Source organism: Myotis daubentonii, chromosome 4 (assembly GCF_963259705.1).
Source record: "Myotis daubentonii chromosome 4, mMyoDau2.1, whole genome shotgun sequence".
NCBI lineage: Eukaryota > Metazoa > Chordata > Mammalia > Chiroptera > Vespertilionidae > Myotis > Myotis daubentonii.
Genome location: NC_081843.1, coordinates 249,826 through 310,773, shown reverse-complemented (window position 1 = coordinate 310,773; position 60,948 = coordinate 249,826). Strand labels below are relative to the sequence as shown.

General features: G+C 43.5%; 1 long non-coding RNA gene and 1 pseudogene across 3 annotated transcripts; both read left to right on the top strand.

The window, feature by feature from the left end:
- The first annotated feature begins 24,090 nt into the window (after positions 1-24,090).
- On the top strand, positions 24,091-27,700 carry LOC132232611 (uncharacterized). 3 transcript variants are annotated; one of them, XR_009452434.1, is made up of 3 exons: positions 24,091-24,615; positions 25,846-25,921; positions 26,754-27,700. It is a non-coding gene; the product is annotated as an uncharacterized LOC132232611 (long non-coding RNA). The 3 variants fall into 3 exon arrangements; XR_009452435.1 differs by having other exon boundaries at positions 25,846-26,440; positions 26,872-27,700; XR_009452433.1 differs by lacking the exon at positions 24,091-24,615 and having other exon boundaries at positions 25,492-25,921.
- An 18,721-nt stretch (positions 27,701-46,421) lies between these two features.
- Positions 46,422-47,717, top strand: LOC132232522 (transcription initiation factor TFIID subunit 6-like; annotated as a pseudogene).
- Positions 47,718-60,948: the final 13,231 nt, after the last annotated feature.

Sequence of the window (60,948 nt, the reverse complement as noted above, 5' to 3'; positions counted from 1 at the left end):
CCTGGGAACTTGCTAGAGATGCAAAATCTCAGGGCAAATTGCAGGTGTAATGAAGCAGAATCCACATTTTAACAAGATCCCCAGGTGATCATAGCTTGTAACCCTCACAACAAGCGGTGAGATGGGCATTGCTGCTCCCGTTTTTACCAATAATGAGACTAAGGCTTCAAGAAGTTGCCTGAGATAGCACAGCTGATTAGCAGCTGAGCCAACATTCAATCCCAGCACTTTCTGACTCCAATGCTCCTTTCAAAAGGTAGAAGAGTAAGTTCAGAGGAGTTTTTGCTTTCACTCCATTCAGAATTGTTTCAGATGCTAGAACGCCGCCAGCGATCAATCACAGACCTGCAGCTCTAGTGCCGCCGCTGTGTTTGTTGAGACTGGGACGCTGGCATCCCTCTCTGAGCCCTTGGCTTACTCTCCAGAAATCACCTTGGCAGGGTTGAACTTCACTTCCCAGCAAACCCTGCGGCTTCCTATCGCGAGAGGCATGACGAGAACCTCGCTGCTCTCTCTTCTGGAGTGGAGGGTCCCAGCAGAGGCGGGACACGTCCCAGCACGGCGTAAAGGGCGCGCGGCATCCTGCGATATGTAGTCTGGCTGGAACCAGAGCGCCCCCTCAAATGAATGGGGTCGGGGCTGATAGTGAACTACAGCTCCTCTGGCCGGGAGCGTTGGTGGCGGCGCCGGGCAGAGCGGCGCTCCGGGAAGGGACGAAGTTCTGTGCCACCGCCGAGGTAGTGGTCTAGGCGGGCGCTTTCTCCGCGCGCGCTCCCCTTCCCCGCGCCCGCTCTTCGCGGTGGGCTTGGTGTTCGCTGGCTGCTGCAGTAACGTGATCTTCCTGGAGCTCCTGGTCAGGTGAGTGCCCCCCTCGGTTCCCGGGGCTGCACCGAGAAAGCCGTCCGCACGCGTCGCGGGGTCAGCTCTGCGCTCCTGGAACCCTGAGAGTCCACTCCTCCATCCTGCGCTCCGCCCGCTGTCCCACCAAATAGTTTCACAGCATCTCTCGCAGAAACACTTGGGGTGTTGTTGACATCACCCCCTTTCCACACACCGGGGGATTGAATCCGGGGAGATTTCTCACGTGACTGGCCTCAGGTTGGCAGGAGCTTGTGGCAGACCCCAAGGTTCCTTTAGCTCTTTTCTCGGGTAATAATGCCACGTTTGGCTAAAGCAAAGCTTTTCGACTTATAATGCAGTCTGGTTTTGCACACACTGCAAAGAAAGTGTCATGTGTATTAAAGTGCCTCCAAAGCATTTGTTTTGCAATCCTTACTGAAAGATCAGACGGAGGCCTAAAACCAGGACTACAGGCTTTATTAGAGGAGAAGCACCTGCCGGGCTGCCTCACAAGGGGAAGACAGCAACACGTGCAGGGGTGGGCACGCCTTTTGAGGGGCGGAATGGGAACGGGCAGGGGGCTGCGTGTACTCGGCGCACACTGATTGGTGGCTTACTGCATTGTCCATATAGGACAAGGGCTTAAGGTATTTGGCAGGTGTGGATTGGTGGTCCAATGTATAGTCCATATAAGGTACCTGGTTAGCCACTCAGGTATTTCTGGGCTGCAGGTTACGTCATACCCTGCCCACCAGTTGGGAGAAGGGAGGATCTATCACTTACAGATCAGATGGCCATGAGGACTTTGCTCAAACATTACCTCTCAATGATATAGGTGAATCAGTTCTTATTTATGTATATGGCCCGTCTGATTGACCTAAGAGAGCATTTCTAGCTTTAAGATATTAGTCTTTAAATTGGGAGACATGTATTTTGAGACCTAACTTTCTAAATTAAGATTGGGGGAGTGGATAAAAACAGCTGTGGTACATTTATACAGTGGAATACTACTTGGCTGTAAAAAAGAAGAAAATCTGACCTTTTGCAACAGCATGGATGGACCTGGGGAGTATTATGCTAAGTCAAATGAGCCAGTCAGAGAAAGACAAATACCATATGATCTCAGGTATATGTGGAATATAATCAACACAAGCATAGGTACATAACAGATTGACAGCTGTCAGAGGGGAGGAGAGTTGAGGGCTGGGTGAAAAAAGGTGAAGGGATTAAGAAAAAAAATATATATATGACACATAGGCAGGAACAACAATATGGTGATAGAAAGAGTGTAGAAAACAACCACAACAAAAGATAAAAATTGGATTTACAAAGAGAAAACACAAAGAAGCGAGCCTAGGGATGCTCCGAGGACTGTGAGAGGGTATCTCCCCTTCTCCTCACTCATACCGCTTTTGGAAAAATGGCAATGATCCTAAGAGGTGAAGGTATTTTATTTTATTTTATTTTATTTTATTTTATTTTATTTTATTTTATTTTATTTTATATTATTTATTTTAGAGAGCTCGGGTCGACCAGATGGCCCGGCCTGGACTTGGTCTCTGACTGGCAATTAGACTGATGGGCTGTAGGACTTTAACTAATTTTTTTATTTTATTATTTTATTTTATTTTATTTTACTTTACTTTACTTTTTACTTTACTTTACTTTATTTTATTTTATGTTATTTTACTTTATTTTATTTTACTTTATTTATTTTAGAGAGCTCGGGTCGACCAGATGGCCCAGCCCGGACTTGGTCTCTGTGAGCCAGGCCAGCCAAAGAGCAAATAAATGTTTACAGAATGCTTTTTTTTTTTCCTTCACCTCTCTTTCTTTCTTTCTTTCTTTCTTTCTTTCTTTCTTTCTTTCTTTCTTTCTTTCTTTTTTTTGTGTGTGATATGTTCTGCATTGATAGGGAAGATAGCTTAGACTTGGTGCTATTGCATTCTGCAGATGTACAAAGATGAAGGATGAGATCCCCGTCCTTCAAAGATCAGCATTTCATGACGAACATAGAACCCCTTATTTGCCTTTCCCCTGCAATCTTTAGCCATTTATTTTAAGCTAGAGGCCCGGTGCATGGATTGGCGCACAGGGGAGCGGGGGTACCTCAGCCTGGCCCGCGCCCTCTCACACTCAGGGACCCCTCGGGGGATGTAGCAGTGCACCAACTGACAGGTGACCAGAGAGGAGCCTGAGCAGGGGCCCGGTGCCACGCTGCTCGCACTCATCCCGATCCGCTGTGCCTGCCACCTCTGCTCGGTAGCACTGACGCGGAGTCAGGAGAGGATCCTGCCACTGAAGCTGCATTCGCCAGCTGTGAGCCTGGCTTCTGGCTGAGCGGCTCTCCCCCTGTGGGAGCGCACTGACAACCAGGGGGAAGCTCCTACGTTGGGTGTCTGTCCCCTGGTGGTCAGTACGCGCCATAGCGACTGGTCGACCGGTTGTTCTAGTCGTTCGGTCATAATGGTCTCTTGGGCTTTTATATATATACTAGAGACCCGGTGCACAAAAATTTGTGCACTTGCAGGGGGTGGGGGTCCCTCAGCCCGGCCTGCATCCATTTTCAGTCCAAGACCCCTTAGGGATGTCCACCTATCAACTTAGGCCCACTCCCCGGGGGATCAGGCCTAAGCTTGCAGTCAGACATCCTTCTGGAAGCAAGGGAGCCCTCAGGAAATGTCCAACTAAAGGCTTAGGCCCCCAAGGGATCAGGTCTAAACCGTTAGTTGGACATTCTTAGTGGTGCCACGGAGGTGGGAGAGGCTCCTGCCACCACCTCTCCACTGGCCAGCCATGAGCCAGCTTCTGGCTGAGTGGCACTCCCCATATGGAAGTGCACTGACCACCAGGGGGCAGTTCCTGCATTGAGCGTCTGCCCCCTGGTGGCCAGTGTGCATCATAGCAACCGGCCATTCTGCTGTTCAGTCAATGTGCATATTAGCCTTTTATTATTATGTAGGATGTCCCTATTTCCCCCCCTTTGCCCCCTCTACCCAGCTCTTGCCCCCCACTTCTCTCTGGCCGTCACCATATCGTTGTCTGTGACCAATGTTGTGCATATATTTTCTTTGGGGCTGGGCTGCCTCACCGCCCGGGGTCTTAAGAGCATTTTTTTTTTTTTTTTTACAAATGAACACAGTGAGGAGTCACGCATCTTTTTTTTTTTTTTTTTTTTTTAACATGAGGCAAAAAAAAAAAAGATTCTCTTTGTGTGTGCTGTTTTACAGCTACAGGCTGAGGGGAGAATGGCTTCCAGGGAGCAGCCTCGAGGCAGTCACGGCCCCCACCACCTGGGACAGAGGAAGGGGAGGCTGCAAAACGGCCTTGTCGGAGCTCAGACGAACGCCTGCTCTGGGCGCTGCCCTGGACGTTCCCTGTGCCTATGGCCCGAAAGCGGGCTGAGCCCTCAAGGGAACCGTCTGCCCCAAGCCTTCCGTCTTTTCAGGGCTAAAGTCTCACTCTTCCTATCGAACAAGTGTAGCAGCCACTTAAAATCTAAGGGGTGACCCCAGAACCGAACCTCGTCTGCCATGAATGTGAGGCCTGGCTGCCCAGGGGGTGGGCATGACTTTAACAGCCAAGATGAGGGGAAGGGAATAAACTATGTGCAACTACAACATCTGAAGTCATATTTACATTTGAAAACCTGGGCTGGGAAGCTTGGAATGGCGTCGCGGCTGGGCGACCTGCCCTTCTCCTTCACTTGCCTGAAGCCGCACCTCCTCTACCTGGCGCTCCTCTCCCGCCTCTCGCTTCCTGAGGCGAACACCGGGCCTCATCACCATTCTCTCCAGACGTAGCCCCGCCCCGCTCTGAGCCACGCCCCCACCTCTCCAGACGTAGCCCCGCCCTGCTCTGAGCCACGCCCCCTCTCCATATGCAAACATGGTGCCATCTTGTGCTTAGCCAGGCCCCCTGCCTTTCAGTGCAGAAAATGGCGCCTCCCACCGTGGGCTTAAGCCTCCAGGTGAAGAGCTGCCTCCCGCTTCCCGAAGCAGGGCCTGATCGGTCCCCGGGCGGCAGCGCAGCCGGGCTTCTGGGTCTTCTCTGATCACCCATCACCAGTGATCAGTGATCGGAGAAGCCAGGTGGGGCAGGGAAGAGGCGGCTGCTGGCATCCGCCTCTGCCCTGCCCTGCCGGCTTCTTCGATCACTGGCTGGGGGGCGGGCAAAGGTGGCCCGGTTCTCTGATCATGGGCCTGGGGGCCGCCTGGGTTTCCAATCACTGTCAGCAGCAGGCGGCTTCTTCCGTCCTTCCCCTTTGGCCTCCCAGCATTGCACCTACGTATGCAAATTAATCGCCATCTTTGTTGACAGTTAATTTGCATATTGCCCCAATTAGCCAATGGGAATCGTAACAAAGGTATGGTCAATTGCCATGTTTGTCTATTATTAGTGTAGACTAGAAGCCTGGTGCACAAAATTTGTGCAAGGATAGGCCTTCCTTCCCCCGGCTGCCAGCACCGGCTTCCCTCTGGCACCCTTGACTCAGACTTCTCTTGCATCCCGGCTTTGTCCGGAAGGTCGTCAGGAAGGACGTCCGGTCTAATTAGCATAGCATGTTTTTATTATTATAGATACTAGAGGCCCAGTGCAAGAAATTCGTGTATGGTTGGGTTCCCCTCAGCCCAGCCTGCACCCTCTCCATTCCGGGAATGTCAGACTGCCGGTTTAGGCCTGATCCCTGGGCCTAAACCGGCAGTTGGACATCCCTCTCACAATTCGGGACCGCTGGCTCCTAACTGCTCACCTGCCTGATTGCCTCTAACTGGCCCCTTTGCCGGCCTGATCTCCCCCAACTGCCCCGCCCTCCGCCAGCCTGGTCACCCCTAACTGCCCTCCTGGCCAGCCTGGTCATCTCTTACTGCCCCCCTCTGCTGGCCTGGTCACCCCTAACTGATACCCCCTCCCCCCGCCAGCCTGCTCGCCCCAACTGCCTCCTGCCCCACCAGCCTGGTCGCCCCAACTGCCCCCTCCCCCGCCAGCCTGGTCGCCCCATGCAGCCCACTGTTCAGTCATTTGGTCGTCCCTCACTAACCCCCCCTGCCAGCCTGGTTGCCCCATGCAGCCTATTTATTCATTTGGTCGTCCCTCAGTAACCCCCTTGCTGGGCTTGTCGCCCCACGCAGCCTGCTTTTCAGTTGTCAGTCCGGTTGTTTTGGTAGTGAAAGCCCCTGGCTTTTTATATATTAGGAGATTATATATAATTTTTTCTCCTATTGAACGTATTAGGTTGAATAAAATGAAATTACTGACATTCAATCCTTTTTGACCTACAAAAGTGTGGTAATTTCATGTGGTTGAATGTGATATGTATAAAAGGCACCTTAATTTTATTTGGTTTAACCTGGTATGTATGAAAGGCATTGTAAAAGTATTTTATAGTTCAAAGTGGGGTCATACAAATGTAAAATTATTTAATTCATTTGTTTATTTGTATTTATCCCTTTATTTTTATAAGGTACTAGGGTTACTGGATTTTCTTTTTAGCTTTTGTGTGGCTGTTTTTTATTTAAAGACCTATAAGTCTTAAAAACAGGGGCCCTGGTTTTTAAAAACAAATTTGTACAAGTTAAATGATGTCCTCATTAATTTGGAGGCCACTCCAAATGTGAGATAATTATTAACAGTTGCTAGGCTGAAAGTAACCTTTGACTTAGCAAATATTTTCTTTAGAAATAGTGAAAATTAATAGTATAAACAAGTGTATAGAAGAAGTATTTGAGAGAATTAACCATTTTTAAGTTCTTTAGAGGTATATGAAACTTATAAAAAGAAGTGATACAGTAATAAGAATTATTCACTTTGCCCTAACCAGTTTGGCTCAGTGGATAGAGCGGATTCAAGGGTCCCAGGTTCGATTCCAGTCAAGGGCATGTACCTTGGTTTGCGGGCACATCCCCAGTAGGGAGTGTGCAGGAAGCAGCTGATCAATGTTTCTCATCGATGTTTCTAATTCTCTATCCCTCTCCCTTCCTCTCTGTAAAAAATCAATAAAATATATTTTTTAAAAAACGTCAAAAAATTATTCACTTTTTGTTTTATTTTTGAAATTATATTGAGGTAGCAATAAATTTGTTATTAATAGCATTATATAAATTTCAGGTATACAAGTTATGACATCTGTATACTCTTTTGTGTGTTCACCACCCAAGTCAAATCTTCTGTCACCATATTTTACCCCTTTTACCCTCTTTGTTCTCCCCCCTTACCACTTCCCCTCTGGTAATCACCATTCTGTTGTCTGTTTCTAAGAGTTTGGGGTTTGTTTGTTTGTTTTTTCTTATATCCCACATGTGGGTGAAATCATACCATTCTTGTTCTTCTTTGTCTTAATTTCACTTAGCATAAATATTCTGAAGATCCATTCACGTTCTCGCAAATGGGAGTATTTCATCTTTTCTTATGACTGAGTAGTATTCCATTGTATATATGTACCCCATCTTCTTTATCCAATCATCTGTCAAAGGATACTTAGGTTGTTTCCATATCTTGGATCTTGTGCAGTGAACATAGGGATACACATATCTTTACAAATAAATGTTTTCCAACTTTTTAGGTAGATACTCAGAAGAGGGATTGCTGGGTCATGTGGTAGCTTTGTTCTTAATATTTTGAGGAACCAGTCCACACTGTTTTCCATAGTGGTTGCAGCAATTTACATTTCTACCAGTAATGCCAGAGGGTTCCCGTTTCTCCACATTCTCGCCAGCACTTATTTGATTTACTGATATCCATTCTGACAGAGGTGAGATGATATTTCATTGTGGTTTTAATTGTCATTTCCCTGACGATTAGTCATGCTGAGCATCTTTTTATATCTCTATTGTCCATCTATATGTCCTCTTTAGAGAAATGTCTGTTCAGCCTCAGCTTATTTCTTAATTGGATTGTTTGGTGTGTTTTTTTTTTTGTTGTTGTTGAGTTGTATGAGTTCTTTATGTATTTTTGGTATCAGCCCTAATCAGAGGTATCATTTGCAAATATCATCCCCCATTCAGTTGGTTGCCTTTTTGTTTTGTTGCTGGTTTCTTTTGCTATGTGGAAGCTTTTTAGTTTGATGTCCTAGTAGACACATTCATTTATTTTTGCTTTTATTTCCCATGCCTTTGGGGTCAAGTTCACAAAAGCCCCTCTGAGACCAAAGTCCACAAGTTTAGTGCCTATGTTTTCTTCTATGTATTTTATTGGTTCAGGTCTTATATTAAAGTCCTTGGTCCATTTTGAGCTAACTTTTGTTTATGGCGTCAAATAGCAGTTTAGTTTCATTCTTTTGGATATGGCTTTCCAGTTTTCCCAGCACCATTTATTGAAGAGACTTTCTTTTCTCTGCTGTGTGCTTTTGTCTCGTTTGTCAACTATTAGTTGCCCATAGACTAGTATGTGTTAGCTTATTTCTGGCCTCTAAATTCTGTTCCTTTGGTCTGTATGTCTCTTTTTCTGATTGTTTTAGCTTTGTAGTATAATTTTAAGACAGGCAGTGTGATACATCCAGCTTTGTCCTTTTTTCTCTAGGTAGCTTTGGCTATTTTAGGGTCTTTTGTGGTTCCGTATAGATCTGAGGATTTTTTGTTCTTATTTCTGTGAAAAATACCATTGGGGTTTTGATGGGGATTGTGTTAAATCTGTATATTACTTTAGGTAATGGTCATTTTTAACAGTGTTAATTCTTCCAATCCATGAACATGGAATATCTTTCCATTTCTTTGTGTCTTCTTGAGTGTCTTTCAACAATGGCTTATAGTTTTCAGTGTACAGGTCTTTCACCTCCTTTGTTAAATTTCTTCCTAGGTATTTTATCCTTCTTGTTGCAGTCGTAAATGGGATTGTTTTGTTTCTTTTTCTGGTATTTTGTTGTTTGCATATAGCAGGGGTCCTCAAACTGTGGCCCGTGGGCCACATGCAAATACAAATATTGTATTTGTTCCCGTTTTGTTTTTTTACTTCAAAATAAGATATGTGCAGTGTGCATTGGAATTCGTTAATAGTTGTGTGTTTTTTTAAACTATAGTCCAGCCCTCCAACGGTCTGAGGAACAGTGAACTGGCCCCCTGTTTAAAAAGTTTGAGGACCCCTGGCATATAGGAATATAGTGGATTTTTGTGTATTGATTTTTGTTTCTTGCTACTTTATTGTATTTGTCATTGTTTCTAATAGTCTTTTGGTGGAGTCTTTAGGGCTTTCTATATACAGAATCATGTTGTCTGCAAATAGTGACAGTTCTGTTTCGACACCTTTTATTTATTTTTCTCCCCTAATTACTCTGGCTCGCACTTCCAGTACTATGTTGAATAACAGTGGCAAGAGTGAGCAACCTTGTTTTGTTTCTGATCTTAGAGAAAAAACGTCCAGTTTTTCACCATTGAATATGATATTAGCTGAGAGTTTGTCATATATGGCCTTTATTATGTTGAGATACTTTCCTTCTATATCCATTTTATTGAGTATATTAATCATAAGTGGATGTTGTATCTTGTCAAATGCTTTTTCTGCATCTATTGATATGATTATATGATTTTTATGTTTTATTTTGTTAATGTGGTTTATCACATTGATTGATTTGCAAACATTGAACCATCCTTGCATCCAGGGAATGAACCCTACTTAATCTTTTTTTCCCCCAATTTGTTTTTACTAGAGGCCTGGTGCACGGATTTGTGCCCTGGTGGGGTCCCTCGGCCTGGCCTGTGGACATCCCCCGAGGAGTCCCAGATTGTGAGAGAGCATAGGCCAGGCCAAGGGACCTCACTGGTGCACAATCGGGGCCGGGAGGGACCACAGGAGGGCTCCAGGGTGTGTTTGGCCCGCCTCGCCCAGTCCCAATTGGCCAGACCCAGCAGTAAGCTAACCTACCGGTTGGAGTGTCTGCCCCATGATGGTCAGTGTGCATCATAGTGACTGGTTGAACGGTCGAATGAATGGTCAGACACTTAGCATATTAGGCTTTTATTATATAGGATTGCTTTCTGAGAGAGGAAAGGAGAGGAAGTGGGGGATAGAAACATCGATGAGAAATATGGATCTGTTGCCTCCTACACGCCCCCTACTGGGGATCTGTTAGGGCTGACCAGCAGACCCTGAGTGACGGATGAATGATTACTCTAACACAATGTTTGCTGTGAAAGAGAGGACTAAGGGACTGCCTGGCTAAAGGAACCACACAGCCTGGATCACCTGTCTCATTAGGCTTTTATTGTAACAGCAGTTTGAGATAAAGTTTATCTTTTAGATACAGTCAGTAGGTTAAGTAATCTTGGGAGGACACATGTGTTTGCAGTGTCTTTTAAACAAGGACACTCAAAGATTAAGCATAAGAATTCCAGTAAACATACAGGGGTCTGCATGTGCTCAGACTTGTTTGGAAAGGTCAAGGAATAATTAGGGGTGTGGCCTTTGGCACTCCCCTAAGTCGTAATTCCAATAAACAGGACAGTCTACCTTCAGCACACTTTTTTTTTTCTCTTGGAATGTCCTCCTTACAAACTTTCCATTCAAGTCTTCTGTGCTCCCCAACAGGGATTGAGCCCACAACCCGGTATGTCCACTGACCAGGAATTGATCTGAGACCTTCTGGTGCATGGGTCATTGCTCAACCACTGAGCCACACTGACTGGGCAACCCCACTTAATCGTGATGTATTATCCTTTTAATGTATTGTTATATTTGCTAATATTTTGTTTAGAAATTTTGTATCTGTGTTCATCTGAGATATTAGCCTGTAATTTTCTTCTTGTGTGTTGATATCAGGGGAATGTTGGTCTCATAAAATAATATAGGAAGTAGTCCCTCCTCTTCAATTTTTTGGAAGAAGTTGAGAAGGATTAGTATTAAGTCTTCTTTGAGTGTTACTGTTTCATTTTCCTTACTAGTGAGCACTCTCTTTAGGTTTTCCAATTCATGGTTCAGTCTATGTTGGTTGTATATTTCTAAGAACTTTACCATTTTTTTCTAGTTTTATAGAATTTGGTGGTGTATAGCCTTTCATAGTGTTTTTGTATAATGATTTATATTTCTGTGATGTCCACTGTAACTTCGCTTTCGTTTCTGATTTTGATTCTGTTTTCATTTTTTGGTTAGTGTATCTAACTAGAGGTTTGTCAATTTTGTTTATCTTTTCAAAATACCAGCGATTTCATTGATTTTTTTTCTATCCTTTTTTTGTTCTCTCATTTATTTCTGCTCGGATTATTATTATTTTTGTTCCTCTACTGACTTTGAGCTTTATTTGTTCTTCTTTTTCTAAATGTCTTTTCTACTTGCTAAGATAAATTTAATTTTTAAAATTTATTTTATTTTGAGATAGGCCTGTAATAAGCTAAACTTCTCTCTTAATATCATTTTTGCTGTATCCAAAAAAAATTGGTATTTTGAATTTTCATTTTAATTTGTCTCTATGCATCTTCTGAGCTCTTCTTTTTTTCTTTGACCCAATAGTTATTCAATAGCGTGTTGCTTTTTCAAAAATTTAATTTAAGAAAAATATTTACATCCCCCTCTCACCACCTCCCCCAACCCTATTTGGCAACCGTCAGCTTGTTCTCTATATTTATAGGTCTGTTTGTATTGTTTTGTTCATTCTTTTGGTGTGGTTTGTTTTTAGATTTCACACAGAAGTGAAATACAGTATTTGTCTTTCTCTTATTTCACTTAGCATAGTACCTTCTAGGTCCCTCAATGTTGTTGCAAATGGCAAGATTTTATTATTTTTTATTGCTGACTAATATATCATTGTATATGTTCACTACATTTTTTTGCCCATTCATCTATTGATGGGCATCTAGGTTGCTTCTATATTGGCTGTTATTAATAATGCTGCAGTGAACATAGGGGTGCATATGTCTTTCAAATTAGCGATATTGTTTTCTTTGGATAAATACCTCCCAAAAAAACAATTTATAGGTCTATGGCAGTTCTACTTTTCATCTCTTGAGGAATTGCCATACCATTTTTCATAGTGTTTACAGTAATTTATAATCTTACCAGCAGTGCATCTTCACATTGTCACTAGTACTTATTTGCTGATTTATTGATGATAGCCATTCTAACAGGTGTGAGGTGATATCTCATTGTGGTTTTAATTTGCATTTTCCTGATTAGTGATTTTGAGCATCTTTCCATATATCTGTTGGCCATTTGTATGTCCTCTACAGAAATGTCTATTCAGGTCCTCTGCCCATTTTTAAATTGGATTAGTTTTTTTGTTTTGTTTTGGTGCTATGTTGTATGAGTTCCTTATGTACAGTATTTTGGATATTAATTCCCTATAGGATGTATCATTTGCGAATACCTTCTTCCATTCAGTAGGTTGCCTTTTTGTTTTGTGGATTGTCTCCTTTGCTGTGCAAACATTTTTAGTTTGATGTAGTCACATTTGTTTATTGTTTCTTTTGTTTTCCTTGCCTGAGGAAACATATCCAAAAAGAAATTGCTAAAGAAATGTCAAAGAGTTTACTGCCTATGTTTTCTTCTAGAGTTTCATTGTTTCAGGTCTGATATGTAAGTCTTTAATCCATTTTGAGTTATTTTTGCATGTGGTATAAAAAAGTGGTTTAGTTCTTTTTTTTATGTGTTCAGTTTTCCTGATACCTCTTATTGAAGAGAATGTCTTTACCCCATTGTATATCCTTGCCTCTTTTATTGTAGATTAAGTGATCATATAAGCAAGGGTTTATTACTGGTCGCTCTATTATATTCCATTGATCTATACATCTGTTTTTATGCCAGAACCATACTATTTTAAGTATTGTAGCTTAATAATAATAGTTTGATATCAGGTAGTGTGATACCTCTCACTTTGTTCTTTCTCAAAATTTCTTTGGCTGTTTTCAGTCTTTTGTGGTTCCATATAAATTTTAGGATTCGTTTTAATTCTGAAAGAATGCCATTAATATTTTAATATTGGTTACATTGAATCTGTATATTCCTTTAATAAGGACATTTTAACAGTATTAATCCTTCCATTACATGAGCAAGGTGTATTCTTCCATTTATTTGCTCTTCAATTTTTTTCCCTCCATTCTCTTATAGTTTTCATGATACAGGTTTTGGTTAAATTTATTTCTAGGTATTTTATGCTTTTGATGCAATTGTAAATGGAATGGTTTTCTTAATTTCTCCTTTTGATCATTGGTTATTGGTGTATAGAAACCCAACTGATTTCTGTGTATTAATTTTATGCTGTGACTTTATTGAATTCATTTATTAATTCTAATTGTTTTTTTCTTTCAGACCTTATGGTTATGTCATCTGCAAATAATGAGAGCTTTACTTCCTTTTCTATTTAGATGTCTTTTATTTATTTTTCTTGTCTGATTGCTATAGATGGGAGTCCCAATACTATGTTAAATAGAACTAGTGATAGTGAGCATCCTTGATTCCTGATCTTAGAGCAAAAGCTTTAAGCTTTTCACCAATGAGTATTATATTACCTATAGGTTTGATCATATATAGCCTATGTTTCTTCTATACTCACTTTGTTGAGAGCTTTTTGTTGAATTTTGTCAAATGCTTTTGCTGCATCTATTGAGATGATCATATGGTTTTAACCCTTTATTTTGTCAATGTGATGTCTCATGATGATCGATTTATGGGTGTTGAGTCAGCCTTGCATTCCTAGGATAAATCTCACTTGATCATGATGTATACTTTTTTTTATGTATAGTTGAATCTGGTTTGCTGATATTTTGTTGAGAATTTTGCATCTGTGTTCATCACCGGTATTGGCCTGTAATTTTCTTTTTTTGTAATGTCTTTGTCTGAGTTTGTTATCAGGATAATGCTGGCTTTATAGAATGAGTTTGGAAGCATTCCTTCCTCTTCAATTTTTTGAAATAGTTTAAGAAGAGTAGGTGTTGATTCTTCTTTGAAAATTCACCTATAAAGCCATCTGGTCCTGGACTTTTATTTGATCGGAATTTTTAAAAATTATTGCTTCAGTTTCATTGCCAGTAATCAGTTTGTTTAGATTTTGCATTTATTCCTGATTCAGGCTTGGAAGGTTATATACTTCTGGAAAATTCATCCGTTTCTTCTATTTTGTTGAATTTGTTGGAAAACAATTGTTTGTATTATTCTTTAATGAGTTTTTATATGTCAGTGGTATCACTTGTAAATTCTCTTTCATTTATGATTTTATTTATTTGGGCTCACTTTTCTTGATGAGTTTGGCTAAGGGTTTGCAATTTTGTTTATCTTTTCAAAGAGTCAGTGTTTTAGTTTATTGCTCTTTTCAATTTTTAAAATATCTATTTTGTCTTTTCTTCTCTGATCTTCACTGTTTCCTTGCTTCTGTTTACTTTGGGTGGTTTTTTTCCCCCCTAATTCCTGTGGATGTGGACTTAAATTGTTTATTTGGGATTTTCTGTTTTTTTTTTTTTTTTTTTTTTTGAGGTAGGCCTGCATAGCTATGAACTTTATTCTATAACTGCTTTTACTGTATCCCATAAATTTTGAAAAGTTGTTTTTTCATTTTCATTTGTTATTATGATAGTTTTTGATGTTCTGTTTGACTTCCTTTTTCATACATTCCAGTTTTCTTGCTGGAGTTGATTTCTAAGTTTCATGTTATTGTGATCAGAAAAGATGCTTAATATGATTTCAGTCTTATTGGATTTATTATGGCTTATATTGTGGTGTAATATGTGATCTATTCTAGAGATTGTTCCATGTACACTTAAAAAATGTATTCTGCAGTTTTTGTTTGAAATATTCTAAAAATGATATTAAATCAATCTTGATTAATGTGACATTTAAGGCCATTATTTCCATATTGATTTTCTGTCTGGATTATCTATCCATTGATGTGAGTGGGATATTAAAATCCTGTACTATTATTGTAATACTGTGGGTTTCTCCCTTTATGCCATTAACAATTGCCTTATACATTTAGGTGTTGCTGTGTTGGATGTGATAGTTATGATATTTATGATTGCTGCATCCTTTTCTTGGATCGAACCCTTTATAATTATGTAATGTCCTTCTTTGTATTCTTAAAATATTTTTGTTTAAAAGTATATTTTGTCTGAAATTGCTAGCTACCCCATCTTTCTTTTCATGGAATATCTTTTTCTATCCCTTCACTTTCAGTCTGCATCTTTGGATTTGCAGTGAGTCTCTTGTAAGCAGCATATAGATGGGTCTTGTTTTTAAATCCATTCAGCTACCTATTTTTTTTAATTGGAGCATTTAATCTACTTACATTTAAAATAATTGTTAATAAGTATGTACTTATTGCCATTTGTTAATTGTTTTCGTTGTTTTTATAGTTCTCTGTTTCTTCTCTTGATCTCTTCCTTGTGGTTTGCTGGTTTTCAGTAGTTGGGTTTTTTTCTCTTTTTTCTTTGTATATCTTTTGTAGGTTTTTGGTTTGTGGTTTACATGAGGTCTATGTATATCTATAACAGTCTATTTTAAGTTGATAGGCATTTAAGGGTGAATATATTCTAGAAGGACTACATTTTACTACCCCATCTGTGCTGTATGCTATTGGTGTTATGTTTTGTGTTTTGTATATCCTGGCTACTAATTGTTTGAGTTGTGTTTGATACTTCTTTCTTTTGATCTTAGTAGTGTTTTCAATGTGTGATTCACTGTATTTATTTAATATTTGGCTTTACCTGTGAGATTTTCCCCTTTAATATATATATTCTTATTTCTGAATATGGCCTACTTCTACTTCTTTCTGCTTAAAGAAGCCCCTTTAACATTTTTTGTAAAGCTGGTTTAATGGTGATGAACTTCTTTAGTTTTTGCTTTTGTCTGGTAAACTCTCTCTTCTTCAATTCTGAATGCTAACCTTGCTGGGTAAATTATTGTGTAGTTTTCTTTCTTTCAGAACTTTAAAGATGTCCTGCCACTTCCTCTAGCTGGTAAAGTTGTTGCTGAGCAATCAGCTGATAACCTTATGGAATTTCCTTTGTGTGTAATTCAGTTTTCCTCTTGTTTCCTTAAAGATTGTGTCTATATCTTAACCTTTTGCCATTTCAGTTACAATATGTCTTGGTGTAAGTCTCTTGGGTTCATCTTTGTTTGGAACTCTTGTGCTTCATGGACCTGGGTGTCTTTTCCTTTCCCAGCTTTAAATATAGTTTCTGTTCCTTTCTCTCTTCTCCTCTGGGATCCCTGTAATGCTAATGTTTGGGTTCTTGATGTTATCCCAGAGGTCCCTTAAATTATCCTCGTTTTTTAAAATTCCATTTCTGTTTTCTGTCCTGATAGGTTGATTCCCATTGTTTGTCTTCAGGATATGTTCTTCTGTGTTAGCTAATTCCCTCTAATGTGTTTTTCATTTCAGTTACTGTATTCTTCAGACCTGGTTGGTTATTATCCTTTCTACCTCTTTGTTGAAGTTTTCTATGTCACTCTCAAGTTTGGTGAGCACCTTTATGACCATTTCTTTGAATTCTTTATTTGGCAAATTACTTATATCCATTTCCTTAGGTTTTTCTTTTTTTCTGCACATTTTTCTTGTTCTTTCATTTGAGAGATAATTCTTGCATCTTTTCATTTAGTAAAGTGTCTCTGTTTGTTCTATAATTTAGATAAAATAGCCCTCTCTCCCAGTCTTTGTAAAGTGGCCTTATGTACCAGGGTCGTCGGTGTAGGCTGTGTCTGTCAGGTGATTTTGGTCGGCCAGAGGAGCCGAGCAGGTGTAAGGTGTCCTGGACACTGGCCCACTGAGCTGAAATGGCTCCAGGTGGGGAGGCCAGGTGCATGTAGTAATGACCTGTTGATCCTGTTTGCTCCCGTTGTTTGGGACTGAAATGGGTTTGGGTGATGTGTCAGGTACACTCCGCAGTTACCTTGCTGGTAGGCCAGAGCACCTGGATAGAGCCCCCGCCCACTCTGTGGAGGCAGAAGGGGGGGGGGTAAGCAATGGCGCTCTTTGGCACCTCCAACCAGGGATAATCCCCGCAGTCTCCAGAGAGCTCCAGTGGCTCCCCAGACTTCTCTATAGAGTCTCTCTCTTGTTTGTTGTACAGAAAGTGGTCTTATGTAGAAGTGACCTCTGGCTTTAGTGCCAACTTGGAGCCCAGCAGGGAGGCCAGGCGTCTGCACCACCCAGTTGTTCCTGCTTGCTCCCTTTGCTGGAGGCAAAAGGATTGGGCAGCAGAGCTGGGAAAGCTCCTGTGATTTGCAGGCAAGCCACAGCCCCTGAACAGAGATCCCGCCTGCCCTAAGGCGTTCACAGGCACCTCCAGCCCATGGAGTTCCTGCAGCTCCCAGAGGGCTTGTGGCTTTCCCAGCCTTCTCCATTTGGTTGTTGTTTGTTGTTGAGAAACTGTTCATGAAGCCCTTAGCTATCTTGCAGGAGTAATTACTCTGTATATATGTGTATATTTGAGTTTGCTCATGCGAGGGGTTGAGTTCAGACCTCCTATGCTGCCAGCATCTTGGACTTTTTCTTTCTAGTTTTTAAATGTGTAATGCTAGGTGGTTTATTTGAAATTTTGTTTGTTTCTTGAGCTAGACCTGTAATGCTCTAAACTTCCCCCTTTGTACTGCTTTTGCTGCATCCCACAAATTTTGGTATATTGTATTTTTTAAATTTTCATTTGTCTTTATGTATCTTTTGATCTCTTCCTTTATTTCTTCTTTGACCCAATAGTTGTTTAGTGGCATGTTGTTTAATCTCCACATATTTGTGATTTTCCCAGAAAATATGTTTGGTATGATATCAGTCTTCTTAAATTTATCGAGATTAGTTTTATTATCCAGTATATGGTCTTTCCTTGAGAATGTTCTGTGTGCACTTGAAAAGAATGTGTGTTCTGGCATTTTGGGATGTAAAATTCTGTAAATATTAAGTTGATTTAACCTGCTGTGTCATTTAAGGCCCATATCTCCTTATTGACTTTCTGTCTGGATGATCTATTCATTGCTCTCAGTGGGGGATTCATGTCCCCTACTATAATTTTATTTTTGTCAGTTTCTCCCTTAGGTCTATTAGTAATTGCTTTATATATCTTGATACTTCCAGGTTGGGTGCATACATATTAATAAGTGTTATGTCTTCTTAATGAATTGTCTCCTTTATCATTATAAAATGTCTTTATCTCTTGTTTCTTTTTTTTAAAAAATCTTAACATCTGTTTTGTCTCATATAAGTACAGCTACACCCACTTCTCTCTGGATGCCATTTGTTTGAAGTATCATCTTCGCCCTTCACTTTGAGCCTATGTTTGTCTTTGTAATTGAGCAGAGTCTCCTGCAGGCAACATATAGTTGGGTCTTGTTTTATAATCCATACCTCTATTTTGTGCCTTTTGATTTGTGAGTTCAATCCATTTATAATTAGGGTTGTTAATGATATATGAAGATTTACCACAGTTATTGTATCCTTTGTTTTCTTGTTGTTCTATCTCCATTGTTTGTTTTCTCTTATAATTATTTGTGCTATTTTTGTTTGACAGTTTTCTATGATTTTCTTCTTCATTTCTTCTTCTTCTTTTTTAATGTTTTATCTCAGCTCTGGATTTTTGTTTTGTGGTTACCATGAGGATTGTGCAAAATGTGTCATACATACATATAACAGTCCTTTTTCTTCTGATTGCCTCTTCATTCACCTGTACTATTCAATCCTCTCCCTCCTCTTTTATCATTTTGTTGTTGCAAATTATCCCTCTTTATGTTGTGAACTTGTTACAATTATTTTAATGCCCTTCCCCCCTTTAACCTTTATGTTATAACTAGTGGCCCAGTGGATGAAGTTTGTGCCTGGGGGGGGGGGGTGGATGGGTGCGGTGTCCCTCAGCCTGGCCTGAACCCTCTCCAATCTGGGACCCCTTGGGGGATGTCCGACTGCCAGTTTAGGCCCAATCCCACACTGGCAGTCAGACATCCCTCTCGCAATCTGGGACCGCTGGCTCCTAACCGCTCACCTGCCTGCCTACTTGATCGCCCCTAACCACTCTGCTTGCCAGCCTGCTCACCCCCAACTGCCCCCCCCCTTGCCAGCCTGATCACCCCCAACTTCCCCCCTGCTGGCCTGCTCGCCCCCAACTGCCCCCCACTGCCGGCCTGCTTGTCTCCAACTTCCCCCCTGCTGGCCTGCTCACCCCTAACTGCCCCCCACTGCCGGCCTGCTCGTCTCCAACTGCACCCCTGCTGGCCTGCTCGCTCCCAATTGCCCCCCACTTCTGGCCTGCTTGCCCCCAACTGGCCCCCCCTGCCAACCTGCTTGCCCCCAGCTGCTCGCCCCCCGTCAGCCAGATCTCCCCCAACTGCCCTCCCCTCCTGGCCTGATCGCCCCTAACTGCCTCTGCCTCGGCCCCGCTGCCCTGGCTTTGTCTGGAAAGACATCTGGAAGGTCTCCCGGAAGGTCTCCCAGTCTAATTAACATGTTACCCTTTTATTAGTATAGATAGAGGCCTGATGCACGTGTGGGGGCTGGCTGGTCTGCCCTGAAGGGGGTCCCGGATCAGGGTGGGGGTCCCCTTGAGGGGCGTGGCCAGCCTGGGTGAGGGGCTGAGGGCCGTTTTCAGGCTGGCCAGACCCTCTTCAGGGTGGGGGTCTCTGCTGGGGGGCGTGGCCAACCTGGGTGAGGGGCTGATGGCCGTTTGCAGGCCGGCCAATCCCCTGGCTTTGATCAGAAGAACGCCCAGAAGGTCTCTGGAAGGTCTCCTGGTCTAATTAGCATATTACTCTTTTATTAGTATAGATTATTTAATAAACTACTCTGAAATAGATTTTCAGTTTCCTGCTTCTATCTATTAATCATCTTATTCAACGTTTTGTGTACTTCTGTGTTTTTGTTTCCAGTAGAAGACCTCCTTTCAACATTTCTTATGTGAAGTCTTACGGTGGTAAATTCTCTCAGCTTTTGTCTTTCTGGGAAAGCCTTTATTTCTTCTTAATGTCTAAAGGATAACTTTGCTGAATATCTTATCCTTTGCTGATGGGTTCCTCTCTTTCAATATTTTAAATATTTTCTTTCACTCTCTCCTCTCTTGTAGTGTTGCTACTGAAAACATTACAGAAAAATCTGGTGATGATCATCTAATGGAGTTTCCTTTGTCGGTAAATCTTTATGTTCCCTGGCTGCCTTAAGAATTTTTTCTTTGTCATTAATTTTTGACAGTTTGAATAAAATGATTCTTGGAGAAGGTCTTTTTGCATTGATATAATTAGGTGTTCTGTTAGCTTCCTCTATTCTAACATCTAGTTCTTTGCATAGGCTTGGAAGTTCTTGTCAATTATTTCTTTAAGTGGTATCTCTGTTCGCTCCTCTCTCTCTTCTCCTTCTGGTATACCATATCTATTATCCTTATATTGCTTTTATTTTTTAAATTTTAACTCTCAGTTCTCTCTCTTCTTCACGGGTTATTTCTAGGTTTCTCTCTCCAAGTTCCCTAATTCTTTTTTTAAAATATATTTTTGTAGATTTCAGAGAGGAAGGGAGAGGGAGAGAGAGAGAGAAACATCAATGATGAGAAAGAATCATTGATTGGCTGCCTCCTGCACACCCTGCACTAGGAATCGAGCCTGCAACCTGGTCATGTGCTCTGACCAGGAATTGAACCGTGACCTCCTGGTTCATAGGTTGATGCTCAACTGCTGAGCCATGCTGGCCTGGCAAGTTCCCTAATTCTTTTTTTCCATCTGGTCTGCTCTGTTTCCAATGCTCTCTAGTGCATTCTTTATCTCATTTATTGAGTTCTTCAGCTCCAGAATGTGTTTCTTATAGTTTGAATCTCTTTGGTAAAGTACTGCTTTTGCTCATTAATTGTATTCCTGAACTTATTGACTTGCCTTTCTGAGTTTTCTTGTATATTGTTGAGTTTCTTTGTAATTGCAGTCTTGAATTCTCTGTCATTTAAACCACAGTCTTCCATGCCTTTGAGTTTGATTCCTGGAGATTTTTCATTTTCTTTCTGTGCTCCCAAGTTACCCTGTTGTTCATGGTATTTGATGGGTTGTTTCTCTGTGTGTGCATTTGAGGTAGAGATCTTATGGCTCTGCTCCACCCCTACAGTAATGGCTTCCCAGCCACCTCTATACCCAGCTTTGCCTTAATGGGGAGGGCAGAAGGGAGATGCCTTTTCTAGGAAGGAAACTGCTTCTGCCCCTCTGACCCTCCAGGTTGTAGTGTGAGGGCTGCAGCCAGACTTCTCCCCCACTCTTGTGCTCCTTGCTCGCTGGAGCCAGGATGGGCACCAAACTGAATCTGTGGTCACGTCTCTGTCCTTCCCCTGCCCCCCCTCCCCTCTTGTCCTTCCCCCATCCCACCTTCCCTACTCATTCCAACATGCCCACCTTCAGATGTGCTAATGCATAGATCTTTCAGGTGTGTTTGTGTGCTGAGCAGGGGATCTTTGTTGAGTTATAATTGTCTTGAGATAAATTTAAGAGGAGAAACAATGGAGTCTTCTCACTCTTCCATGATGCTGATGTCATCTCTCCCCATTTACTTTTAAAAACCTATTGCTATTAGGTAACATTTTTTGAAGCCTAGTTTTTAGTTGCTATGTATACCTGAAGCATATTAAAATAGTGTTTCTTGAAACATACTCTATAATTTAAACTTTTTCCATGTTAGTTTGGCTTTGTGAAGTATTTTTATAGGCACTTATTATTCTACTCAAATTATAATAATGATACAATTTTAATAAAGAGGAAATAAGCACGATACTTTTAACTAGAGGTATTTATTTCCTTCTCTATTTGATTTTCTTGAACTAGTAGATTCTGTGTGTAAGCTGTTGCCTCTGCATTTCAGATACTCTGCCGTCTGGTGACTGTGCTCTTCACGGTCAGCGTGGTGAACAGCTGACCCTCAGCACTGCCATGCCCCTGCACATGGCGTTTAGATCTGCGAGTCCTGCTGCGCAGCTCAGTGAGCAGAGGCTGGCTGCCGTCAGAGAGGCTGACAGAGAGCCATGTGCATGTGGATGGTTTCCTTTTGTCTCTCTCAAGTCTTATGGGTGATTGATAAAAGGAAAGTTAACATTTTCCTGAGAAACAGATTTTAATTTCCTTCATCTGGTTGATTTTATATTCAAACTTCCTATGAATGTTCTTTAACATTTCTCATCACTTTTTGTTTCTTTCTTACATAAAATTACATTTATTTCTAGTAAATGAAACAGACCCTTCTTTCATTTCTTTTCTGTGTGTGTGTGTGTGTGTATGTGTGTGTGTTGTTAATCCTCACCTGAGGATATTTTTCCATTGATTTTTAGAGAGAGTTGAACAGAGGGAGAAAGAGAAACATCGATGTGAGAGAGACACATGGGTTGGTTGCCTCCCTGTATGTGCCCCGACCATGGCCGGGGATCGAACCTGCAACCCAGGTATGTGCCCTTGACCAGGAATCAAAACCACAATCCTTTAGTGCTCAGGCCCACACTCTAACCATTGAGAAGCACATGCCAGGACCAGACCCTTCTCCTTCCTGATTTTTTTTTTTTTAAACCGGAGACTTGAGATAATTAAATAAAGGAAAATTCTTGGAGGCATGCTTCTTTCAAAGCAGTAGAGGTTTTTTCTTTGTCTCATGTATGGTGAGAGATCTGTGTTCAGTATATAGATAAGAACAGTTTTCCCTGGAGGGCAGAAGAGACTTCAAGGGAAATATAGTTAGGGTTGCAGAAGAATACAAAATGGGTGAGGATTAGAATTGTAACATTTTGGTGTGGTCTGAGATTTTTGTGAGATCAAATGTGTTATCCCTAAAGGCACTTCCCAGAGCTAATTATAATGACTAAGATGACCCTCACAGCATTGAGCACATAATAGACTTTCTATGAGCACTTGATGAAGGACAGACACCCTTCCAGAGAAGAGAGAGATCTCCACACAACTTCTTTCCTCAAAACGCGGGGGGAGGAGAAACGTAGTAAAAGCTCTTATAAATTAGATGGAAAAGTTGACAAAAATAAGCCTGTAATAAGCTTCAGCTATGAGTAGTTATTGAGAATTGATCATTGTTATCTTCATTGTCATCTTTAAAAGGCGTAATTATTTTGCAAGATAGATTTTTATGGCTTATACTTGTTGCCATCATAAGAACACCTGGACCTTACTAATTATTCATCCTAATCTCCTCCTGCCCAGATGTTTTTCCCTCTTGGCGATGTTCATTTTTATCTTGAAGTATGTTGTCTTTCCCTAGTGCACTAAAACTTCCTCTTGTCTCCTTTTACAGGGTTCTCTAATTGCCTAGGGATTATCATTTTGAAGAAAAGGTAAACAATACGCTTTTATGATTTATGTTTAGGAAGCACATTCTTGGCCCCACCTATGGACTAGGCATGTGGATTACTTTTCTCCTGCTAGAGGGGGCGTGCTCCTGGCCTTCTTTGTTTGAGTTCTCTCTGTGGCAATGATGTGCATTCCTGAAGCAGCTGACCAGGTAGGGGGTCCCACCTGTGCAGCAGTGTTCTCTCTGTAGAATTAGCTCTTAGCATCATTGAATCCTTAGATCCATCCTAACCTCTGAAGCCAACCGATTGAGAACTTCAGTTCCCTTGTGGTCACCAGAAGCCACATGTGACTATTCACATTTAACATCTAAATTACTTAAAATTAAATATTTAGTTTCCCAGTCTCACTGGTCAGAGTTTAATTGCCCAGTAGCCATATGTGGCTGGTGGTGACCGTATTGGAGAGCCCAGGATGGAGCATTTCCAGGCTCATAGTTGTGTGGGACAGTGCTGTCAGAGAAGGTGTTCATTAGTACAACACAATGAACGAAGGACTAATCGTGCTTAGTACAAAGAAAATTCTGGATAAAGCCCAAGTGGCCAAGAAGATAGAATGAAAAGTGTCAGAATTGTTCTATGTGACTGTCACCAATGGAATGTCATGTCAGGTCTTTTTTTTCCCCCCTAATGAAACAATCTGTTGGTCCACAAACTTTTAGAAACTATAATATTTGTAATACATTTAAATAATAAATGTTCTTTAACAAAATATCTGGAGAGTAGCGAGTGCAGGTGTCTTGTAACCCGGCCTTTGTTTTCTAGGTATTGGGGCACTGACGTTCGCGCTCCTGATGTCCGCGAGGATGGGCATCTTCCAAGAGACTCTATACAAACAGTTTGGGAAACATTTCAAGGAGGCTTTGTTTTATAATGTAAGCAATTTCTTGAACCTGGGGAGGATGGAAATTACTGCGTTATTATGTTGTTGTAATGTGTGATTTCAAATGTAACATGCCATCCTGCTAACATACCATCCTCCTGGTAACATGCCATCCTGCTAATGGAGTTGAAGGATCAGTTGATCACCCGGTGAAGGCAGTGCAAAGAAATAGTCCTAACACACAGCAGAGGTGGGAGCCTTGGGGAAGAGGAAGCAAAAATGGTGACAGTTTAGAGCTTGCAGGAATAAGCAAAATTATCTCAAAAGTCTACAGTATTAATTAGCTTTTACTTTTTAAAGTGACTAATAAATTAGCTATCAATTGCCAGTTAACTTAAGTTTTTAAGGCTCTGAATTACCCATTTTTGAGTTTTTTTTTATTGAGGTGTGATTGACATACAGCTGATTTTTGACACATGGCTTTCAGAGTTTCTGACAGTCCCCGCATAGCAAAGAGCTGTTTGAGTAAACACACTATCAAATTCATTTTGATTTAATTATTAGAATGTTTCTTCCAAAAGTTGCAGAGCTGGGTACTTATACATTTTTATTTTTTAGAATCTGCCTTTAACTTTTTCAGAATCATCCCTAAGTTAAATTTACATTTTTTTCTCTTCTTGAGTTTTAGCATCTGGAACCTATTATCCTTGATTTTTCTAAGAGAGCCGAATATCCATCTAAATGTTTTAGGTAATACTGATTGTCTCTTTTCGCAGCAATTGATACAATGGATCTCTAAAGTTATTAAATAGTAATAACATTTGTTAACTTTCTTTTCATTTCAATACTTGCTGAGTGTTTCAAAGACAATAGAATACCAGATTATTGGGATTTCTCACTAGTCTAGACATACAGTTATCTCTTTATCTAGATGGCTTTTAATTTTTTTGCAAAAGAAAATTAATGTCCTTTTCCTAACCAGAACTCAGCATCACCTTTGGAATTCCCTAAGTTATGCTGTGTATTTCAAACTCCAAAAGCAAGTTAGCAATATAAAAGAAGCGACCCTGAGAGGGTTATTATGTCCTTATTCTTGTTAATCATGGGCATTTTGTTTCCTCTCAAATGTTCACTGTGCAAACCTCTTATATAAAACTAACATAAGAATGTATTTAAAAAGAAGAAAAGTTTAATAACTTCCATCACTCTACACATCAGCTAATTTCATTTTACCAGTTTCCTTCCAGACACCATTTATATAAATTCTTACATCGTTGTAACCCTTGTGTAGATAAAATTTATACTTTTTCACTTTCATTCTTAGTTTTTTGTGTGACTATATATAATCCTTATATTTTAAATAGAATGTACATACAATGCCTCATCTAGTCAAAGCACCTTTGCTTGCACAGCCATTGCTCTATCATTGGACATTTAGATTAATTCAGAGTTTTTCCTAAGAATGGGTATCAATACTTTTATGGCCCCTTAATAAGAATTGTGAAATTGATTTTTTAAAAATCAATTTATACTACCATCAACTGAATGGCTGCCAATTCCAATTTTACCTTGCCACATTAGAATATTATTTGTAAATTTTAGAATTATTTGATTACTAGTAGGATTGACAAATGGCGTTTAGTTACTGGTTGTCTTTTCTCTGTGTTGAGTTGTTAAGACCATATCATTTGAACTTCTCTGTGATTCACAGCCTTTCTCTGTAAAGTGGAGTCCTGTTTAGGTGAATGGTAAAAAGTTTATTTTAAACTTAAGATGAATTCTCATTTGTTTTAAGAAAGCAATACAAGGACTCTTGAGGCTGACATAGCCTAGACTCAAGGGCAAGTAAAGTGGTGTTTGGTCCAAATCTAATTGCAAGGGAAATAACATCGTTATCTCTATTATGTTCTGTTTGTTAAAAAAGATGAACACTTTAGCTGTTAAAAGGAATACAACTATCTCCCTTCTTAATCTTTGCAGAATTATATCAAGTTCCGGTTGTTGGTGTGGCAATGCCCATCATGTGGTTCTACCTCCTCATGAATGTCATCACTCAGTATCCTTCGTACTCCTCTGCCGCATGGTCTTCTTTGGCATGGGATTGTCTATTCCCTGACAGTTCAGTGACATGAGTTTCATTTCTGCTTTGATCTGTTCTGCAGTAGGAGGAGAAAGGCCCATCCATTGAGGTCACTGTGGAGGGCCAAAGAGATGATAGTGGGTGCCGAGGTCAGCAGGGCACAGAGCACTGTGAAGGAGGTGCTCGGGGTGCAGGTGTAGAAGTCAGTGGGTGATCAAAAATTAGTATGACATGCATGCTCTGTGATTTCTACCTGGAGTTTTCTAGTATCCTGGGACATTTCACAAGCTGCCACAAAATTCTGAAAGAAATTCCAAGTGAATTAAAACTAAAATAATGCTTCTTTCGAACGACCTTAAGTCCATTATAAAAACTGTGAAGTCTATGGAACAGATGAGATTGACTTCATTCCTTTCATGTCACCTCATAGATTTGCCTTACAGAGTTCTTTTTTTGGAGAAGGGGTGGAAGGACTGGGGACCAGATCAAGTAGAGGTAGGTGTGATGACCTTTACTGAGAGTGTTAACCTCTGTCATTCCTTGGGTGGTGACCTTCACTGTAAACTGTGGGAAGAATCCAGAATAAGAATAATGAGAGGTTTTAGGCAGTCTGAGTTGGGACCCACAATTAGAATGGCAGGACAGGAATCTGCAGAATGTTCTACCAAGGAGCCTCAGAGCCGCCATGGCCAACCCCTGAGTTTTCTGGTTCTTAGAATATGAACATTTAAACCAAGAGCCATGCCAGAAAGTGCTCCCCAGCTGATCTCACAGTAGTCAGAAAACTACCTTAACCCTCTCTCTCCAGGTACATGTGCATTTGGGGTGTCTTGATTCTCACCACAGAATGCACCTCCCTCGTTGTCACACTCGTTGTGACTCTACGCAAGTTTGTGAGCCTCATCATCTCCATCTTGTACTTCCAGAACCCTTTCACTGTGTGGCACTGGCTTTGCACCTTGTTTGTCTTCATTGGGACCCTCATGTACACAGAGGTGTGGAACAACCTGGGGATCACAAGAAGCCAGCCTCAGTAGGAGGACAAGAAGAACTGAGGCCTGCCTGGGAGACCAGGGTCTGGCTAAGGTCTGGCTGCCATTTCTCTTTTGTTAATGAGAATTACCCCCAGCACTGAACCACCACGTACCAGAGAATCCTCAGAGGAGGGGACTTCCCAGATTTCACATGGCTTTACAGACCAACATGTGTAGACTCTGAACAGAAACCTCTCAACCCTGAATTAGAAAAAAGAATAGTTATCTATTGAACAACCATTTGTTTACCAAAATATATAGTACTGTACTTGTTTATTGAGTCCCCGAGCTACTCGTTTTATATCCATGGTCTTGCACAAGGCTATCCATTTTGTTGTTCTGATGATTCTCTGCCATAACAACCATTATCTCGTGTCCCCATGCTTTGGTCTGTCACCTTCCACTTTTCCATCAGCCAGATGTTCCCGGCATCATCGTCAGGAACAACTGAGTGACCCAGTGCAGTGAGACACTGGGGACAGGGCTGGGCTTCCTCCGGGGCATGGGAGCGAGGCAGTGGTCTCTGTGAGCTGAGCTCTGGTGACAATGGAGCAGGACTGGTGGGAACCCTTTGCAATTGTGCAGGTTAAGTCTCTGAAAGGCTCTGCAGCGAGAAGGTTGAACTCTGCCTGGCGATTCTGATAGAGTCATAGGCAAGGGAGTAAAGTATGGTGTATAAATTCAGGTCAAATCACAACTAAAATGGAAAGTTTTTCTTATTTTTCTATAAGGTGCCTTAATGTTCTTGATGGGTATTTGTGTGTGTGTGTGTCGTGGGGGGGGGGGGGTGGTGTATGTGTTTCATTACATGTAGGAAGGTGCCATTCCCTTTACTAACCTGGTTTTTCTCCCATGGTATAATTTTGAGACAGAGGAACCATGTCAGCGTGGTGTGTGTAGGTAAGTGTGATAATTTTGAGAGAAAAGCATGAAAGTCTGAGTTCTTTCATTTCCTCTTTCTTCACTTAGCCTTGGACGTTAATTGACCTCACAGAAGTAGATGCTCTTCTGTAGGTGGTTAAACTTACCAGGTACTCCCTTTTTGCACAGAAAGGCCTTTTTTTTTTCCCCTGGATGCAGATTATGTTCATCAATCGACATGTGGCTTTATGGCTCCCCTGGGTTCACGCATGGTGGAATATGTATATTCTAATACCTAGAGCTATTCTATGGTGGGGCCTGAGATTAGTGACTTCCCCAAAGTAGCCTGAATTTGGGCAGGTCCAAGATGGCAGCACAAGAGGACACTGAGCTTGCCTCTCCCTTGAACACACTGAATGCACATCTATATTTTGAGTAGTTGTCTTTAAGAGAGAACTGAATAGCTTTTGCACAACAAAGAAGAGAGGAAGAGGCCACTTGGAGAAGATGGGAACTACAGGAGCTCTTCAGAATCAGGGAACCCACCAGGAATCGGAGTAGCTGGTGCCATCGTTTGCATTCTCCTTACACTTGGGTAGCATTGGTGAGAACTCTACCCAAGTGCTCTGGCCAACCTGCAAGGCCACAGTAGTGCATCCCCAATCACCCCTCCTGTAACCAGCTCCAGCAGGAAGGGGTGCATAGCAAGCATGCACAGCCCTGCCCCCTACACACCAATCCAGAGTTTGATCCACTGGGCCCAACAGGGCACTGAGGCTCAGCCACTGCCGTGCAAGCCCACTGGACGGTCCCACCTGGAGTTAAAGGGACTCAGCAGGGCATCACTGTGCTCCTGCCCAGGGGGAAGTCCAGCTCAGACCTCCATGTCAATCAATCAAAGCAATGGGACATGCCGATGAATGCACAGAGAGGGGCCCCAGAGTGAGTCGTGCACATAGAGGGAGGCCCCTACTAGAGTGGGAGGGAGCTGGCAGAGTGCTGCAGCACATGCTCAGAGAGCACCCCAACCCAGACTGGCAGCAGTCAATCAAACCACAAGGCGAGCTTTGCACAACTGTGAGTGATGCGGTGCCCATGGTCAGGTATCCTCAGACCAGCAGCAGTCAATCAAAACAACTAGATGTGCTCCTTTGTACACCAGGCAGCCCCACCAGGATCAAGAGTAGAACCAGCAAGGTTCTATAGCACACACAAGTGCAGCTGTGAACAGCCAAAACAACAGGTCACCCAGACCTGCTCCTTCTGGCCAGGTAGCATCCCGGACACTGCACATGCCCACCTTAACTCCAACCAACTTGCCAAAGCCATCCAGTCTACACAGACACCACTTTACTCAAGACCAATTTTTCAAGACCGGGAGAGATAGCTATTTCATCTAACTCGTAGAAAGAAACAAACACAGAAAGTTAAATGAAATGGAGGAATAAGAGAAAAATGAATGAAATGAAGAAAAATAATTTGATAAATAATTCAAAGAAACTGTCATAAGGATGCTCTGTAAATTTGAGAGTAGGATAAAGGAACTCAGGGACAACTTCAATAAAGAAAATATTATAAAGAATCAATCAGAGATGAAGAATACAATAACAAATGAAAAACATACTAGATGGAACTGACAACAAACTGGTTAATATAGAAGAATGGATCAGCAACCAGTGAGAATAGTGAAAATCACCCAATCATAATAAAAAAAAAGAATTTAAGAAAATAAGGATAGTATGAGAGCCCCATGGGACAGCATTATAGGGATCCCAGAAGAGAGAGGGGGGCAGAAAGTTCATTTTAAAAAATAATGGCCAAAAACTAACCAGGGAAGGAAACAGACACCCACATTAGAGAATTCCAAATAAGATGAACCCAAAGAGGCCCACACTGTAATTAAATGGCAAAAGTTAAATATAAAAACACAATCTTGAAGGAAGCAAGGGGAAAACATTGAATTACATTAAAAGGAAACCCCAAAAAACTAATAAGCTAATTTTTCAGCAGAACTTTTACAAGCCAGAAGGGAATGGCAGGAAATATTTAAAGTGCTGAAAGAAAGGAACCTACAATCTAGTATATTATACCTCGCAAGGTTGTCATTCAGAATTGAAGGAAAGATAAAGATTTCCCCAGATAAGCAAAAACAAGAAATTCACCACTAAACAGACTTAACATGAAATGTTAAGCAGTCTTTATGCAGAAAAGGCCATGCCAAAAATAAGGAAACATGGGTGGGGGGGAGGATCACAGATAAAGGCAAATACAGAATTAACAGTGAATCAGCCACTCAAAAATCCAGTATGAAGATTAAAAGACAGAAGTAGCAAAATTAACTATAATAATCAGGAGTTACTCCAAACAAAACAGGTATGATATAAAAAAGTGTGGGGAGGCAGTGAAAATGTAGTGCTTTTAGAATGTGTTTGAACTCAAATGCTTATCAATTTAAAATAGACTGCTACAGAACCCCAACAAAACATTCAAGGAAATCAGCAAAGCGATCTACAGAACAAAATGGCAGTAAGTACATACCTGTCCATAATTATGTTAAATGTAAATGGACTAAATTCTCCAATCAAAAGTTATAGGGAGGCAGGATGTGTTAAACACCAAGACCCCAGACCCATCTCTGTGCTGCTTACAAAAGACTCACCTTAGATTGAAAGACCCACAAACTGGAACTGAATGGGTTAAAAAAGATATTCCTACAAATAGAAATGAAGAGAAAGCTGGGGGTAGCAATACTCATATCAGACAAAGTAGGTTTTAAAGAATGTAAAATGAGACAAGGACATTACATAATGATAAAGGGGTCAATCTAAGAAGAGGATATTACAATCTTAAATATTTACACACCCAACATAGGAGCACCCAAGTCTATAAAGCAAATATTAATGGATATAAAGGCAGAAATTAATACAATAATAGTTAGGGACTTTACTGCCCCACTTACCTCAATGGATAGATTGGGCAAAAAATAAGAAAATAATGGCCTTAAATGCCACATTAGAATAGATTAATATAATAAGCATTTTAAGGACATTTTATCCAAACAGTGTGGATTATACATTTTTCTCAAATGCACATGGAACATTTTTCAAGATAGATCACAAAAGAAACCTAAATAAATTCAGGAAGACTTAATTTTTATCACGTATATATTCCAATCAGAATTGCATGAAAGTAGAAACCAACTATAGGAAGAAAACGGGAAAAAATACAATATGGAGATTGAACAATTGCTACCAAACAACCAATGGACCAAAGGAAATAAAATACTACTTTGAGACAAATGAAAATGAAAACTCAACTTTTCAAAACTTACGGAATGAAGCAAAAGCAATTATAAGAGGAAAGTTCATAGCTATGCAGGCCTACTTCAAGAAGTAGAAAAAAATCCCAAATATAATCTAACTTTACACCTAAAGGAACTAGAAAAAGAATAAAGTCCAAAGTAAATTGGGGAAGGAAAATAATAAAGATCAGAGTGGAAATAAAATACAAACAAAAAAAAGAACTATAAGAAAAATCAATAAAATTAAGAGCTGGTTTTTTTGAAAGGATAAATAAAATTGACAAACCTCTAGCTAGACTTACGCCAAGGAAAAAGAGAGTCTAAGTAAATAGAATCAGAAATGAAATAAGAGAAATACCACAGAAATACAAAAGATCATTAAAGAATACTATGAAGGCAGCCCAGGGCATGAGCAGGGCAGGACTAGAGGCATCGGCTGTCCCCATGCTACCCAGTTGCAAGTCCAGGAAGGGGAAGCCCTTTAAGCTCCTAGGAATTTTTTGTGTTCAGAATATTCCTTGTGCCTGGGACTCAGTATTTTTTTTTTTTTTTTTTTTTTTACCATTTTTCTCTTTTATTAGATAGGATTAACTGGGTGGTGCACAGTTCTGACCTTTGCTAGGACTTCAAAGGTTACTAGCTTTTGGGGGTCTCTGTCTAAACTCAGCTAGTGAAGACAATGAATGGACTCCGGCATCTCCCCCTTATTTTTTCTTTAAAAAATCAAGTATCTGTAGACTAGAAATATAAGAACAAGTCCCAATTTCAATGTCCAACAGTTCTGAGTCCAAGTTTCAATGTCCGACAGTTCATGTGTACGTGCCAGCAATGAAATGTTGGTTCTGGATGGTGGAAAATGCAGGTCTGGTCCTTTCTGGTCTGGTCCTGGGCACCCTGCAGCAACACACAGCTGCTGACTGCTAGCATGGCAAGGCATCTTCACCATCTCCATCTCTGAACTGTCTCTTCTGTCTTTGTGGCTAGCTTTCTGGGATCCGTTTTTACAGGAATCCACATGGTCTTGTAGCTGTTCTAGACCCGGGCTTCTGTAGTTGATCCTGGGCATTGCGTGCGGTAGAATTCCCCTCACTTTTTTCGGTGAGTTTTCCACACCTTTTCGGTGAAAACTTCCTTTTCTCGCTCCAGCGAGGCCTGCACTTCCAGATTACCCGTCGGGCGCCAGATGTCGAGTAAGACTCCCTCCACGTTCTGCGTGGAGTAGGGTTCGGTATCAGTTCACTTGGGTAGGTTCTGTTCTTGCTGAAGCTCAGCTTGCTCACCTCTAAAACCATGGTAAAATATGTGCCATTTTAAATTTCTTCTGGATCAAAACTTCTGAAGTCAAAACTAGAATATAAGAATATCTTTAAAGTAGCAATAACAAAAGTACTAAAACTATAGGAAAACAAAACCACTTACAAACAAATGTATGCCTTAAACACTTTGACTACCAGAATAGGAAATAAATATGAAATAGTTACGCATTCAAAGCAAAAGCTAGAAAAAGAAAAACAAACTAAATCAGCCTGAAAAAATAAAAGAATTTAAAAGACACAAAATCAGCAATTGTGAGCAATTGAAGTCATAAAATTGGTGCAACAAAAAAACAAAGTTTTTCCCAAAGTTATGTATGCATATGTTTTCATTTATACCTTTAATTAATACAACCAGTAAAATAGTTAAATTGCCTATGTGAACAATGACTTTCTTCTTGAAATGCATTTCCTTTTTTAAACTATCCTTTGGCTTTTGAAACATCTGAATGATACTTTTATTTTATTTTTTATTATTATTTTTTTTTAATATTTTTTATTGATTTCAGAGAGGAAGGGAGATAGAGTTAGAAACATCAATGATGAGAGAGAATCATTGATTGGCTGCTTCCTGCACACACCCCCCCACTGGGGATCGAGCCTGCAACTTGGTTATGTGCCTTTGACCGGAATCAAACCCAGGACCCTTGAGTCCACAGGCTGACACTCTATCCACTGAGCCAAACCAGCTAGGGCGAGTCTCACTTATTTCTGCTTATTTATTTATAACACATAGCTCTTACTACATTTGCCAGGCACTGTTCTAAGCTCTTTATAAATAAACCAAGAGGAACAAATATTAACTTAGAGTTGTTTTTTTTTTAATTAAATCTTTATTGTTCAGATTATTACATTTGTTCCTCTTTTTTCCCCCCATAACTCCCCTCCTCCCAGTTCCCACCCCACCCTCCACCCTCACTCCCCACCCACTGTCCTCATCCACAGGTGCACGATTTTTGTCCAGTCTCTTCCCGCATCTCCCACACCCCTTTCCCCCCCAAGAATAGTCAGTCCATTCCCTTTCTATGTCCCTGATTCTATTATAATCAACAGTTCATTCTGTTCATCAGATTATTTATTCACTTGATTCTTAGATTCACTTGTTGATAGATGCATATTTGTTGTTCATAATTTGTATCTTTACCTTTTTCTTCCTCTTCCTCTTCTTAAAGGATACCTTTCAGCATTTCATATAATCCTGGTTTGGTTGTGATGAACTCCTTTAGCTTTTCCTTATCTGTGAAGCTCTTTATCTGACCTTCAATTCTGAATGATAGCTTTGCTGGATAAAGTAATCTTGGTTGTAGGTTCTTGGTATTCATCACTTTGAATATTTCTTGCCACTCCCTTCTGGCCTGCAAAGTTTCTGTTGAGAAATCAGCTGACAGTCGTATGGGTATTCCCTTGTAGGTAACTGAGTTTCTTTCTCTTGCTGTTTTTAAGATTCTCTCTTTATCTTTTGCTCTTGGTATTTTAATTATGATGTGTCTTGGTGTGGTCCTCTTTGGATTCCTTTTGTTTGGGGTTCTCCGCGCTTCTTGGACCTGTAAGTCCATTTCTTTCACCAGGTGGGGGAAGTTTTCTGTCATTATTTCTTCAAATAGGTTTTCAATATCTTGCTCTCTCTCATCTTCTGGCACCCCTATAATTCTGATGTTGGTACGCTTGAAGCTGTCCCAGAGGCTCCTTACACTATCCTCGCATTTTTGGATTCGTTTTTCATTTTGCTTTTCCGGTTGGATGTTTTTTGCTTCCTCGCATTTCAAATCATTGACTTGATTCTTGCGCTCCTCTGGTCTGCTGTCGGGCGTCTGTATAATATTCGTTATTTCAGTCCGTGTGTGCTTAATTTCTAGTTGGTTCCCCAATATAAGATCGAGGGTCTTATTAGTTTTCGTGTAGATCTCATTAAGTTTATCGGCAGCTTCTAAACAGTTCTTGAGAGACCTTAAAAGTGTAGTTCTGAACTCTATTTCTTCCATTGACAATTTTGTCCTGTTTCTTTGTCTCCGCATTTTGTTATGCTTCCTTGGTGCACCCCCTAGTGGTCTTTGTTCGCAGTCTTATAGATAAATCTTGATTGTTGTAGCTAATTCCAGGGAGGGTTTGACCTCCAGGCCAAGTGGCTATGAGAATCAGCTGTGTCAGCAGTGAGAGAACTTCTGTCCTCTAGGGAGGTGCTAATCTAGCCTTTGCCTGAGGCTATCGGGCAAATGCCTCTGTGCAGGGCGTGGGCAGGGCGGGTCGCACAGGATCAACAGGGTGGGCCAGAGAGAGCAGTTATGGCGGCTCTCAGTCCTGTCCCCAGGGGCTCTGCCTCTCTGAGTCCCAGCACCCGCTGCAAAGCTCGGAGAGAAAGCTGCACTCGCTCTGACCGAAGCCAGACAGTCCCGCTTCTCCCGTTTGAGTCTGGGTCCCTAAAGACTCGCCCGGATCTGGAGCTCAGAGTCTGCGACTCCCTCCCGATTGAAAACGCCAACCGCGCCCTCCGCCGCCAGCCCGCTCCGCGCACTCCGCACCTCAGAATTTGACTTCAGCACTGCGCCTCCTCTGAGTGTCCGTGTGCATTTCTCTTTCCTCCTAGTTGTAGGACTTCCACTCAGCCAGCGTTCCTGTGGTTCTGGGTGATGTCCGTTCCGTGTTTTAGTTTCACTTTTGAAGTAGTTGTTGAAAGCAGCAAACTCCGGCGTTAACCTATCAAATATTAACTTAGAGTTGTTGACACAGTTGAATTATTGTTGCTTATCTCCACTCTCCAGCTGAATGATACTTTTAAATGCAAATACTAGGAATGTACTTCTACTTAGAGTAACTGAGTTGTTGGATGGCAATAAGAAAAAATAAAAAGTAACTGGCTCTAGCCATGCTAAACAGTACAAAATTTGTTGGAAGCATATCTGTAACTCCCTGGCTCAAAGGAAGGGCTAAATTACCAGATTTACTTATAAGAGGATTGGATTCCATGTCAGTTTCAGGGATCTTATCGGCAAGAACTACTTGAGAGTGGGACTCAGTATTATATGGTTCATAAGGATCTGTTGTGGCTGGCCTTGGACATTTTTTGTTAACTAGTAGAATTAGGAGATCATATGGTGTTGGGAGTTGGAGGATTTATCTTGGTAGCTTTAGGATGCTGGTTCCATTGTAGGTATAATTAGGTAATACTAAAGATCTGAAGAAGAAAATAAAAATGAGATATATGAAACTACCCACCTTGATCCTGAAAGAAAACAAACGGCAACAGCAGCAATTGAGCAGAGACTTGAGCCTAGAACCCCAAATACAACTCCCTGAAGTCAGTGTGGACAAAGTTAAGGTCAAGGATGTAAAACATTCTATGTATCATAAGAAAGCTTTCAATCAAGTAAAGTGTGTGTAAGTTGTAGCCTTTTGTATACTTGTATGAATAGTTGTGAACTTGTAGCTCTGTATCTGCATTACAGTATATAGTAGACTTGCCATACGTAAAATAAAAATTATGAATAATTATGTCAAGAAATTGGACAATCTACAAGAAATGGACAAATTTATAGAAGTATACAGCATTCCAAGACTAAGCCAGCAAGAAACAGAAAATCTGAAGAAACCTATTATTAGTAATGAGATTGAACTAGTAATAATAATAATAAAAAACCCTGACAGAGAACCAAGATGGCGGCATAGGTTAACACCGGAGTTTGCTGCTTTGAACAACTACTTCAAAAGTGAAACCAAAAAACGGAAGGGACATCACCCAGAACCACAGGAACGCTGGCTGAGTGGAAGTCCTACAACTAGGAGGAAAGAGAAACGCACACGGACACTCAGAGGAGGCGCAGTGCTGAAGTCAAATTCTGAGGTGCGGAGTGCGCGGAGCGGGCTGGCAGCGGAGGGCGCGGTTGCTGTTTTCAATCGGGAGGGAGTCGCAGACTCTGAACACCAGATCCGGGCGAGTCTTTAGGGACCCAGACTCAAACGGGAGAAGCGGGACTGTCTGGCTTCGGTCAGAGCGAGTGCAGCTTTCTCTCCGAGCTTTGCAGCGGGTGCTGGGACTCAGAGAGGCAGAGCCCCTGGGGACAGGACTGAGAGCCGCCATAACTGCTCTCTCTGGCCCACCCTGTTGATCCTGTGCGACCCGCCCTGCCCACGCCCTGCACAGAGGCATTTGCCCGATAGCCTCAGGCAAAGGCTAGATTAGCACCTCCCTAGAGGACAGAAGTTCTCTCACGGCTGACACAGCTGATTCTCATAGCCACTTGGCCTGGAGGTCAAACCCTCCCTGGAATTAGCTACAACAATCAAGATTTATCTATAAGACTGCGAACAAAGACCACTAGGGGGTGCACCAAGGAAGCATAACAAAATGCGGAGACAAAGAAACAGGACAAAATTGTCAATGGAAGAAATAGAGTTCAGAACCACACTTTTAAGGTCTCTCAAGAACTGTTTAGAAGCTGCCGATAAACTTAATGAGATCTACACGAAAACTAATAAGACCCTCGATCTTATATTGGGGAACCAACTAGAAATTAAGCACACACGGACTGAAATAACGAATATTATACAGACGCCCGACAGCAGACCAGAGGAGCGCAAGAATCAAGTCAATGATTTGAAATGCGAGGAAGCAAAAAACATCCAACCGGAAAAGCAAAATGAAAAACGAATCCAAAAATGCGAGGATAGTGTAAGGAGCCTCTGGGACAGCTTCAAGCGTACCAACATCAGAATTATAGGGGTGCCAGAAGATGAGAGAGAGCAAGATATTGAAAACCTATTTGAAGAAATAATGACAGAAAACTTCCCCCACCTGGTGAAAGAAATGGACTTACAGGTCCAAGAAGCGCGGAGAACCCCAAACAAAAGGAATCCAAAGAGGACCACACCAAGACACATCATAATTAAAATGCCAAGAGCAAAAGATAAAGAGAGAATCTTAAAAACAGCAAGAGAAAGAAACTCAGTTACCTACAAGGGAGTACCCATACGACTGTCAGCTGATTTCTCAACAGAAACTTTGCAGGCCAGAAGGGAGTGGCAAGAAATATTCAAAGTGATGAATACCAAGAACCTACAACCAAGATTACTTTATCCAGCAAAGCTATCATTCAGAATTGAAGGTCAGATAAAGAGCTTTACAGATAAGGAAAAGCTAAAGGAGTTCATCACCACCAAACCAGGATTATATGAAATGCTGAAAGGTATCTTTTAAGAAGAGGAAGAGGAAGAAAAAGGTAAAGATACAAATTATGAACAACAAATATGCATCTATCAACAAGTGAATCTAAGAATCAAGTGAATAAATAATCTGATGAACAGAATGAACTGTTGATTATAATAGAATCAGGGACATAGAAAGGGAATGGACTGACTATTCTTGGGGGGGAAAGGGTTGTGGGAGATGTGGGAAGAGACTGGACAAAAATCGTGCACCTGTGGATGAGGACAGTGGGTGGGGAGTGAGGGCGGAGGGTGGGGCGGGAACTAGGAGGAGGGGAGTTATGGGGGGAAAAAAAGAGGAACAAATGTAATAATCTGAACAATAAAGATTTAATTAAAAAAAATAAAAAAAATAAAAAAATAAAAAACCCTGAATAAACGAAAGCCCAGGACCAGATTCCTTCACAGGTGAATTCTACCAAACCTTTAAAAAATTAATACATATTCTCCAACTATCCCAAAAATTTAAAGAGTAGGGAAAGCTCCCAAATATTCTTTGAGGCCGGCATTACTCTGATACCAAAACCAGAAAAAGATACTACAGCAAAGTATTACAGGCCAATATCCCTGATGAACATGGAAAACTTCTCAACAAAATACTAGCAAATCAAAACCAATACATTAAAAGGCTTATACATCATGACCAAATGGTATCTATACCATGGATGCAAAGGTGGTTCATTCGTGAAACAATGTGATTCATCACATCAACAAAACCAAGAGTAAAAATCATATCTCGATACAGAAAAAGCTTGTGACAAAAAATATCCTTTTACAATAAAAGTTCTCAATAATGTGGGTATAGAAGAACTTACCACAACATCATAAGGACTGTATATGATAAGCCCACAGCTAACATCATACTCAATGGTGCAAAGCTGAACATTTTCCCTCTAAGATCAGGAATAAGACAAAGATGCCCATTTCCACCACTACTTTTCAATTTGGAGGGGATGTAATGATGTAATGGATTGTTTTCATTCTTCATGAAATCACTGCTAGAGTTTTTGTAGGGGGCTTTAAACATTTGATTATACAGAACACCAAAAGCCTGACAATGAAATATGTTGAACAAATTAGAATAATAACGAATAAAACAATTTTCAACCCAGACTTTATAATATCTCCAAGCCCAGTAGGGAGTCAGCTAAAAACATCAGAGAATTTAAATCCTAACCAGCCAGTGGTGCTTGAGGCAAGACTGGAACACCCCTGAAGAAAGTTTGCAAGTTTAAGGCGTTTTCAAGTTTGGTTGTTTCTAATTCTACATGGGGAGAGTTATTTATCCAGGTACAGCTGGTGGTATTGGCTGTGGCAAAAAACAAAACAAAACAAAACAAAACAAAACAAAACAAAAAAAAACAAACCCACAAAAAACTTCTCCCTGGGTGGCAAGCAAATAATCAAGTAATCCTGGTGTTGTGGACTACTCAAGCTTAGGAATCTTAAGTTGTCTCTTGAGCTTGAATGGCTGTAGTGGCCAGGGGGGGCTATTTTATTAATGGTTCTGGTCAGATTTCACATTATGTCTAACTGAGTGGTACCAAGGCCACTAGTGTTGAAATTGAGAAGGACCATTCAAATGCACAGTAGTACCAGAATCATACTCAGATTTCCATGCAGGGTTTACCATGCAATTACTTGTTTGTGAACTTTGTAATGGTTAATAGAACAAAATCTTTTTTTGCCCAACTGGTGTGGCACAGTGGTTGAGTGTTGACCCATGAACCAGGAGTTTGTGGTTCGGTGCCCTGTTAAGGCACATGCCTAGGTTGCAGCCTTGATCCCCAGTAGGGGGCATGCAGGAGGCAGCCACTCAATGATTCTCATTATTGATGTTTCTATCTCTCCCTCCTTCCCTTTTTTATTATAAAATAAAAAAAAATATTTAAAAAGAATTTTGAGAGTACATTTATTAAGGCTGGGGCCAGTGAAACAAAGAGGAAGGGATTAGGATAGAAGAAGCAACAGGAGAGAGCCCAGGCTGGGCTGCTTTGGCTCACTGAGAAGTCAGAGAAAAGGGGTCCTTGGAGACAGGTTCAGGGGATTAGCCCAGGACAAACTGCCGCTGCCCATTCCTTCCCTGGTTGCAAGTCTCATGGGTCCCTTAGGACATGTGCTCCGGGGAGGGAGAGTGACCCTAATAGAACAAAACCTTAATGAACATTGTACTAATGTGTAGCACATTACACCAATTAAGTAAGCTCAAATTTATAAGGTTAAAGACCCAATATCCCCAAATTTACAAGCATACATCTCAGTGTTATCTTGGTTTTACCTAATTGTTACTCCACTGGGAGAGACATTTTAAATATCCCTCCCCTCCCAATACATCATCCTTTCTGAGATGGAAAGGGAACACTTAAATTTCTTCACCATTTACCCCCAATCTCATGAATCTGGTACACTATTGTTAACAGTGCTTACATTAGAGTGTAAAGGATCCATATACATTTTTGTATACATTGAACACATGGAATCGCTCTAAAGCAGCGGTTCTCAACCTGTGGGTCACGATCGGGTGGTTGTCTGCTCTGGATGACTTTATCTTGAGGTTGCCTATAGGCTGGGATGTTCAATCAGGTGAGTGATGTGTAAGTGTGGAAGTCTTTTTAAATAAGAAACAGGAATTCAGAATTAATACCTTTTAACTTCGTAGTGCAGGGATTAGATAGCCATAGCTGGCATGGTCTCTCCAGCAAGGCTAGAGAGAGGCCTTGTGGGGAGGTCTTCTGATGGACCTGTCTCCAGTTTGGGCGTCTTGCCCCCTGGTGTAGACTTTGTCTTGTAAAGTGGGTTCCCTGATCACTGTGGAGCTCCATGGTGATTTTCCAACAAGAAAACACGCTTTCTGCAAGTATTTTAATAATTTTTTTCAACTGTAGCCCTTCAAGGTGGGAATGCTTCTACCCAATGGGAATGCATATAAATCATCACTGGAGTGCTTTTATCCTTGGGAAGGGACAATTGGATTAAAATCTACTTTCCAAATGTCAGGATTTTAGCAGATCGCATGGGCCTAATTAGTTTCATTTCTCCCTTTCATAAAGAGAGATTTCCTGATTTTAGTTATCTGTTTAATCATCCATTTAAAGACTTAACAAGCAATTATAGAAAGTTAAGTCATTAGGAGCAAAATTTAACTCAATATTAAGAAATCTGTGTTACCCAAGCAAAGAGCAGATCATACAGAACATAGGAAATAATTTTACCAAACACAAAATCCTTCCTTTGCCTTTGTAATCTCTTACCAAGAGCATACCATCAGGACAAGAAAACTTGTCCTTTTTAACAGAGAAAACCCCAAATTTCAATTTGGTATCAGGGTACTTTAGAAATCAAAGAAAGTTCACTTAAATAAACCCATTTCAGTCATAGCCAACCTGACCCATACATAGGATTTCAAGATTCCTTTTCCATCAGCTTCCATAAGCCTTTCAGCTTTTGTTCTTTTTCCTTTCTTACTCTAGAACAGTAGTTCTCAACCTTCTGGCCCTTTAAATACAGTTCCTCATGTTGTGACCCAACCATAAAATTATTTTTGTTGCTACTTCATAACTGTAATGTTGCTACTGTTATGAATTGTAATGTAAATATCTGATATGCAGGTTGGTCTTAGGCGACCCCTGTGAAAGGTTCGTTCGACCCCCAAAGGGGTCGCGACTCACAGGTTGAGAACCGCTGCTCTAGAAAAATCATTTTAGTCCAGGACAAAATTACTCTTTCCTTCCACAAAATGTATCTTCATTCCTCATACCTTCTTCTCCCAAGCATGCATCTCTTAATTTCATGTGAAATCTTTTTCTGTCACCGTAACATCCTGATCAGGCTTTGTCATAAGTGACCCAAGATTTTTTGGAAACCGACAAAATTTCCCCTAAAAACTTACCCCACTTATCTCATTTGTCTTTAACAATTACTTTTAAATTACTTCTTGAAGGCTTCATGAGACCTCAAAGTGATTAGCCATTCTCTCTAAAGACATGCCTGTTTTAATTAAACCAACAACCTTAAGCTACTCCAGTCACTGAAGACTGATGCTAGATCACACACATTAGTAAGTGACTGGGTTCATGTCTGTTCTCTCTGTTTCATATAAGTGCTCATTTGTTTTAAGCCAATTGGGTAAGTTCCTTTACAAACCAATTCTTCAATTATAGTTCAGTCTTGGCAATACCATCCAGCTGTAGAAATATACCATATCTACAACATAAATACATAGACAGATGTAAACATACAAATCACAGACCACGCTTTCCTAACTTTCATTATAAAATGCTAGCTTATGTGTCCCAGGCACAGAAATACAAAACTCAAAAAAGAAAAAAACACACCAAAAAACAAACAAACAAAAACCTGGATCCGAATTATGTTTTTATCAGATGGACTAAGTTCATGTTTTGCTCCAATGGCCAAAGTTTTTGCATGCTGTAAGGATTCCTTTAGAGGTGTTTTTAAAAGCAAAGGATACATTTTCTTGTCTTTGAGAGCAAAGATCAAATAGATGGCACCAGCTAGAAAATGTAGTGTATGTGTGTGTGTGTGTGTGCGTGTGTGTGTGTGTGTGTGTGTACCTGTACCTGTGTGCCTATTGAACCACTTGACCAGGGTTACAGATAAGGTAATAGGAGAAAAAGGTGGATATCTAAATTACATTAATGTAATATCTACATATCCTCTACCACAATTCTGTCATCACATAAATGCTAACTTTTCCATTTTTTATTAGTAATCTTTGACCCTTTATTTTCTTTTTCATCCAACTAAAACAACCATTAATGCATTTGATAACTTTCTGTCAAGTTCAAAAGTATTTAGCCACAATCCAAAGTTTCTTTCCTTCTTCCTGCCCTGTTATCCAAGCTGAAATGCTACAGAACTTGAATTTGCTCAGAGCTACGACTGAGGAAAGATCGTGAAAGCTGAGTTGATCTGAGGCAACCACAACACACTGCTCCTTCTGGGAAGATTACCTGACATTTTCTTAAAGAATCTAATAAATCTTTTCCTCCCTTCTGCCTATTTTGTTGTTATTGGTGGGGGTTTTGTGTTTTTGTTTTTTTTTTTTTACTTTCTGCCCTGTTTTTTTGTTGTTTTTTTATACTTTCTCACCCCCACCTCCATTCACTTGTGTGGTTTTCTACTGAACAACACCTATAATAATTTATTAGTTCATGTCTCCATTATTTGGGGGTTCTGGATGGTTCTTTTCCTTCTTTTTTTAAAATTAAATCTTTATTGTTCAGATTATTAAAGTTGTTCCTCTTTTTTCCCCCCATAGCTCCCCTCCACCCAGTCCCCCCCACCCTCCGCCCTCACCCCACCCCCCCCACTGTCCTCATCCATAGGTGCACGATTATTGTCCAGTCTCTTCCCGCATCCACCACACCCCTTCCCCCCCTCCCCCCCCAAGAATAGTCAGTCCACTCCCTTTCTAGGCCCCTGATTCTATTATATTCACCAGTTTATTCTGTTCATCAGACTATTTATTCACTTGATTTTTAGATTCACTTTTTTTTAAAATATATTTTTTTATTGATTTTTTACAGAGAGGAAAGGAGAGAGATAGAGAGTTAGAAACATCGATGAGAGAGAAACATCGATCAGCTGCCTCCTGCACATCTCCCACTGGGGATGTGCCCGCAACCAACGTACATGCCCTTGACCGGAATCGAACCTGGGACCCTTCAGTCCGCAGGCCGACGCTCTATCCACTGAGCCAAACCGGTTTCGGCGATTCACTTGTTGATAGATGTGTATTTGTTGTTCATAATTTTTATCTTTACCTTTTTCTTCTTCCTTATCTTAAAGGATACCTTTCAGCATTTCATATAATACTGGTTTGGTGGTGATGAACTCCTTTAGCTTTTCCTTATCTGTGAAGCTCTTTATCTGACCTTCAATTCTGAATAATAGCTTTGCTGGATAAAGTAATCTAGGTTGTAGGTTCTTGGTATTCATCACTTTGAATATTTCTTGCCACTCCCTTCTGGCCTGCAAAGTTTCTGTTGCAAAATCAGCTGACAGTCGTATGGGTACTCCCTTGTAGGTAACTGACTGTCTTTCTCTTCTACTTTTAAGATTTTCTCTTTGTCTTTTGCTCTTGGCATTTTAATTATGATATGTCTTGGTTTGGTCCTCTTTGGATTCCTTTTGTTTGGGGTTCTCTGTGCTTCCTGGACTTGTAAGTCCATTTCTTTCACCAGGTAGGGGAAGTTTTCTGTCATTATTTCTTCAAATAGGTTTTTGATATCTTGCTCTCTCTCTTCTTCTGGAACCCCTATCATTCGGATGTTGGTGTGCTTGAAGCTGTCCCAGAGGCTCCTTACACTATCTTCATATTTTTGAATTCTTTTCTCATTTTGCTTTTTCATTTGGGTGTTTTTTGCTTCTTTGTATTTCAAATCTTTGACTTGATTCTTGTGATCCTCTAGTCTGCTATTGGAATTCTGCATAATATACTTTATTTCAGTTAGTGTATGCTTAATTTCTAGTTGGTCCTTTATCATAACCTTGAGGGTCTCACTAGATTTCTTGAGGATCTCACTACATTTATCAGCAGTTTCCAGAAAGTTCTTGAAAAACCTTAAAAGTGTGGTTTTGAACTCTATATCCAGTAGTTTGCTTTCCTCCATTTCTGTCATTTGTGTCCTGTTTCTTTGTCTCCGCTTTTTTAATGCTTCCCTGTGTTGGTAGAGTGGCTTTGTGTGCTAGATGTCCTATAGGGCCCAGTGGCTCAGCCTCCCCATTTATCTGAGGTGGACACCCCTTTGTGACCTTTGTGCACAGTCTTGTAGTTAAGTCTTGATTGTTGTAGGTATCACTGGGAGGAATTGACCTCCAGGCCTATTGGCTGTGAGAATCAGCTGTGTCTATAGTGGGAGAACTTCTGTGCTGAAGACACCCTTATGGGGCAAGACTTGCTTCAGTGGGGCTTTGGTGCTCACTGAGTCTGCCCCCTGAGTGTGTCCCTTATGGATCTGAGGAGTTGTAATCTGGATGGTCCCACTCTGACCACTGGGTACACTGGCTCTTGGATCTTAGGAGCTGCTAATTTAGCCTCTGCCTGAGGCTACCCAGCAGGAGCTACGAAGAGATATGCAGAATCCCCTTCCTCATTTGGGGTTTTCAGGTGCCCAGATGAGGCCCAGCTGTGAAGCAATGCAAGCTGCTTTGGGGGCTTGGGCCTTCTCTTGGAAGTTCTGGGTCTGTCTGGCCCAGCTGCAGTTTGTTAGGCAATTTTCAGATTGCAAAGGGCCAGGGCATTCATATGCAAAAGCGTCTGCTGCAGCTTGGTGGGGCGGGGTCTCAGGGGAACAACAGGGTGGAGCAAGCAGCTATGGCTGATCCTCCACTGGCAAGCAGTTGCTGGGTGCAGGGCCTGGCACTTATGGAGCCTCAGCCAGATTCGCTGCATGCCTAATGGCCCCTTCGCTTGCCACACCCCTCAGGGAGGAGCCGAGTGCTTCGCTGTAATCCACTTAGGGAACAGAGATGCATGCATGGCCTGAGGTCGCTGTAGCAGTCCTTCCCCGTGTTCCCACCATCGGGGGAAGCATTTGACAGGGATTAGCCCACCTCTTCCTCCACACCGTTCTACCTGGTGGACTCTGTGTCTGTCATCAGATGAAGCAGAAACCACGTGAGACTGTCTTTCGCATCTTTGTATCCCCACCTTAGCACAGGGCTTATTGCACAGGTGCTAACAGACTTGAACTACTCTGTATGTGCCAGGCCCTGTGTTAAGCATTTCCATCAAATCATCTTATTCATTTCTCATTACAAACCTCTGAGGGCAGGAAGTGGTTTGGTTTGTCCATTCGTACAGATTAAGGACATGAGATTGATTTTAAAAATTCTAAAAACTTGCCCAGGTCACCGAGGAGATGTTAGAGCTGAGCCTGAACCCAGGTCTGTCTTGAGCCAGAGCTGGTGGCCCAAGTTGTGAAATGGTCCTGACCAGCACGAGTCAGGGTGGGTCAGCATGTGCAAAGGCCATATGTCTCTTTTAATGATGGAACTAGTGCAGAAAAATTACCACCAAGTGATCTCATGGTTGTGTGTTTTTTTCCCCCCCTTAAAATATTATCACCTATGGGGGGAGTTCAGTAAATTACTCTGAGACGTGTCACACAAGTGAAGAACTTGGTTCTCTGACATCGTTCTTTCTCTCAAGGTGGTAAAACAGTGTCTTTTCCTTAGAGTTAGACTTGTCACCTCAGGGCAATAAGGCGATTTAACACCCCTCAGCTCAGCAGCAGTGCTGGGCGACCAGGCACAGGGGCCGAGTAGAGGTGTGTCCTGCTGTGCAGGAGCTTGCCCACAGCCTGGGCACTGAGTACTGTTCCTTAGGTGGTTATTCTACTTATAGGTTCCCTCAGGGCAGGCAACCCCTCTCCTATTTGTGTATGAGTCACTACAAAAGGAGCTGGTTTTTCTAAAGGTCCTTCCTCCTCCTCCTCCTCCTCCTCCTCCTCCTCCTCCTCCTCCTCCTCCCCCAACTCCATCTGTCCTGTCTTTTCTTCCTACCTTCCAACCATTACCTACTGCACATTTGCTAGAGCTTCTAGATTTGGAGGGTATGGTGAGCAATACGATAAAGTCCTTGCCCTTGTGCTGCTAACGTTCTGGTGGAGAAGATTTTCTTCCTAGCCAAAATGCCCTGTGCCATCACCACCAGACTCTGAAGAAGAAAACCTGTCTTTAATGACATCCCTGAGGAAGCTAGATTTTACAGACCTGTCAGTACACGGGGGCATTGCTTGAACATGACCCATGAGACAAGCAACAACCACCTTTGTCTTTATCAATACCTTGAGCCTGTGCACAGCTCCAAGCACCTCAAGGTTTACGCGACAGAGGGAGGAGAAAACCATCCTTTCTGGTTCTCCTCCGGTGGGGGCCGGGAATTCTACTTCTATGAGAAGAAGGAGGTTGTTGACCTGAGTGACATCATCAATACCCCTCTGTCTTGTGTGCCCCTAGACATCTGCCTCAAAGGTCATTGGTTGAGCATTGAAGGCTGCCAGCCAGCTATCCCAGAGAATCCACCTCCAGCTCCCAAAGAGCAGCAGAAGGCTGAGGCCACAGAACCCCCGAAGTCAGCAAAGCCAGGCCAGGGGGAAGATGGACCCTTGAAAAACAAAGGTCAAGGGGCTGCTCCACCTGATGGCAAAGGGAATGCGAAGAAGGCACCACCCCTACTGGAGGGGGGCCATTTTCGATTAAAGCCCTGAAGTATCCACGAGCTGTCTGTGGAGCAGCAACTGTACTACAAGGTGATCACTGAAGCCTGTGTGGGGTCATGTGAAGCCAAGAGAGCGGAAGCCCTTCAGAGCATCGCAACAGACCCAGGGCTCTATCAGATGCTGCCACGGTTCAGCATCTTCATCTCAGAGGGGGTCCGTGTGAACGTGGTGCAGAAGAACCTGGCCCTGCTCATCTATTTGATTCGCATGGTGAAGGCACTGATGGACAACCCTATCCTGTACCTAGAAAAATACGTGCATGAATTGATTCCAGCTGTGATGACTTGCATCGTGAGCAGACAGTTGTGTCTGAGGCCAGATGTGGACAATCACTGGGCACTCCAGGACTTTGCAGCACAACCACTAACAACATCCAGTCCCGGATCACCAAGACCTTCACCAAGAGCTGGGTGGATGAGAAGCCTCCATGGACTACACGTTATGGCTCCATTGCAGGCCTGGCCGAGCTGGGACATGATGTGATTAAAACTCTGATTCTGCCACGGCTACAGCAGGAGGGGGAGCGGATCCGTAGTGTCCTGGATGGCCCTGTGCTAAGCAACGTTGACCGAATTGGAGCTGACCACGTGCAGAGCCTCCTCCTGAAGCACTTTGCCCCTGTTCTGGCAAAGCTGCGCCCACCACCTGACAAGCAGGATGCCTATTGGGCAGAATTTGGGTCCCTTGGACCCCTCCTCTGCTCCCATGTGGTCAAGGCCCAGGCTCAAGCTGCTCTGCAGGCTCAACAGGTCAACTGTACCACTCTGTCCATAACCTAGGACAAGTAAAGTTAAAAATAAAAATTTAACCTTATTTCGAGTTAATTTAAATTGGCCAATTGAAATAAGTGAATATTCATAAAGACTTTGTTGTACCTGGAAGGAAGTTACTCCTGAAACATTAACTAATTTTCTATTGATAGTTCAAAATTGCTTCGCATGCAATGAATCTAAAGCAGTCATATTTCTATACAAGAAATTGAAGTGAAAGGTTATCAAGACTGCATTGTAAAATTTCCAAAAGCCTCCCAATATTAAAATTAAAAAAAGGGTGGGTGGGGGCGGGGGGAGGATAGCAGAATAATGCCTTGTATGTAAAAGCCTTAATTACATCAAAAAATTTTTTTACTTGAATATTATTTTTCACTGGTAGTGCTAATAACAAGACTCCTGTTTAAAACAGGAAATTATTAATTATGAGAATTTCTTGGGTAAGAGGCCGTTAGATGGCCCCGAAGTTGAAGAAATGCCTGCCACAAAGCTACCACGATGAATAAGTGCTAAAGGAGACACCCTGGAAGTAGCATTATTGGAAGCTCGAGAACCACTCAGCTCAATCCATACCCAAAAAAATTCCACCAATGCTTTCTCCAGTCCCTGTACAGGACAGCGCAGACCTTGCTCCTCCATTGCCAGAGCCACCCATGTGAGTTCCAGTTGCAAAATCACAAATGCCAACCACAAAACCCTTAGAAATAAAGTCACATATATACACCCCACCAGAGGAAGCGCCAAAGCCTATACCCCTGGAGACCCACTGACACAGGGAAGTCCCAGGGAAGGCAAGCAGCGAGGCTGGGAGGACATAACCTTGACTGGGTAGGATAAACTTCTTCAGTAACTTCCTTGTAGCTTATCAGTAGAGCAGTAGAATAGTGACCTTGGAATAGCCCTTATAATGGAACACAAGAGATTAACCAAACAAGATCAAAATCCACAGAACTAGATAGAGACAGGATTATGGACATGAAACTAGGAACTGCAGAAGGTTTCCTGAAACATACCATGATGTAATTATAGAGGCATGCTTATGGGATCAAATAGGATAAATATAGATGTAATAGAACAATAAAAAGAGAACCCAACCATGTTGATCAACTGAACTCTGCCTCTGTGTCATTCATTCAATGCCCACTCCGTCCACACTTATGGGAACCCCTGGACCTGCTGGGGCTGGACCCCAGCAACTTCCTGGGAAAGATCATTTTTACATGTTGTAGCAGCAGTAGCAGTTTGATCCTTTCATATGCCCTTAAATATGTCACAGATTGTCCCTTGCTCAGTCATGACATCTTCATGATAGAGAACACATTTCTTTTCTTATTCTAGTTATGGCCATACTGACAATGATAAATCCTAACCCCAACCCTAACCGTAACACTCACCCTCACCTTCAGCCTACACTAACCCTCACCCTCACCCTCACCCTCACCCTCACCCTCACCCTAACTCAACCCTCACCCTCTCCCTCAAACTAACCCTAACAACCCCAAACCTAACCCTAACAACCCTAACCTGACCCTGACAATAAACCTAATACTAACCCTGAAACTGACCCTGATGCTGACCCTAACCCTGATCCTGATCCCGACCCCCACACTAACCCTTACACTGACCCTAACCCTGACCGTGAGCTGACCCTGACCGTGAACCTAACCCTAACCCTGACCATGGCCCTGACACAGACCCTAACCCTAGATCTGACCCTGACCTTAATCCCTAACCCCTAACCAAGTCATGGGCAAACTACGGCCCGCAGGCTGGATCCGGCCCCTTTGAAATGAATAAAACTATTGAAAAAAAAGACTGTACCCTTTTATGTAATGATGTTTACTTTGAATTTATATTAGTTCACACAAACACTCCATTCATGCTTTTGTTCCGGCCCTCCGGTCCAGTTTAAGAACGCATTGTGGCCCTCGAGTCAAAAAGTTTGCCCACCCCTGCCCTAACCCCTAACCCGGGGCATCCACCACCTGGGTTTTCCCAGAAGGCCCCGTGTGTGGCCTGGCAGTGGAAGGGGGACTGGAAAAGTTTTTTGGGGGTGTGGGGTGTGACTGAGGACCGAGAAAACGTACCCAGAACACTTTTTGCGGACCGGAACCCTTAAAACCTAAACTCCGGGGACTTTGAAAGCCTAAACGAGGCGAGTATTCCGGGACAACAATGGAGGAATCATTTTATCTTTTTTTTCCTATAATTTTTTTTTGAATTGAATGTATTGGGGGAGACATCGGTTAATAAAGTGAAATGGAATGCAATAGGATAAAATGGAAGGTGTAAATACATAAGAAGCTTTGCCTTGTGAATGAAAAGGGGCCACATGCTAACCTGACCCACTCCTGGGAGGCCTGGCCTGGCCTTGCAAACTCAGACACCTAAAGTGATCACCCAGGATGTTCTGAACTTAAAAAGACTTTTTAAAGTAGAAAGCAGTGTATGGTGAGTGGATAGTCACGCCCTAGGCTGGGTATCTTCCCTGAGAGATCATCTTTGAACTTACTGGTATCTGAGCCTATTGTCTTTCTATACCTCTAGGAGCACATGTCCTTGGATTACTGCATGCCACGGTAACAAGTCACTTTCCTTTTTTCCAGTACCCTCGAACAGCCCAGGGTCCCAGAGAGGAGACCACAAATTCCCTCATTGCTACTGTTGTATATTTTTTAAAAAGCAAGGGACACATCAATAAACAAGTGGAAAAACAATCCTCTCCCTCTCCCTTCCACTGTCTTTTGAAACAACAACAACAAAATGGCCCTAGCCAGTTTTTCTCAGTGGATAGAGCGTCAGTCTGTGTACCGCGAAGCGTCCTGGGTTCAATTCCGGTCAATGGCACATGCCTGGGTTGTGAGCAAGATCCCCAGTGTGGGGTGTGCAGGAGGCAGCTGACCGGTGATTCTCTCTCATCGTGGATGTTCTATCGCTTTCTCCCTCTCCCTCTCCCTTCCTCTCCAAAATCAATAAAGATATATTTTAAAACACACACACACACACACACCAACAACACAAAGGTATTAATCCACCTTTGTGTAGTAAAAAGTATACTTGTACAATGTTTTGTACTTGTATTTTGTGCTATTCAAACGGGGAAGTTAAAACGTGGGATTGGGGGTGGTGGGGGAGGATAAAAGAGAGGGATTGACCTTTGCCCTTTCAAAATGGAGGCTGCCGCCCTAACTGATTTGACTCAGTGGACAGAGCATTGGCCTAAGGGCTAAAGGGTCCCAGGTTCGATTCCAGTCAAGGGCATATACCTTGGTTGTGGGCATATCCCCAGTAGGAGGTGTGCAGGAGGCAGCTGATTGAAGTTTCTCTATCTTTGAGGTTTCTAATTCTCTATCCCTCTTCCTTCCACACTGTAAAAAAAAAAAAATCAGTAAAATATATTTTAAAACAAAATGGCGGCTGCCAAGTCACTGGAGCCAAAATGGCGGGAACTATGCCAGGGTCACCCACATCACGGGACAGTGCATGAACACTAAGTTAGAGATCCACCTCATGTGCCACATCCACCTGCCAGATGGCGAGATCTTCTGCAACTTCAAAGAGCTCCCCCTCATGGTCCAGGAGACTGGCAAGCAGGTGATCCGGGAGCAGCAGCAGCAGCAGCAACAAGAACATGGGACTGAGGAAAGCCAGGGCCACAGTTTCGGAGGACCAGCCTGTTCCATTTGTTCAGGCTGTGGACGTGGCCCCAAGAGACCAGAATTACCCCTGAACCTGCAGGATGTGTTTCTATGTCATGGAAACTATTAATGTTAACTTACCTATCTTTGTCTTCGCCAGGCACCGCCATGGAATCTTCATCCTGTTTCTTGAGAACCACTTCGGGTTCCTCTGGCTGTCGGCAAAATATTTCATCCTGTTCAGCAGAGTCCAGAACACCTTCCACAATGTGGAGACACCATCCCGTAGACCTTACTGGAGATGCTCTCGACATTAAGTCCGGACCCCCTGGTAGGAGCAGCTTGAATGCACTTTGAAGATTTGACTTTCTGATCTGGTTTTTAAAAAAAACCCTCCTTTTAAAATTAAAAAAAGAAAACTTCTTAAACACACACACACACACACACACACACACACACACACACACACACAAAACCCTCCTTAGAAATGACATTGATCCAACCTTATGACATTGATCCAACCTTTCAATGCTTTAGATGCTTCGGCAAGCCCATGTGGCCCGGCCCGGACTTGGTCTCTGGGCAGGGGCCTGACCATTCATCCAGAGAGGGAGCAGGCAGCTGGACCAGAGGGCCCAGCCCAAGCATGGCGTAAGAGCCCGTCCCGCCCTCTGCTGGTCGAGAAGCACCAATGCAAGTCACCCTCCTGCAGCCACCTTTGGGGAAGGCAGAGACAGGTGCCTGGACTTGACCCGAGGGGGGAATGACAAGCAGGGTGTGGACTGTCTACAAGAAGGCAGGGGCTGAAGGGTGCTCATGGATGCAGGTGGACCATTCAAATCAAGAAGTGTCCGTGCGTAACTGCGGATGTACACACACAGACAAGCACACACACACCCACACCCACAACCACACCCACACCCACTCACCTACCCCACCCCCAACACACACACAGGAGCACAAGTTTCGCTATCAAGATTTCTAATGAGTGACCCACGTCTAGGAGATTTACTGTGGCTTTTTTTTTTCTTGTGGCTTGTCCGGGACCCACCCGAGCCTGTCTAAATATGTATTGTTCCCTCTTCAATCCAGAAAACGGCGATGCTGCCTTGCAAGTCGCGGAGATGGAGCCCTGCGGTCCTCCTTGGGCACCTGCCCCATCTCCCAAGTCCTCCCCAAGTCCTGGAATTGCTTGGGCGGGCCAGTAGCGCCCTCTACTGGTCCTGGAGTGCCAATGCAAGCCTCCTCCCCACCCCCCACCTGCACCCCCTTCCGCAACCTCCTCTGGGGAAGGCAGAGTCAGGTGTCTGGACCTCCAGGTGGGGGCCGTGAATTTGGGGGCAGTCTCGGGCAGTTGGGTGGACGCAGTGACCTTGCGCTCCATCCCAGGGCAGCGGGCTTCCCCGCTGTCTCCTTTCACTTCACTGGTCTGGACGTCAAAGAGCACATAGGCGCATTGGCTCAGGGCCACAGACGCGTCATAGGCGGTCACCTTGGTGTCATCTATCTTGAACCACCTGACAGAGCAGAAGTAGTGGCTGCTGTGGCAGGTGCGTCTGGCATGGACAAGCACGGTGTAGAGACGGTACAGCAATGGGCCTGCGCTGCCCCGCGCCTCCAGCCGGGACAGGTAGTGCTGCAGGTCCAGGCGTTTGGGGTAGTGCACTTCCTGCTCTGCCTTGCTGTCGCCAGCGCCGAGTAGTGCTTCAGCGTGAGCACGGGTGGGAGGGGGGGCAGGGGGGATGACACGCGTACAGGCGCAGCGTCTTCGTGGCCGGCACCAAGCAAAAAACCGGCCAAGAGACAGCTGGTGTCTCAAAAAACTCGTTAGTGGGGACACTAAACTCATCCTACAGTGACTACAGTTCATAGTGTATTGCATATTGAAAAGTTTCCTGTTTCTACCAGAAAACACATTGACATTCTGTTTGTGTCAGCCCCCAAGTGTTTTCTATGTGTTGTAACCCTAATGACCTATCAGACTTTCATCCATTGGAGGTGGTTATTTCCATTTGTGGATTTTTAGCCAATCTCAGCAAGTGGGTGTGGCCTAAGTAAGGGGAGTCCTATAAAAGGCTCATCTGTGCAGAGGACTCACAGAACTTCTCCAGAGCAGACTGACGGAAGTTGGAGCTGCCAGGTGAGTGAAGAGAATTCCTCCTGACCCTGATAGCGACAGAACTTACCGAGGTGGGAGCATTCATAGTAGACTCTGGTGAGTATGGAATTTAGAATGTATATGTTTTTATTTTTTTGAGTAAATATCTCCAAAAAAAAGTGCCTACTTTATGTTATTACAAACATTTTTGATTTACCACTGCACTTGCTGGTATCTTCTCTAAGTAGAGAAGTAGATTTCTTAGTTAAATGAGATGACATCAATATTTTTAATACCTGGAATTGGAGCACTTTAATAGAGTGATATTTGGTATAATACATTATTTCATTATTTTTTAAATTTTATTTTAGAAATCGTTGGGGCCTGAAACTCGAAAAGCAAACGCGCATATCCTGGCATTCCTCGTGGGCGGTACTTCCCTTTGACTCCACACTGACCTGAGGCACTCCCGGGCCTCTGTCACTAAGGCGGGGAAGATGGAGGCAGCATCCCTGTCGATACAGGTCGAGTGGATAAAGAACAGGGAGAAATCAGGGAGAGGCGACCTGTTGGATTTACGTTGGCTTCTCAGCGAAAACAAGAGCCTCGGCAGTTCGGATTACAGAGATTTCCAGCGAGTTCTCTATGAGTTATCACACCATGTCATTCAAGGAAAATTGAAGCCTGAAAAGCAGCTGATGTTTTCAATGACAACAGCGAATTTCGTGAGGATATGCCCTCCATTCTTGCCTATGTCTTCTTCATATTAGATATTGAGAAAACCGTTTTAGAAGAGAAGAGCAAGAGAGACTGCTTTATGCAATTGGTATTAGCGTGTTTGTATTTCGCCTCAGACATGATTCTAAAGGAACGCCTGGATCCAGAAACATTGGAATCATAAGGACTTATCAAACAATCAAGGCAATTTGATCAAAGATCAGTTAAAATCAAGACGAAACTTTTATAAGCTGCAAAAGTTCAATTTGTTAAGAGAAGAGAATGAAGGCTATGCTAACCTGATTGCTGAATTGGGGCAAGATTTATCTGGAAATATTACTAGTGATTTAATCTTAGAAAATATCAAATCTTTAATAGGATGCTTTAATCTAGATCCCAATAGGGTTTTGGGTGTCATTTTAGAAGTGTTTGAATGCAGACCAGAATATAATGACTTCTTTATATCTTTATTAGAATCTTATATGAATATGTGTGAACCGCAAACACTTTGTCATATACTTGGGTTCCAATTCAAGTTTTACCAGGAGCTGAATGGAGAGACTCCTTTGTCTTTGTACAGAGTTGCAGCAGTGCTCCTACAAGTTAATCTTATTGATTTAAATGATCTTTATGTACATCTTCTTCCAGCTGATAATTGCATTATGGATGAATATAAACGAGAAATGGTGGAAGCTCAGGAAATTCTTAGAAAACTTACAGTGGCTGTACTGTCTTCTGAAAAAGTGGATAAGCAAGAGAAGGCAAAGGAAAAGGAGGAGGAGAAAGTAGAAAAGCCCCCGGACAACCAAAAACTTGGTTTGTTAGGAGCCTTATTAAAGATTGGCGATTGGCAGCATGCACAGAACATGATGGATCTGATGCTTCCATACTATGCTGCTTCCCATAAGCTAATAGCTCTTGCTATTTGCAAGCTTATTCACGTAACTATTGAGCCTCTCTACCGAAGAGTTGGCGTTCCTCAAGGTGCTAAAGGCTCACCTGTGAATGCTTTGCCAAATAAGAGAGTACCAAAACAAGCAGAGAGGTTTGAGGATTTGAGGACAGATGTCTTCAATATGTTCTGTTACCTTAGCCCCCACCTTTCTTGGGATCCCATTTTATTTGCAAAAGTGGTGCGCATAGGCAAATCCTTTATGAAGGAGTTTCGGTCTGATGGAAGGAAACAAGAACATAAAGAGAAAATGGAAGCAGCTGTAGGATTACACGCCTACGATCCCAGATCCAGTGACTCGTTATTACCTGAACCGCGCAGGCTTCGAGGCACCAGACCCTCGCATACTTTGGCTCATCTCCATAGCTGCCCAGAAATTCATCTCAGATATTGCCAACGACGCCCTACAGCACTGTAAAACGAAGGGCACAGCCTCTCGCAGCTCCCGAAGCGAGAGCAAGGACCGCAAGCACACCCTAACCATGGAGGACTTGACACCTGCCCTCAGCGAGTATGGCATCAATGTGAAGAAGCCGCACTATTTCACCTGAGCCACCCAACCAATATGTACTCGTCTGACCCCCCTCGACCCCAACCCCCCACCCACACCCCAACCCACCCCACAACCCCCCTTATCCCCACACCGGCCTGTTTTCATAATAAATTTTATTGTGTGTGGGGGGGGAAATTCGTCATTACTGTCTAGTCTATTCTGATTGGCTAGTTCCTAACACAGCAAGGATTTTTAATTGGTTTACAAGCCCGTTTTCTACGGCCCGTGTTGGCTGCTTGGAGGACAGGGGCGGTTGGTGTGGCTTCCATTGTTCAGGATCTAGGACGCCATGAGGGGCGACAGAGGCCGAGGTCGTGCTGGGCACTTTGGTTCCAGAGGACTGAATACCAGGCATCGGGCGCAGGGCGGAGCCTCCTTCAGGAGAACCTTTCCTTAAGATCCTTTTGGTGAATGTCTCCTGAAGGGCGGGCCAAGCGGGTCCTGCCTGGGGCATGAGCGCCCCACCCCCCAACCCTCAACCTGACCCCCAACTGGTGATGCTTCAGTGGATCAGACTGATTGGATTGACCAGGGGCGGGGCTGAAGAGCAAATAAATGTTGACAAAATATTATTTTATTATATTTTATTTTATTACAGTTTATGATTTTATTTTATTAGTTATATTTTATTACAGTTTATGGTTTTATTTTATATTTGATTACACTTTATGGTTTTATTTTATACTAGAGGCCCAGTGCTCAAAAATTTGTGTACTCAGGGGGGAGGGGGGGGTCCCTCAGCCCGGCCTGTGCCCTCTTGCAGTCTGGGACCCCTCAGGAGATAATGACCTGCTGGCTTAGGCCTGCTCCCAGGTGGCAGAGGGCAAGCCCAATCCCTAGGTGCAGCCACTGGTCGGGCTCAGAGCAGGGCCGATTGGGGAGTTGGGGTGCCGCCCTCTGTCATACACAGAGCAGGGCGATCGGGAGGTTGTGATTCCACCCTCAGTCACGCTCAGGGTAGGGCCAATTGGGGGGTTGGGGCACCATCCCCTGTCACACTCAAGACAGGGTCGATGGGGAGGTTGCGGCGCCACCCCCTGTCATGTACAGAGCAGGGCCCATCAGGGGGGTTGGGGCTCTGTACACTGTCACACACAGAGCAGGGCCGATCAGGGGGTTGGGGCGCCACACCCTGTCACACACAGAGCCACAGGGCAATCAGGGGGTTTGGGCGCTGCCCCCTGTCACACTGATCCTGGTGCTGGGAGGCCTCCCGGCTCCACTGATACCGGTGCTGGGAGGCATATTACCCTTTTACTATATAGGATAGAGGCCTGGTGCATGGGTGGGTGCCGGCTGGTTTGCCCTGAAGGGTGTCCTGGATCAGTGTGGGGGTCCCCACTGGGGTGCCTGGCCAGTCTGGGTGAGGGGATGATGGCTGTTTGCAGCTGGTCACACATCCTTCAGGGTGGGGGTCCCCACTGGGGTGCCTGGCCAGTCTGGGTGAGGGGATGATGGCTGTTTGCAGCTGGTCACACATCCTTCAGGGTGGGGGTCCCCACTGGGGTGCCTGGCCAGTCTGGGTGAGGAGCTGAGGGCTGTTTCCAGGCTGGGGGTGACTGAAGCTCCCAACCGCTCCTCTTTTTCTTTCTTTCTTTTTTTTAATTCTGGGTCAGCTTTAGCTTTGAGGCTTGGCTCCAGCTCTTAGGCCTCCACTGCTGAAAGGAGGTTTCTGGCCTTTGCTTACAATGTTGCGATCCTGATGGCTGAAGCCCGGCAGGTTTCTGGGGTTTTGTTTAGCTTCTATGTTTGTTACATAGTTGCTTGCAGCTCAGAGGCCTGCAGCAGCAGGCGGGAACGTTGGAGTCCTCCGTCACTGAAGCAAGGAAGCCTCATGTTAGTTTCAAGCTGCCTGGCTGCCAGCCGCCATCTTGGCTGACAGTTAATTTGCATATTGCCCTGATTAGCCAATGGGAAGGAGAGCGGTCGTACACCAATTACCATGTTTCTCTTTTATTAGATAGGATATTATTTTATTATATTTTATTGCGGTTTATGATTTTATGGGCCAGGCCGGGTCTTGGTCTCTGGGTGTTGGGCTGCCCATCCATCCAGAGAGTGAGCGGATGGGGGAGGGGGCGGTGGGGAGAAGAGGGGCGCTCTCCGATATCATCCCACAGGGGAAATCCCCCAGTGCACCTGGGTGGCCGTGGAGGTACACACGGAGCACAATGTCCGGCACCATGATTTCTGCCACGTGAACCGCGCCTAGGAGATTTACTGTGGCTTTTTTTCCTTGTGGTTTGTCCCGGGCCCACCGGAGCCTGTGTAAATATGTATTGTGCCCTCTTCAACCCAGAAAACGGCAATGCCGCCATGCAAGGTGTGGACACGGAGGCCCTGCGGGCCTCCTTGGGCTCCTGCCCGATCTCCCAAGTCCTCTCCAAGCCCCGGAATCACTTTGGCGGGTCGGTGGCGCCCGCTACTGGTCCTGGAGCACTGACGCTTTCAATCCTGGGGGTGGTTGATTGGTGGAGCGGGCGGTCCACTGATTCCGCACTGCCCGCCACGCTCTCAGGCTATAAAAGAAAGCAGGATCCTTCTGGCAGAGCTTCAGAATTTCAGAATATTGATATATTTTATCAGTCAACAAAACTGAACAAATATGGGAAATTGGTCGTCCGACCTGGGTGTAGGGGCGAAAGACCAATGGAACCATCCAGTAGCTGGTTCCCTCCGCAGTTTCCCTTGGGATAGCTGGCGCTCTCGCAGACTCACAAAGATGCACTTTCATCCATCCCGTAAAGCGAATCATTAGAGGTCTTGGGGCCGAAACGATCTCAACCTAGTCTCAAACTTTCTTTCAAAGGGTAAGAAGCCCGGCTCGCTGGCGTGGAGCAGGGCGTGGAATGCGAGTGCCTAGCGGGCCACTTTTGGTAAGCAGAACTGGCGCTGCGGGGTGAACTGAACGCCTGGATAAGGCGCCCGATGCCGACGCTCATCAGACCCCAGAAAAGGTGTTGGTTGATAGCGACGGCAGGAAGGGGGTCATGCAAGTCGGAATCCGCCAAGGAGTGTGTAACAACTCACCTGCCGAATCAACTAGCCCTGAAAATGGATGGCGCTGGTGCCGCGGGCCCATACCCGGCTGCAGTTCTTGCAAGGAGACCTTGGGAGGCCAAAGTGGAGAAGGGTTCCATGAGAACAGCAGTTGAACATGGGTCAGTCGGTCCTGAGAGATGGGCAAGCGCCGTTCCGAGGGTACCGGCAATGGCCTCCGTTGCCCTCAGCCGATGGAAAGGGAGTCCGGTTCAGATCCCCGAATCCCGAGTGGCGGAGACGGGCACCTTGAGGCGTCCAGTGCGGTAACGCGACCGACCCTGGAGAAGCCGGCGGGGGCCCCAGGGAGAGTTCTCTTTTCTTTGTGAAGGGCAGGACGCCCAGGAATTGGTTCGCCCCGAGAGAGGGGCCCGTGCCTTGGAAAGCGTCGCGGTTCCGGCGACGTCCGGTGAGCGCCCGCTGGCCCTTGGAAAAATATCCCGGGTAGAGGGTGTAAATCTCGCGCCGGACCGTACCCATATCCTCCGTGGGGGGTGGGGTGGGGTGGGGTGGGGTGGGGTGGGATGCGGGGTTCGGGGCGGCGCCGGGTGGGGGCGGCGAGGCCTTGGCGCTGCGGCGCCCCCCCCCCCCCCCGTAAGGGGGGAGATCTCCGGCATGGACCTCGGGCAAGTACACTGGGCGGGCGGGGGGGGGGGGCGGGGGCGGGGGGCTGTGAGGCGCGGGGTGCGGGGGATTCGCCAAGATGGCCGAAGAGCCCGTCCCGCCCTCTGCTGGTCGAGAAGCGCCAATACAAGCCACCCTCCTGCAGCCGCAGCCAGGTGCCTGGACTTGACCAGAGCAGGGAAGGACAAGCAGGGGGCACGCTGTCTACGAGAAGGCAGGGGCTGAAGGGTACTCATGGATGCCGACGGACAATTCAAATCAAGAAGTGTCTGTGCGTGACAGTGGACGTAAACACACAGACAAGCACACGCCTCACTCAGACCCTGCTCCTAAGGGGCCCACAGACACAGGGACTAGTCATGCCCTCCCTCGGTAGGGCTAAGCTGTTTGACTGCAGACAGACGGCTCTCTCTCCCTAGGCCCCCACTCTTCACCCTGTTCAGAAGGGTACCCTCACCCTGGCCCTCAACTTCGTCAACTCCAGCTTCCGGTCTTCCTGATAACTGACCCGTTTACGCAAATTAATTTCACCTGCCTCAGCCTCAGTTTCCTCTTCCAGAAATGGATTAATGTGACCTACAAGGTGTCCCTGCTCCCACCACACTGGAAGCCCTCAAGATGCCATTGGCACCTGGGTCCCCCCAAGGGAGGGGCCAAACCCTAAGCTGCTTTCTGTAGGGAGATGCCTCCGGGGATATGCCTATAGGGGTGTGGGGGTGTGGGGTGGGTAGTGGGGGGGGGGATTTCACAGAAATGCAGTAAACACAAACACGCACACACACACAACTGTGGCGCATCTACACGATGGAATACTACGCTGCAGTAAAAAAGTAGGAAAAAGAAGGAATTCTTGCCAGCATGGATGGAACTGGAGAGCATTATGCTAAGTGAAATTAGCCAGTCAGAGAAAAATGAATACCACATGATCTCACTCATTTTTGGAACATAGAGAACAACGTAGACTGACGAACAACGACAGATCCATACACATCTATACCACCGCTCTCTGACGGGGCTGTTTGACTGCTGGTGGCCTCTGGCGTCCTGGGCGCAGAGCTAGGATACAAAAGCATACACATTTTATTCCCATCCACCTCAGCCTCTGCCTCCCATGACCTCCAAGGGCCGCTACGTTCGGTGTGTTTGCGTCTGCGGGCCCCCCCCTCGCCCCCCCCCCCCCCCCGCACACCCCGGCCCCCTCCCTGCGAATGCAAATGGAACCTTGTTTGCAACGGTTCATTGCCGAGAGATGGAATCAATTGCAATGAATGAAGAGAAATGAGCGCAGAAATAAGAAAAAATAACATAAAGTAAAATAAAACCCCCCAACACTATTCACTGGTCCCGGGTCGGAGGAACCTTGCCCAAGAGGCGCCGGTCAAGCACCCCAGGCATCGCAGCCACGTTCAGGAGATACCCCACCTGCCCCACCCTAAAGTTGGCGCCGCCCAAATGGTGACGCTTCATTCCTGGGAGCGGCTGATTGGTGGGTCTCTCTGGCTCCTCCCACTTTTACTCGCTGGGGCTATAAAAGAAAGCAGGGTCCCTCTTGGCAGAGCTTCGTCAGCCCCAGGCTTGTGGTCGCGGTCGTGGTCGTCCTCATTCTCCAAGGGAGCTTTCAGGGGAGAGATCTCGCCAAGACCCGGTCCCGGGTCC